Source organism: Arabidopsis lyrata (genome assembly GCF_000004255.2).
Source record: "Arabidopsis lyrata subsp. lyrata unplaced genomic scaffold ARALYscaffold_1, whole genome shotgun sequence".
NCBI lineage: Eukaryota > Viridiplantae > Streptophyta > Magnoliopsida > Brassicales > Brassicaceae > Arabidopsis > Arabidopsis lyrata.
This window is the reverse complement of record NW_003302555.1, coordinates 8397849-8469937: the sequence shown is the minus strand read 5'-3', so window position 1 is coordinate 8469937 and position 72089 is coordinate 8397849. Positions and strand designations below refer to the sequence as shown.

At 35.0% G+C, this 72089-nt stretch overlaps 5 protein-coding genes across 13 annotated transcripts; 3 read left to right on the top strand and 2 right to left on the bottom strand.

Annotated features, from left to right (window-relative positions):
• The first annotated feature begins 18029 nt into the window (after positions 1 to 18029).
• LOC9329133 (auxin-responsive protein SAUR50) lies at positions 18030 to 19156 on the top strand. Its single transcript, XM_002893026.2, has one exon. The coding sequence runs from the start codon at positions 18213 to 18215 to the stop codon at positions 18672 to 18674; it is 462 nt and encodes a 153-aa protein (XP_002893072.1). The 5' UTR covers positions 18030 to 18212; the 3' UTR covers positions 18675 to 19156.
• An 11534-nt stretch (positions 19157 to 30690) lies between these two features.
• Positions 30691 to 35997, top strand: LOC110224809. Of its 9 annotated transcripts, none has more exons than XM_021012085.1 (3): positions 30691 to 33785; positions 33957 to 35219; positions 35538 to 35899. In XM_021012085.1, exon 1 carries the CDS (start codon positions 30772 to 30774, stop codon positions 31870 to 31872), a length of 1101 nt encoding a protein of 366 aa, XP_020867744.1. In that variant the 5' UTR covers positions 30691 to 30771; the 3' UTR covers positions 31873 to 33785; positions 33957 to 35219; positions 35538 to 35899. The 9 variants fall into 9 exon arrangements, with proteins under 9 accessions (XP_020867744.1, XP_020867745.1, XP_020867746.1 ...); XM_021012086.1 differs by having other exon boundaries at positions 30691 to 34049; positions 34338 to 35219; XM_021012087.1 differs by having other exon boundaries at positions 30691 to 34433; positions 34581 to 35219.
• Positions 35998 to 50085: 14088 nt separating this feature from the next.
• Positions 50086 to 54494, top strand: LOC9329132 (filament-like plant protein 4). The gene is made up of 6 exons (XM_002893025.2): positions 50086 to 50375; positions 50934 to 51008; positions 51112 to 51331; positions 51421 to 53671; positions 53762 to 53819; positions 53912 to 54494. Exons 2-6 carry the CDS (start codon positions 50934 to 50936, stop codon positions 54266 to 54268), a joined length of 2961 nt encoding a protein of 986 aa, XP_002893071.1. The 5' UTR covers positions 50086 to 50375; the 3' UTR covers positions 54269 to 54494.
• An 8041-nt stretch (positions 54495 to 62535) lies between these two features.
• LOC9329131 (auxin-responsive protein SAUR50) lies at positions 62536 to 63256 on the bottom strand. The gene has a single exon (XM_002890309.2). The coding sequence runs from the start codon at positions 63146 to 63148 to the stop codon at positions 62795 to 62797; it is 354 nt and encodes a 117-aa protein (XP_002890355.1). The 5' UTR covers positions 63149 to 63256; the 3' UTR covers positions 62536 to 62794.
• A 1927-nt stretch (positions 63257 to 65183) lies between these two features.
• Positions 65184 to 66960, bottom strand: LOC9329130 (protein TRIGALACTOSYLDIACYLGLYCEROL 1, chloroplastic). Its single transcript, XM_021012090.1, has 3 exons — positions 66855 to 66960; positions 66435 to 66516; positions 65184 to 66346 (listed from the first exon to the last, which is right to left on the bottom strand). The coding sequence occupies exons 2-3, from the start codon at positions 66479 to 66481 to the stop codon at positions 65341 to 65343; spliced, it is 1053 nt and encodes a 350-aa protein (XP_020867749.1). The 5' UTR covers positions 66482 to 66516; positions 66855 to 66960; the 3' UTR covers positions 65184 to 65340.
• Positions 66961 to 72089: the final 5129 nt, after the last annotated feature.

Genomic DNA, 72089 nt, shown 5'->3' with positions numbered 1-72089 from the left:
TTTGATTCTTTCGCCAAGTAACCCACTCCAACTAAAATATCATGCCATCTTCGTGATTATCATATTCTTAACCGTTCAAATTCTTTTCTCTATTTTCTCATTCCATTTTAAATTCCCTTTTTACGTGTTTGTGATTCTTGTTATTAAAATCGATCAGAAAAAAAAAAGAACGGATTTCGATAAATAAAGGTCGCAAATACTAACTGTTTGGGGTTCATTAGGATTTGTGTCCTTAAAATTAAGTAGCTTTGGAGTTTGGACTATTTTATTAAGTGCCTACCTGCTATTGCTGAGGGCACATTAAATAAGTTCATCAATTAATTAGTATTCCCTCCGTTTCGTTTGAGTTGTCGTTAAAGGTTTTCTCACACAAATTAAGAAAAATATTAAATTTTCTGTTTTACCCTTTATTAATATATTTTATAAAAAAATTTATTGGCCGAAACATTAAAACAGTAAGGATAAAACTGGAATTTTCATAAAACATTTGCATCGAAAAACTAAAACGACAACTATTATGAAACAAAATTTTAACTCGATAAGTAAAACGAGATGGAAGGAATAATAAACAAACAAAATAAAAATGTTTTTATTACCAAATACTAGATAAAAGGTTAAATTGTCTTTTTGCCTCATAAAACGGAGTTTGCAATAATAGCCAATCCCTAGACGACACGTGATGTTCATCGAGAACGCTTCATAACGGCATGTGCCTTCTCGCACGCATCTATGTGGATCGATGATTTTTGATCGGACGGTCCATATTCAACGACGTAAGAATCGAGTCACACGCGCTCTTTCACGCCGTTCAACGCCTTCGTAATTCTCACACGTCCTCTCTCTACTTCCCTAGGATCTCTCCTGACCGTCGATTTCGTACACGTGTCACCCATGCGAACGATTACTATTTTCGTAACACGGCGTCGTTTTAAGAGTCACGACCACGAGTCGCCACAACAAGCCACTTCATATCACTTCTCTGTGTAATTTTGATGGTCCAAATTTCATAGTATATGTATCCAGTAGTAAAAATTAACAGTAGGGATTGTTGGGAAAAAAGAAGATAAAATTAATAGCAGCATCATACAACCGTAGAATTAAAAATTACTGGCGATAGGAGTAATTATGCCGCATGTTTTCTGGCACTAGAAATTTTAAAGCTGCAAAAAACTGTTTTAGTATTTACAGAAATAGTTATCTGCTATGGTTTACTAGGGTGAAATTAACGTTAATAAGTTTTTTTGACCTCACCTACTCACTATTCAAAAATCATAACAAAGCTTTGATATAAAAAGTATATAAAATCGTGATCCTTGGTCTGTTTCGTTCGATCCATAAATCCACAAAATATTTGGGTATATGCCTTGTTCTAAAAATTCCCGCCTACTCCGATTAATCTCCGCTTAATCGTTAGGCCCATTTTATCCGTCTCGATTAATGACTAATCTCTTAAAGAAATCAATTACCCGATTACTTTCAGCCTAATCCGATTACTTTCCGCCAAATCCGATTATTCTCCGCCTAATCTTACATATCCCGATTATTTTTAGATTGCAAGTATAAAAAAACTTTTTATTTTTGTTATTCAGTCATTTAAAATGGGAGTTTGTGATGTTTTACAATAACTTATATTCAAATTTTAATAAAAATCATAAATTTGCAATAAAAATCATAAAAATTTGTCTCAAAAATAAAGTTTTATGTGTTTACTACAATTTTGAAAACAATATTGGATTAATATGTTTTTAAAATATTAAAATAACTCTAAAACTAATCTCCGATTAATCTTCGATTTTAATCCGATTTTCCGATTAATCGCTAGGCCCATACCAACCGTCCGACTAGCGTCTAGCGATTTTTTGGATATATGTTTTATTCGATGTGTATTATTCATAAGTTGATTTTTTAAAAATACGATATTGAGTTTATACTTGCGCCTATATAAAAATAAATAATTAAAATACTTATGAAGAAAAAGACGAAGGAATAAAAAGATGGACCCCAGAATCATAAAAGTAAAGCCAAAATAATGGGAGTGACGGGACATCTCTTATGAGCTATTGGTACGTAGAGAGAGAGTAGAGGATACAGTTATGGACCAGTGTGTTTTATTTACAGAATCTATTAACATTATAGATTCAGGTTTAGTCAATCTATGGATCTTGACCCACCCCCAATTTTAAATATAATAATATAATCTCTTCTCTTTTAAAATTTTTTTACTACTTTTTATATCAGCTATAACCAAAACATAGATTAACACTGCAAAACAAGGGATGCTGGTTTGTGAAATAGAGTGATAAATTAGCTAAGCTCTCAAACTACATTCCTTTCAGTTTGGCATTCAAATTATAAAATGATAGAGAAAACATCATACACGATTCTACTACAATGAATCAGAATCAATGGTTAACCATACTTTTATTAGAAAAGTAAGATAAAGTATCACAAACCAAAATCTTATATCATGTGTATATATTGTTAAAAAGTCCTGAGAAAAGCGATGAAGATTTTTAAAAAGAAAATAAAGGGACCAAGAAAGGAGGGCTTGTATTATTACATTGAGAATGCGTAATAATGCCAACAGGATAGAAAAAGGTAACTAAATAAATCATAATAATCAGCAGGAGACAATAGGAGGAACAATCATAACTTATAATGCACATTCCATTTACACATACACACTCATCGATACAAACATTCATGATACATAAAAACATATACACAATCATCATCATAACATAAAATGGCTATATATAATACGATGCCCTCATCTGCAATGCATAAATATCAATCCGGTTACAATGTATATGTTCGATCATTCCATTAACATAAAGGGATTTCGTAAATTCAATCAAATAATGTTTTTACTTAAATATTCTATCATTTGTTTCCGACGATTTTGGCCTCTGCAGTATTATCAGTCGAGAGGAGGCAAAAACGAATTATGATCGTATATGTTTAGTTGACGCATGGATGATGAGTATTCAAACATGTGAATGTATACGAAATACGAATGCATTAATCCGCCCGTATAAATACTGACATATACAATCATATATATACGTATACGTACGTATAAATGAAAGAGACAGGAGAGGGAGAGAGGCGTGGTGTGAGGGAAACATGGAAGCTGTGGGAGCTTTGTAGGGTTTGAAGCCGACATTTTTTAAAGCTTTTTTTTTTGAATCGAGATATGTAAAAAGGAGAGTCCTTTTTTTTGTCTGTTCTGTTACTTTTATTCCTTCTTCTTCTTCTTCTTCATTATTGTAATTTTCTTTAAAAGCAACAATATTCCTTATCATCATAGCTAGTGTAATGTATGGATAATGTCGATAATAATAATGAGACTCCAAGTTTAAGTATATTACATTTGAACGATCTTAGACCATCATTATCGATGGTTTCTTAACTTGTTCTTAGATTTAAATTTAATTAAAATTAAATGGTAAATAATGAAATAAGCTAAGAGGTGTCTTTTGTGTCTCTTAACTAAGAGACAAATCTATTGTTAAGAAGCGATGACGTGGCAACTTCTTTCTCTTTCTCTCTCGTTTATGAAACCGGAGACGACTTCGACGGCTCAATCCCACGGCGCCTTCTCCGTTCATATCTATCGCTTAATCGTAAAGACGAGCTCATCACGCCTTCGCCGGAGGATACGTTTCGATCTCTTGGTTTAATATCCGGTGACCTAATTTACTAATCTCTTGAGGCTGACGAATTTTCGTCGGAAATTGAGAGATTATCAAACCAAGCTCCTCAATCGGAGAGTTATCATGCGATTGTTCATGAATCTATGGGTATTGGAGTCGCAGAGGTTGATTCTAATCCGAATTCCGGCGTAGAAGATTCAGCGGAAGGATACTTTGCTCTGTTGCAAATGATACTTCCATCTCTTCTGTTGGTCCAGTTGGTCAATCCCTTTCGACGAGGCCAGATTTCATTGGGACTGAAATCTCCAACGTCAGATAGAAGTTATAATCGCATTTGTCTTAATCTCCTAGCTTCTAATGTCAGTCGTATTACTTGTATAACGTAATGTCTTGCTAGTGCATGTTTCCATGGTTCTTTCTCCATTCTGCATGCCACATTTGGTTGCTCTTAGGGATGCATCTGTCTGACTATGTTAGTTTTCATATGTCATTAACTGGATCATGATTTGAAACTGCAGGCACTATCTGAACTGCATGACCGAGTCCCTCTTTTTCCCTGGCCTGAGGCTGTAAAAATCATTAAGAGGAATTAGGTGGTCCTGTCGAATCTTTCTTTAGCCAGTTTTCTCAAGAAATTGTAGCTGCAGCATCTTTTGGTCAGTTTCTCAAGAAACTATAGCAGTAGCATCCTTTGGAGGAGAATCATCTTTAAATGGTTCTTAGATTGATATGTTTAGGTTTGGTTTTCAGTTGAGCTCAAAGTCTTTTTTGAATTGAGTCTGAATTTGAATTGTCTGACGATTTGGTTATTGACATTGGAATTGTGATGATGAGAAGAAATGTAAAGAAAAGGAGAAGAAGCAGAGGAGCTCTGTAAAAAAGAGAGCAACTACATGGAAAGAAGAAGAAGTTGTTGATGTTGATAACAAGAAATGCGAACAAGAACTCCAAGTAGTTCCTTTCATCAAGGCAATATCTCGTAGCAGGAGCAAGAATGCAGACAACCTTAGCTTTGATTTGATTTGTTTTCAAACATTTGATACTTATTTTAAGAGGGAACATCAACCCTAGCTAAGTTGAAGCTTTGAATTTTCCAAATATGAAAAAACAAATCAAACAAATAAGATTAAAAATCTGTTCAAATTTATGTGGTCAGAAATATATTTAGGTTACCCTAAATCGACTTACTATTGTGTTTTATGTCATGTATGTTATAAAATTTTAATTTTTATATTAATATTTTTTTTCCAACAATCACATGTTAAGAGCCTACCATTAATCACACAAAAATCTTAACTCAAAAATACTATTTCTTAACAATCACTTTTACAAATATATTACTTAAATATTGCTAAGAGTTATTTCTAAGATACTACCAATAATCATGCTCTTAGGATTTAATGTATGAAATTTTTAACAATCATATAGCAATTCCTGTTTATCGTAAACTAAATATATATGTCACAATGGTTCAATTCTTGTATCGTTTTAATGTTAAACATTTGTGTGAGATATACTTTTCGTCTAATAGTTGGGCAAATGATTAAAAGGCTACCCTCCAACTCCAAGTAATAAAATTCAAGTTCAGGAGAAAGAGAGAGACATGTATGTTATACATACTCAGAGTAAGAGAGAGATATGTTATACATATATGATGGATAGATCATAGATGGTGAATATCAGTTCATTATGAACAATATATTATTATCCTTAATCATATGGACGTTATTTTTAATTAGGAAGTATTTTTTACGTGAATATTGTTATGTTAAAGTTATTATTTGTTTCATACAATTTGATGTTTTGCTAATTTTTAATGCAAAACATCTGCAGATTACTACTAAATACACAAATGTTTTGCTTCATATAGATTAATTTTTCAGACCTTTTAAAAATATATCTTTCCAACAATAAAAGTGATATATTCGTATGAATTCATCCATGGCCATCATTAAACTCAAATTTACTGTGTATACTCAACAGTAAAATCTGATGGATCTTCTAAATTTTACGGTATGCTTTTGGCTATTACTTAAAACTTAAAAACAGACAGAAACACTTATGTAAAGAAACATAATCTTGCTAAAAAAAAAAATCATAATCATAATAATAGTAATAAGTGTACAAGATGCAATTTTTGTCTGTGGTTAAGTAAAGTAAGCAAGTGGTGGGAGGGGTGAATTAGTTGCAAGAAATAGGCATTTTTGTAGGAATTATTGGTAGGCTAATTTATGTTTATTGACCACATTATTGAGTATTTTTAGTCAAAATGAAAATCCTCAAAGATCTGTCCGACTCTCTTTATTTCCATGCTTTTACTAATTATAAAACCTATATTTCATTATTTCCTATGTCCACTAACTATTGTCTTTTCAGATTCTACATTAAGCAATTACGTAGAGGCGTAAACTTCTAAATATTAGACCTATATTTGGCTGTAGAAAACAAAACTATAGGACGTCCTTTAATGATTTTGTTGGTATCAATTATTTTCTTTTTAATCTTCTTGGTTCAAGACTATACTCTCCCCGATTAGGTTCTCTCTAATAGCTCGACTGTTAAAAAGAAAATAAAGTACTGGGCCCAAAGGTAAGCCCACTAATTGGTTGATGGACTTAATACTACTAGACTAATTTATAGCCCATAAAGGTATAATATCTCTTCTCTTCCAACTCTAACCGATTTTTTTTTTATTCGGAGGTTTTAGTTAGGATTTTGTTTGGAACCATTCCTTGCATTTGTGGTGTAAGAACAGACTTATTCGTTATTTGCGCATAGGACTCCCATGAAGAATGTCACAATGCTATTTGAATTTAATTTTTCATTTTTTTGTATTGATTTGGAAGTCATAATTGAAATATCTAAAGATGTTCTTTTATAATTATTAGCTATGATGCCGGGTCCATAAGCCTCACACAGTGTTACACTAACAACTGAAAATGTGAAAAAACTTCTGATATCAATATAAACCATAACATAGTTAAGAATCTGTAAGTTCAATACATTTAGCCTTTTTTTTAATGCGTGGTTCGGTTACATTTTCATCTGAAATCATTTGGGGGAATCAAAGATACAAAATTACAAAGTGGTCTACTTTTAAAAAATAAAAATAAAGTTTAGAAACTTTTTGGTATAAAGAATCTTTGTAATAGTTTATTAACAAGTTTTGTCTCGTGTGTTTAACAATTCTGACATCTAACGTGTCTATATCTCTTTATGCATGTTATGGCGCCGGATTTAGAAGATCTTTTACGCAGACATATTTGATATGATATGATAAAGAAATTAAGACCTTCGAGGTCTTTTATATGATATCATGATTAATCTGGAAGATTTTTTGTTGAATTTGCTTATAACGGAATACGAATATATGGTTAGTGAGAAGTGGGTATTCTCTTCTATTGATCTTTGCCTAAAATGATTTCTCAGAGACGATCTATTGACAATGACAAATTCATTATTATTAGATGATCTAACTCTCACTTGTATTCTACAAGAGAAGCAAATATATTTCAAATCTGAAATCAACTGGTGTAATACCCCCAAATGAATAAATAGTATTTATATAGTATTTATTTGGCTACATACATCACCAAAGTGTGTTTATTTGAGAATTCTATATTTGAAACGTGTTTGAGGTAGAACAATTTAAAGATATGCGACACACTGAGATTAGAATTGGTTTTCAGTACATGAGAAGTTGAGAACAAATCACCGGGATATGTTAGACTAGTCAAACGCATGACTAATTGGGCTAACAATCGTCCTCTAATCGATCCGGTGACCAAATTTTGATTCATATATTTACTTTATGCCCTATATTCAAATCATATTTAAATTAAGGGAGAATGAAGAACGAAGGGAGGGAATAATAAGGATTAGTTAATATGGTTGGTGCCAAATGCCAAAAGAAACTTTCAACAGTCAATCATTACTAATCATTATGATATATATGCAATGATTGGGTAGCGTTAAGACTTAAAAACCAACATGATTAACAAGAATTTAATCACCCCCTCGTACATGTATACATCTTTGACTTCTCATGCAGCATACAAACACAAAGTATCTACCAAAAAAGTTAGAAAACATATATGTAAATGTGATTTGGCTGTGAGATTAGATTCTCATGATTTGCTCGCCCAAATTGATCCATCATTAAAACTTTCCCTTGAATATCAAATGGGGATTTTCTGATTCTATCTTGGTTTAGATCACATTCGTACTTATGCCCAATCATTAATCTAATATATATGTTAGTTTAATATATTATTGAATGACAACAATCTCTGGTTAAAACATCGTCTGATATAAAGGAAAGGGACCTTTCGTACAAGTAATAAGCTTTCGTACTTCATTTGTAATCTATGATTGATCCTTCCAATATATGTTTTACATTAAACACTTTTTAGTTTTAAGAACGTTCCTATAAATTTAAAATGGTTTATTATAAATGCCTATGGATATACTGCTAGGAGGGTGAGAGCATAGTTTTGAAGTGCTGTCAAACATCGCGGGGAGGATCATCGGGTCATAAATTTTCAAATCCGTCACGAGACGGGCTTGACAAGGAGGTTGTGCATACACAATCGTCGTGAAGAAATTTCCTAAAGATTAGCCAGAGTTTTTTTAATCGAGTAGACATAGCTCATGAAAAGGCGAGGTCTTTTTAGAAAGGTTCTTTACAAAAATTTCATTGATACATTACGTAGTTCGCATGCGGCGGATATGTTAACTTGTTCAGCTTGCATCCCCGATTTACAATTTTATTTTGTAATACTTTACACTACTTCGGGTTGAGTCACCAATCCCACTTGATGTTATTAATTTAAAATAAATTTTCGACAATCGAGAAACGTCAAACTGCTTTGCAATTGCATCTCAAGATTCTCAAAACTAAGCATCCCCCCCCCCCCCCCCAAAAAAAAACATTCAGTTGGTGCCAATGTGGTTACAACTATATATCTGCTTGTGGTTTCATGAAATATCGGTGTCATTCAATTCCACAATTCCAATCATATTCGTCCACTGGCAGTTCTCTAACTTAGTAATAAAAACATATAAATTTTGTTTTTCCAGATGATCACAATGCTACATTATTTAATTATATAAAAAATGAAAATGTATAATTGATGGCAGAGTTTCCAGTTAGATAAAGATGGAAAGAGGTCTTAATACTATGGTTCTTATGGGCGCTCACACTTTTTTTTTTTTTTTACTCCTTTCTTGGAACTCATCATTTTTTTTCTCTCTTCTTCACATTTGTTATTTTTATTATTAGCATGATACGATTTTTATTATTATTAACTAGTATAAATTTATTGGTTGTATATATTTTCTTCACTTCTGGTAAGTTAAACATTATTTTCCTACAGTCAGCTTGATTATTTTGGTTATCTTGGAATACAAAATTAGTTCTTCTTTTTCCTTTTAAATTGAGAAATTCGTATAAGTATAACTGTAAAATCAAATTAATGAATTGCATGTCCGCCGGCTACGCACCCAGCCGGGCACGTATTTAATTTGTTTTTCATGTTTGTATAGTCAATGTCATACACATATTCATACACACACGTATATATGTATACATACGTTAATTTATGGGATAATTAAAAAAAAATCCACAAAACACACTCTTATTCCTCCACAATTAACGGCTTTTTGTAAACAAATAAAACAAAATCATAAATGGCAATTTGTTCTTTGTTTGTTGTTAATTATATACAAGGATGTTATGTATGCATTTGTTTGTATTGCATAAATTAGTTTTTTTTGTATTGCATAAATTATACGATAGTTCCTTTTTATTTGTACATGTATCAATCCTAATCCATTTCTTAAAAATAATTCGTTTCTTATAAAACAAAATTGACCAGGTGATTATAAAACATATACTTCCTCCGTTTCGTTTTAGTTGTCGTTTAAGGTTTTTTCACACAAATTAAGAAAAACATTTAATTTTCTGTTTTACCCTTTATTAATATATTTTATAAAAAATTTTATTGGCCAAAACATTAAAACAATAGGGATAAAACTAGAATTTTGACCAAATATTTGCATTGAAAATCTAAAACGACAACTATTATGAAACAAAATTTAAATCCTAAAACGACAACTAAACTGAAACGGAGGGAGTAATATATTTAAAAAGCTAAGGGATAATGGTAAGCCTAATTATTAATTAATGATTGAAATAAGGTATTTAAATAGAGCGTTGTGAAAATTATAATAGTTTTTCATGGACTAAATTTGGTGAGCTGGTCCATGAACTGGCTTGCCCATTGACGTACTTCACGACTCAATCAAAACACCACTAATCATTCCCCCCGATAAATTTCCTATTATTGAGCAAGTAGAAAAAAATGGTGAGTATTTTACACTTGCTCGCAGTACCAACTACCAATGTCTACATCACAGGATTGCATATCCGTAGAGAAACTAAGGGACAAAGTCCATAATTACTGTTTATATATATTCTCTCTGATTTTTAATAGTTAATGTTTTAGGATTGTGGACATGAATTAAAAAATTAATTAACTTTTGTTTTTTTTAAACAAAACACTAATTATTCTTTATTTAAATCCATTTTAACCAATGATAAACACTTTACATAATATAAAAATTCAAAAAAAAAACAAAAAAAATAATTTACATTAAAAACTAAAACATCAACTATTAAAAACAAAGAGATTATAATATAGTTTATATTTAGTCCTTCACTTAGCAATCAATTACACCTAAAAGTGAACTATTAACGAAAATTTTATATTGTGCAATGTTAGGCTGGTCCTCTGCTTTTATTATTTCCTTCTTTTTACAACATAAATTGTCTTCTTTTTTTTCTTAACTTTTGGACTGTTTTGTTTCCATTCTATATATATCCCGTGATGTAATCAAATCTAGTGTTACACAATTAATGAATTAATTAATACTCTCTCTGTTTCAAAATATATGATGTTTTAGAGATTTTTTTGTTACAAAATATAGGATGTTTTAGGATGTTTTACACATTTCTATGCAACCTTTAAATGCATTTGATGTGTTATGACCATTTGTATTCTGCAGTCTTTTATATCATTGGTTGGATTTTTAAAAATTAAATATTAAATAATAGTTTTGAAAACAACAATGAATTTTTTAAAATGTTTTTAACTTAAACATCCTATATTTTGAAACAGAGTAACAAAAAAAAAATTGGTTTTATCTTTTAGACAAATAATTAGGGGTTGAGATGTAGACGTGGCGAAACCTTAGAAGTTGTCAGAAGACGCCGAAAAGACATTTGCCTAAATACAAAGCATAATCCTGATTAGTGTCTTAGTGATTAGTATGTCTTAATGACGTTAACTTAACACAAACATAGCATGTGCCAGCTATGACCACACACAAGACCTCTTAGTTAGTCCTCCCTCGTTAATGACTTTACCTTTATTGACGCTTTTAATCCTAAGTAGGCATTAAAGTTTAATGAATTACACAGCTGCAAACTGTTAACTGTGGAAAGCTCTCTGTTTTGTTTGCATAATAAACTCGTTAATTTTTGGGGTAGTCATTTTTACAAACGTTTTTTTCTTTTTTAAAATTCAATTATATAGTGTAGAAAACGAACTCAAATTTATTTTTATAAATGAAACTAATCAATGATCAATGGTCCGTGAAAGCTATAATTGGTTATTTTCTAGCTTGAAAGATAGGGGATGACTAAAAAATTTTAATTAAGGTTCATCCCCTCTCTTTTGGCTAATCACCGGCTAACAAATTAGAATAGTTATGGCGATACTTGTTTTTAATAACTTAACCTTTTACCAAAAAAAAAAAAGATACTTGTTTTTAAGGAAAATCAAAACATAAAAAGAATAGATATTAAAACTTTGCCCCAAAATAAAAAGAGAAAAGAATAGAGATATTAAACAAAAAATATAGAACAAAAAAAGAATGACGTTGACGTTCCCTGGGTCCGGAGGTACAGCTAAGCGCAGTGTTTCCTTGTGCTCAAACCGTCGGACGGAATCAGAGGGTCCATTTACTATTGACTATTCTTTGACCAGAGGGCTAACACAACACTTTTTAGCCTTAGGCTTTTTAGTGGCCGTGTGTCATCTCCAAAGGCTAACACAACACCTTTTAAGAGTTAGTGTGATAGTTTATAATATCTAAAGGTAACGTAATACTCTGATTACTGATATAGATCTTTAGGGCTATCGGTCTCGTCTTTGCATGGGCTTCAAAATATTTTAAATACGTTTTTTAAACCGGTGACCTTAATTAGAGTTAAGCAGTGTTCTAATATGCCTAACAATGTATCACAAATTTAAGAGATGAAGAATTTATGGTGAGTAACAAACACCAATTTCCGGATCCGCATTAATTGAGTTACTTCTCCTTGCGTACAATCTTGACCGCGGTCTATATATTAAAGCACAATTGGACTAATTCGAGATCGTTATGTTTGGCAGAAATCAAAATGCTGATAATATAGGCAGCATAGTGAAGACGGGCAGTGAGACAGTACAATGCCGATGCATAGCATTTCGATGGCTAGTCTTGTTAATGCAATTATTGAAATTGTAAGCAAATAATGAAATACCGAGAAGCGATTAAGATTTGATTATAGGATGGAAAAAATGTAAAGACGTTGGAAGATCCTTAAATCCAACAAGTGGGGTATGTACGTACCGCATGAGGGGGATACACCCTACCCTCCATATCATGCACTTGATTGACCCACCAACAAATATTTGTTTTTTTTTTTTTTTTTAATTACGACATACAAATTAAATATTTAAATAATTTGTGGATAATTTATTATCACAAATATACCATTTCATATATAGTTAAAGCCTTCAAGCATCTATTTTTTGCAAATAGTTACTACCATAATGTATCACAATAACTGTATATTCTAGTAAGTATATCGGTAAGAGAAGTGATTATATGTGTAATTAATTAACGGTTATTAAGTTTCAAGAGATAGGTGAAACATGTATGTGTAGAATTTGTTCTCTAGCGAGTATAATTGTGTCATTGAGTATAATCTTGACTAGACCCAATTTGGAGAGAGATGCACATCATATTAGACCAAGAGTAGCAACTAGCAATTGCATATGAAATTCATTGTTTTATAATGTGTCAAGTTGGGTTATTGCTCTAAATATTGTATGTGTTGTTGATATCGAAGAGGGAGATACATATATATAGGTTGTGCATAAAGCTTAACCTAATACATAAGTTAATAAGGCTTCATACATAAGCCCATCTTCTAATTATCTTTATCTTAATATCAGCCCATCTAATACTCCCCCTCAAGATGGAGAGTGGAGATCACGAACACCCATCTTGCCAAGAAGATACTTAAACTGATTTCTACCAAGAGGCTTAGTTAGAAAATCAGCCAATTGCTCCGTCGTACGAACGTGTTGAGTAGCAACAATGCCGTCTTTGATCCCATCGCGAACGAAATGACAATCCCTCTCAATATGTTTCGTACGTTCGTGAAACACTGGATTAGCGGCGATATGAAGTGCAGCTTTGTTGTCACAATAAAGAGAGATAGGTTCGGGATGAGGAATCCGGAAGATAAGAAGCAATTCCTTGAGCCATTGAAGTTATTGATAGGTATAAGCCATGGCTCGATATTCGGCTTCAGCGGAAGACATTGACACCCGATGTTGCTTCTTTGTTTTCCAGCATATAGGAGATTTGCCGAGTAAGACAACATAACCAGACAATGAACGACGGGTTTTTGGACAAGTCTGATAATCGGAATCACAATATGCATCCAAATGAAGATCAGTATCGTTGCTTAGCAACAAACCTTGTCCGCAAGTTCCTTTAAGATATCGAACTAGCCGTATAGCCGCTTCCCAATGAGACTGACGTGGTTGCCCAAGAAATTGTGCTAAGAGGTGAACCGCATAGCAAAGATCGGGTCTGGTGATTGATAGGTAGACTAACCGGCCAACTAACCGACGATATTTAGTTGGATCGACGCAAAAGTTTCCTTCCTCTTTGTGTAGAGTATGATTCTGTTCAATAGGAGTATCAACAGTTTTAGCTCCAATTAGGCCACATTCAGAGATAATGTCCAAAGTATATTTCCGCTGCGAAATGTAGATCCCTTGCTTGCCTCTGGAAACTTCAATTCCTAGGAAAAATTTCAGAGGTCCTAAATCTTTCATGTGAAAACATTCATTCATGTACCTCTTGAATTCAGCGGTTAACTTGGAATTGTTACCTCCAACAATGAAATCATCCACGTATACTAAAACATACAAGCAGGAGTTCCCTTTGAAGTATGTGAACAGCGAGTAATCCGTGTAATCATGAGTGAATCCAAATTCTATCAATGCATTCGAGAGCTTTGAAAACCAGCATCTTGGGGCTTGTTTAAGTCCATAAAGCGACTTCTTAAGCTTGCATACCTTAGAAGAGTCCACATTCGCAACTCCCGGAGGAAGCTTCATGTATATTTCTTCCTCTAGATCACCATGCAAGAAAGCATTGTGAACATCCATTTGAAACAGTTCCCAATTATTAGCCGAAGCAATTTTCAAGAGCATACGAATTGTAGTCATCTTCACTACCGGTGCAAAAGTTTCATTGTAATCTGTCCCTTCTTCTTGTCTATTTCCAAGGGCTACAAGCCGAGCTTTGAATTGTTCGATGGAGCCATCCGAGTTATACTTAATGCGGAAAACCCATTTGCAGCCTATAACATGTTTTCCTTCCGGTAATGGCACGATATCCCATGTGTGATTCTCTTCAAGAGCCCCAACCTCTCCTTTAACCGCATTAGTCCATCGCGGATCACTCATCGCTTCGTTAAAGGAAGCGGGTTCTGAATCGGCACTAATGGCAGCCAAGAACAGCTGTTGAGGAGCAGAGAACCGATCGAGTGAAACGTAATCAGTGAGAGGATAAAGACACTTACTTGAGGATATTGGAATGGAGAGAGATGAATCGTGAGGGGTTTTATCAAGTGGCGTCGCTGAATAGGTAACGTACGGTTCCAGAAGTACAGACTTCATCTTCTTTCTTTTTCCAACCCCAAGTTCTTCTATCTCAGGTTCTATATGATTATCTGTTTCAGTTTGTACCACCTCTGTGTCAGCAAGAAGTGTCTCTTTTTCTGTAGCGGGATCGAGCGATCCGGAGGCAGGATCGATCGATCCAGGAGCTTCTGTGATTTCTGTTTCAACGGACGAAGGTGTGGGATCGATCGAGCTGGCTGTTGGATCGATCGATCTGGTCGCGTCAGAGACATCCGCAGAGATTGGATCAATCGATCGTGTCTCGGAAGCGATCGATCCCGTGTTTTGATCGACTAGTCTTGTCTCTAGTTCGATCGTCGGGTCAGCAGGTGGTGGCAAAAGCTCCTCCTGTCGAGTAGCTGCAAGTATCTGATCATCTTCCTTTGCTAGTGTACTTGAGGAGTAAGGAAAGCTGTCTTCGTGAAAGATAACATCACGAGAAACAAAGATTCGTTCTGTTTGCAGGTCCATCACCAACCATCCTTTCTTTCCAAATGGATATCCGAGAAAAACACTTCGAGCACTGCGATCTTCAAACTTGTCATTCGAACGTCGTACCAACTTCGCATAACATAGACATCCAAATGTTCTTATATCATCATACGAAGGAGGCTTTTGAAACAAAACTTCATATGGTGTTTTTCCTTTGAGTAGAGTCGATGGCGTTCTGTTAATTAAGTGAGTAGCAGCTTGAATGCTTTCACCCCAAAAACGAGTTGGTAGCTGCGCTTGGAACAACAATGCTCGTGCAACGTTAAGGATATGCCGATGTTTTCTTTCAACTCTCCCGTTTTGTTGTGGCGTATCAACACATGAAGTGTGGTGTGTGATACCATTTTCTGAAAAATATCCACGCATGCACGTGAATTCTGTACCGTTATCTGTTCTAATTGTTTTAACCTTCTTGTCAAATTGTCGAAGAGCCCAAGCAACAAAATTTTTCAACACTGTAGAGACGGATGATTTCTCAAGAAGCAGGTGTGTCCAAACAGCTCGCGAGAAATCGTCTACGATAGTGAGAAAATAAACTGCTCCATAAGTAGCTTTTGTTCTATACGGACCCCAAACATCACAATGAATTAAAGAAAATGCTTCTTCAGCTTTATTTGAACTTTCAGAAAACGGAACACGAGTTTGTTTTGCTCTGAAGCAAACGTCACAACATTCTTCTAAATCACTAGTACTACTACTAAAAACACCAACTTCCGAAAGAAAAGACAAAACTCTCGGTGAAGGATGACCCATTCTTTTATGCCATAAATCCCGAGCATCTACTGTTCCAACACGATTTGCTTGAGGAATGACTGCGCCAGCAAGATGATAAACCCCATCACGTTCAGTACCCGCTCCAATCAAAGTCCTCGAAACTTGGTCCTGTATCACACAAAACTTTTTAGTAAATATGACGGCACTTGCAATGTCACGTAAAAGTTGTGATACGGAAACTAGTGTAATAGACAATTCTGGAGCATAGAACACGTGACGAAGTATCAACTTTCCACCAAGGAGGAGCGTGCCATATCGTGTTGCCCAAGTGATCTTGTCATTGGGTAACTTAATAGGACATGGATCTATTTTTTGAATTTCTGTTAGAAGATTCATATCACCGGTCATGTGATGAGATGCTCCTGAATCAATGATCAGATTAAAGGGACTGTGAGTGCTATACAAAATCAGTTTTTCGCTCTTACCAGAGAATCCTTCTTTACTTGCCCCATTAGACTTCTTGTTTTTCTCAATAAATTCAGCCAATGCACTTAATTGACTGTCTGTGAGCTGTGGAGTACCGGCCGTTGATGAGGCTGCAGTCACGGCACCCGAAACATGTGATGCAGACATTGACTGGCCACGCTCGCGTCCTCTTCCTCTGGAAGAACCACGACCTCGATTGGAACTGCCTCTTCCCGCATTTGGATATGATGGTTCATTTCACCACTCTGGATAGCCAACGATTTTGTAACATTGACTCTTTTCATGACCCGTTTTCCCGCAGTGAGAACATGTCGATGTCTGTGGTTTATATGCACTTGTAGCTGACGCCGAAAAACCAATAGCTCCTCCTTTTTCTTGGGCTAATTCTGGGCTTCCAACTAAAAACCAATTGGCAATTAGTGGATTGGCCCTAACCCTTTATATATTATTGATTGTCCCATCAAACTTCCGATGTGGGACTTGGATTGTATCTCCAACAATCTCCCCTTCAATCCAAGGACCACATGGATCTTAACACACCTCCTCGATCCCTCACTCGGACCGATAATAAGCCCCTTTCTCGGGCCCCCATTACTCGGGTTTGAGGTATGTCCGTATCCACTTTTCTAGGTCCACCAGAATTTGAACCTTGGGCTCTGATACCATGTCAAGTTGGGTTATTGCTCTAAATATTGTATGTGTTGTTGATATCGAAGAGGGAGATACATATATATAGGTTGTGCATAAAGCTTAACCTAATACATAAGTTAATAAGGCTTCATACATAAGCCCATCTTCTAATTATCTTTATCTTAATATCAGCCCATCTAATATAATGGAGTTCATTCTTTTATGATTCACATTAAATTTCAAGATGTAGAATGATTAGCTTTTTACATTTTATTTGGCTGCTTTTTTTTTCGATAAAATTTCTATTTTGGCTGCTTGTTGTTGTGAGAATATTTTTCAAAAGCCAGATTAAAAAAAATGGAGATGGGGCATCGTCGCACATGGAGGCATGGACACATTTCCAAAACTACAAAAAACTAAGTGTTTTGGTACGTCGAAACATATATTTCTGGAAAATAAAATTAAGTTGTTCGGGTTACAAAAAGCATCTTCGGTTAACATTTAACTGCTAGTGGTGAGAGAAGCTTATACAATTTGGCAATATGATTTGTTTTATCATTAATCAATAATCTTACTAAAGAAAATTGGTTTCCATTATTTCTCTTTTTTTTTTAATAGCCACCCATGTGGTGATTACTATTTTAACTGAAGCCAAACTTTGAAACTTACTTTAAAAAGTTAAAAAAGTTAAGAACTTAAATTTGGTTTTCTCTTGACAATTTTTATTAATGACTATTCACATTTAAATCTCTTGTTTTGTCAACAAATTTAAATGGCTTTAGTTCTGCCAACAAATTTAAATGTCTTGTAGTTGTCAGTTTTACTGTTTTAATTTATAAATGTGTACGTATAGTCAATTAAAAGTGAATGAATACGTCAAAATACGAATCTTATAATCTGAGGTCTAAGTTTTTCTTTTCCATAATGCGTTCATTAACACAATTATTATAACCAAGACTTTAAATACGAACCATGACAATTAAAAAAAAAAAACCAATCACTAATAATTCGTAAAAGACAGAGAAGACAATTTCGTAATTAACTCAAAAATCTGATGGCATTGTTATATTCTCTTCACTATATAAACTTCGTCTCTCCCAAAGCTCTCAAATCCCTCCTCCACCTGAAACATTTTCTCTCACTTTCTCGAGAAAAAAAAAATCAGAACTTTCAGAGTCAAATCTGACTTCGAACGTGGAAAAAAATGGCCGGAAGTCTTGTAAAATGCAGCAAGATCCGTCACATTGTGAGACTCAGACAAATGCTCCGGCGATGGCGTAACAAAGCTCGGTTATCTTCGGTCAGCCGTTGTGTACCGTCGGATGTTCCATCTGGACACGTGGCAGTCTGTGTGGGCAGCGGTTGCAGGAGATTTGTGGTGCGTGCGTCGTACCTGAACCATCCGATCATAAGCAATCTTCTGGTTCAAGCTGAGGAAGAGTTCGGTTTCGCTAACCAAGGACCGTTGGTTATTCCTTGTGAAGAATCGGTTTTCGAAGAAGCGATTCGGTTTATTTCTCGGTCTGATTCGTCTCGGTCAAGCCGGTTCACTTGTCCTGATGATCTTCAGAAATGTAACGGAGGAATCAAAATCAAAAGCAAGCTAGATCTGTTGATTGAATCTCGGCCGTTGCTTCACGGCGTCGCCGAGAAAGCCATCTGGTGATCCGACGGTGAAGATTGTTCTCGGTTCGTAAGATTCTGACCCGGTTTGTTTTGACTCGGAACGAGTTTAATCGCCATGGAAGCAAGTACAGAAGAAGGCGAGTTTTTGAATAAATCGTCATTGACTCGGCTGAGTTTTACCACCGAGTCGGGTGGGTACTAATTTTTAATCGGGTTCGGGTCTTTTTTTTTATTTTTATAATTAATTATATTTGGGGGAAATCGACTGAGTCGAGTCAGACGATCTAAGGAGATGGCGATTAAAAGGTGGGTGAGTCGTACCACCGAGTCATCCCGGGTTCGAATCCGGTTAATGTAAATAAGACAAGCGAACTCAAATCGGTTCATTAAAAAAAAGAGAGAAAGTGATTTTGATTCAGTGCTTTAGATTCGAGTATTGTTACTTTCCTATGTAGAATCAAAACATTGGTAACAAAGTACAAATATTTTCCATAACTTTATTATACAAATCTGTTGGCATAACTCACAAGTTTTATCATTGGTAATTTCAGAGGATTACTTGCCCGAAAATGAAAAAATAACTTTTAACGTATCAGATGGAGAACAGTTATCATCATTATCAAATTTCTAGCTAGTCACTTGATTAGCAGATATTTTTTTTTTTTTCGTTTGAATGATTCATTGATTAAAGATTCAAGAGTTACACAAAATACAAAAAGGATCGGAAACAATCAACTACAGACAACCATTACATCTATGTAATGCATTTCTCAAATTCAAATACAGTCTGTAGCCAAAAAGGGTAGCCCTGAGCTACATATGATTGTCCTCGATCCTCCCTTGTGACACTTTTAGCAATAAGAGAAGCTCCACAATTAACCTTTGACTCTTCAAGCACCACTCTCCAATCTGGAATCCTACATAGAGTAAGGAGGAGTTCCACAGATTGAGCTTTAAAACTTGGCCAAGCTGCAGGAGAGTTGACAGCACCCACCAAAACATTGGACTCAAGGGCAAAAATAACATTGTGGACATGTAGACTCTGCATACTCTCAATGGCCCAAAGGAAGCTTTGAAGATGAGCATCATCCTTAGAATCAATAAACCCAAAAGCCCTTCTGCTGTGTAAGAGAACAATACCTCTTGAATTTCTTAGCACCCACGCAGCCCCAACCAACCGTTTATCTTTATCCCAAGATGAACCAATGTTACACTTCAGCCATGGTTTAGCCGGCGGTCTCCATTTTTTAGACACAGCCACCACCTGTAACAAGTTTCTTTTTTCTTCTACTTGCTCTATTTCTTGAGCTAGAAACCACTCAGAGGAATCTTCCCCAATCTTCACCAACAAAGCATTGACCATGAAAACCATTCCTTCAAAGAGAAGGTTGTTACGGTTCTTCCATAGCAACCACAATATCCAAGGCAAAGATCGCCTAGAAATCAAGGCAATGGAGGCATTTCTGCTCATCTTCAAAACATGATGCATATTTTGATAAATCGATGCAGCATCAAAACCACCTTCTGGTGATGGGATCCCAGATAAAGCCCAAACCTGTCTTGCTAGAGAGCATGTAAACAGCATATGGTTAATTGACTCACCATCCAACCCACAAATCTGGCACCGACAGTCAATGTTCATGCCTCTAGAATTAAGGCGGTCAGCCACTGGGATAGCTCCAGTTGCTGCCTTCCACATGAAGACTTTGATTTTGGTAGGACCAGGGATCTTCCAAATCTGCTCTTTAATCCCATTCACCGAGGGAAGCTGAGTTGCAAACCTAATATCATCATCTCTAAACACTTGTGAGGCCAACCAATATCCTGATTTGACACTATAATTCCCACTCTTGTTGTGTTTCCAGCTCATATAATCCGGAGAAGACTGGATAGGTTTTATTTTCTTGATAATCTCCAAGTCTCTAGGGAAGAAGTGTTCCTCTAGAGAAGCCAGATTCCATGATCCAGTCTCCTGATCAATAAGATCTATGACTGAAAGCTCCAGATCAACCAGCACATTTTTCAAGAAAGGCGCCCTCATAATTCCATCATCAAGCCATAAGGTAGTCCAAACTTTAAGAGAAGCACCATTACCTATTCTCTGAATCAGACCTTTCTCTAGCAATATTCTACCATGCAGAATGCTTTTCCAAGCAAAGGAAGGACGACTTCCACACAAAGCTTGTAAAAAGGGAATATCATCAAAGTACCTACTTTTCATGAAACGAGAGAATAAACAATCAGGCGCTTGTAAAAGTCTCCAAGCTTGTTTAGCAAGTAAGGCTTGATTGAACAACTCAATATCCTTGAAACCAATACCACCCTCGTGCTTAGGCGTACACAGTCTCTCCCAAGCAATCCAATGGATTTTTCTCTGCTTCTCCACAGTACTCCACCAGAAGGAAGACATAGCACTAGAAAGAGCATCACAAGTACCTTTTGGTAACTTAAAACAAGACATGGCATATACAGGCATAGCCATTGCCACAATTTTAAGAAGAATCTCTTTGCCACCTTGAGAAAGCGTCTTAGCAAACCACCCTGAGAGCCTGTTCTTAAGTTTTTCATGGATATAACCTAGCATTTCCTTCTTCGAACCGCTAAAACATTCAGGCAGCCCCAAGTATGTACCTGCCCCTCCTTCATTGGTAATCCCAAGCTTCACTTTGATCAGATCTTTGATATTCTCTTGGACTTTTGACCCAAAAGTGATTGAGGACTTTTCCAGGTTTATCGTCTGTCCTGTAGCCTTCCCATACACATTCAGGATTTGTTGGATAGCTCCACTTTGCAGCTCATCTGCTTTGCAAACAAACAAGCTATCATCTGCAAAAAGCAAATGATGAATAGAGGGGCCATGCTCAGAGAACTTCATGCCATTTATTCTGCCTTGTAATTCAGCTCTGTTCAGGAGATGAGTAAGCCCTTCAGTGCATAAAACAAACAGAAAAGGGGATAGGGGATCCCCTTGTCTAAGACCTCTCTCTGGCACCACCATACCAAAAGCTTGTCCATTGATCAGAACCGTATAAGTGACAGTAGTCACACACTTCATCACCAAATTCACCCAACCAATGTTAAAACCTAAGGCAATGAGAAGATGACGCAGATAGCTCCACTCAACCCTATCATACGCCTTGGACATATCAGTTTTAATGGCCATATACTCCTTCGCCATAGCATCATAAGTTCTCAGCCCATGAACAACTTCATGAGCAATGGTGATATTATCTGAGATCAGTCTTTCAGCAACAAAAGCAGATTGAGTAGGAGACACTAAGTCTGATAACAAGGGCTGCAATCTTGAAACCATAATCTTAGAGATTACCTTATACATCACAGAACAAAGACTGATCGGCCTAAAATCACTCATAAGAGCTGAACTGGTCTTCTTAGGAATGATACATAATTGCGTGAAATTCCATTCTTTATCAAAAATGCCTTCTTCAAAAAACTTCATGACTTCAAGAGTGAGTTGAGTCCCCACAATCTCCCAATACTGCTGAAAAAAAAGACCTGTCATACCATCCGCACCTGGTGCACTTGCAGCTTTGATAGAGAAAACTGCTACCCTAACCTCTTCTTTTGTTACCTTAGCTGATAAACGGGCATTCATAGCTTCAGAAACCCTGGGATGAAAGTCCTCGAATAGCTCTATAGGATCAGAAGGATAACACGAAGAGAATAAATTCTGGAAATAAGCAGCAGCCACATCTCCTTTCGAAGCCTCAGATCTGTGAGTATTCCCTTCCTCATCCAGCAGCATATCCATAGAATTCCTAGATCTCTCAGCTTTCACCGAAGCATGGAAATACTTAGTATTCTTATCACCAGAGTTCATCCATTTCTGTTTAGACTTTTGCTTCCAGAAACTCTCCTCTTCCCTATGAGCTCCAACCAATCCCTTATTAAGCCAAGCCATTCTAGGGAAGGAAGGAGCAAAAGCAGCATGCTCAACTTCAATATCTCTTTGAATCCGATTGATTTTCTCCTTGGAATTAGTCTTATTTCCTTTCTTCCAAATACTCAAAGCTTTCCTACATCTTCTAATTCTATCAGAAACCGATTGACCAAAGAGAGAGAACTGATTCTGCCAAGCCTTTTTCACTGATTCAAGAACCAAAGGTTGATGAAGTAACCTTTTATCAAACCTAAAAGAACCTCTATAGGTCTCTTGAGAAGAGAGGAGATGAAGCAAAACAGGTCTATGATCTGATCCCTTCTTTTCCAAGAACAATTGGTTAGAAGCAGGAAAAACATTGAACCAATCCTTGTTCCCAAAACACCTATCCAGTTTACATTGGATCCAGAGATCCCCTCTTCTACCTCCCCAAGTGAAACTATTACCAGAACCAGGAAGCTCAATCATGCTACAAGCTTTCAACATATCAGAGAAATCAACAAAAGATTTTTCACTTCTTCTAGGTCCCCCAATCTTTTCACCATTATGAAGAATCTCATTGAAATCTCCTAACATACACCAAGGCTCTTTCCTTTGCAGCCCAATTCTGGTAATCTTCTCCCAAACCAGATGTCTGAGATCACTCCTTGGATTCCCATATATACAAGACACAAAAAACTTGTAGTTCCCAAAAACAACTTCAACATCCATCACATTCTTATCCACAAAAAGGAAATCCACAGAAATACCTTTTTTCCAAAAGAGAGCTAAACCACCGCATCTCCCAACAGGATCAACCGTATATACTCTTTCATAACCCAACCAAACCTGAATATCTACAAGAACATTCCTTACATTCATCGTTTCCATCAAGAACAAAACCTCTGGAAAATGTTTTTTACGCATCTCCAAGAGGCGCTGAACTGTCAAGTCTTGAGGCCGCCCCAATCCCTGGCAGTTCCAGCACATTAGGCTCATTAGATGTTGGACAGTCCCTCATTTGGGACCACCTCAGGTTTTTTGCGTCTTGCGACTTTGTGAACATCTTCTGAACCCATTACTTCTTTTCTTTTCTCCAACACCCCTTGCAATAGACCTGCCTTCTTTGGAATTGTCTGAGCTTGAGACCCTACATTCTTCAGAGATCTTTTGGAAATGTAGGGCCTTCTCCTATTTGAACCTCTTCTCTGTTTTGTCCCGGATGTACCAGTCTCATAGAGACCAGATACATATCCCGTTGAACAATGCAAAGAGGAGAAGGAGTCATCAGAATAATTAACCAGACCACCATTGACACGCTTTCCTAAACTATCAGAGGACAAACCCATCATATCCCTATCATTCAATAAAATTGCAGCTTTGGAAGAAACAGAAGACTCATTTCCAGCAGGTTGCACCTTGAGAGCTGAAGACTCAGAAGACTCATACCCGAAGACAATACCTTTTCCTTTGTTGATATCATAGGAGATTAAGGGCGCAGGCTCAAGTCTCAACACTGTCTTCTGAGAAATAGGATCCTTCTCTGCTTCCTCCACATATTTTTTAACCCTTACTTCTCTGATTTTACGTTCCTCTCCTTCAGCCACAAGGAGATATTGTCTCATTCCTTCCAGAACATCTTGAGCAATACGAGGCCGACCAAGAATGGGATGAATACCAACCTGGTCTTCTCGTAGAACGCCATAGAGAGGATCAGATTCTTTGATAACTACAACAGGAGGCTTTTTTTCTGGCTTCTTACCCATTTTCCTTTCCAATTCCTGGTCTTGTCTTTGCTTTACCAGAAGAGGACACACCTCCTTTTCATGAGTCAATCTTTGACAGTGGTAGCATCTCTTCTGGATTCGTTCATAATGATACCAAACATTAGTGGATTTACCCTTAGGGAGATTGATCACCTTACACTTCCTCAAGGGTCAAGAAACGTCAAACTTCACCTTTACCCTAACAAACCCTTGACATTGAGGTCTATCAGTATCCAAGATCACTTCATCCACTTGCCCAATTGATTCTCCTAACAGCATAATTGCATCCCTCGTATAGTAGTTAACTGGAACATTCCTGATCTGCACCCAAAGAGGAATGAATTGGAGAGAATCGGGTAGAGGAAACTCTGTCCATCTTTCAACCATAATTGCCCACTCGTTGTAGGTATGAACGCCTTTCTCCAGGATTTCGAGCAAATCGTGTTCCGTTCGAAAGATGAACTGGAACCTCTCATTCGACAGCGCCACTCCTCTAATTCTATCAGCTTTTTGCCATTTCCTCGGCATATTCAAAATCAGACTGGACATGCTTTGATGGTCGGGATTGAGAAGACGACCAACCAAACTTAAGGTATTTTTCTCACAAGAACTGTACTGAGGAAGATCTGGCATTTCAAACGGAACTTCTTCCTCATCAAGAGACATAGCCATGAGGGCTTTATCCATCGCAGCTGACATCTTTAACAGTAAACAGAGCTTATTAACCACCACAAATCACGAGCTAAAGAGTCAACACTGAAAATCCCAGATTTCAAGAGGAAAAAAACCCAAGGCGAAGATTTTCAGAACACGAGATAGACACACCAAGCGAAATAAAGAGGTAACACGAATCTTCTCAAGAAAAACAACTCAAATCTCTACTCCACTCAGAGAACCGAAGAAAATCAAAGCAGATATGGAAGAGAAGAGACTAAGAACACCAGCGTAAACCCTAGCCGTCAAGTTGAATTTCAGCAAATAAGTTAACAAGAGATATAAAACGGTGTGTTTTAGACTAATGGAACGTGTTTTTTTCTAGCCAAATGCTCTCTCTCCTATAGATGAAAGACTCTATCAGAAGAAGAGGTTTCTAAGCCCACAAAAGGGAAACGGTGATGTTTGTTTTGTTGGACATTGGATTAGCAGATAAATAATGCAGAAAATAAAAGAGTTCAATAATATGATGGCATGCGGGCTCCTTTGAGGAAAAATCCTTTTTTCAATGTTGGTTTAAAGGTTTGTGACCTAATTGATCCAAGCAAAGGGTTCTGGGATTCTGATACTCTTGATGAGCATTTTTTTCCGCAGGACATCTCTTTAATTAAAGCTATCAAACCAGTTTTTGCTGAGGAGGATTTTTATGTTTGGAAGTATAACAAAAGTGGCGATTTTTCTGTTAAATCGGCCTATTGGCTAGCTGACCAAGAAAGGAGTGTTCATTTGATTAAAGAAGCTTCTGTTTGTCCTTCCACGCTTGAACTGAAAAAAGAAGTGTGGAAATTGCAAACTGATCCAAAAATAAAGATTTTCCTTTGGAAAGTGCTTAGTGGAGCATTGCCTGTGGCTCAAGCACTGAACAACAGAGGAATGAGTGTAGAAGATACCTGTCAGGTATGTGGTGTGGAGGGTGACTCAATTAATCACTCTCTATTTTTGTGTTCTCAATCTCGACAGGTTTGGGCTCTTTCAGATTACCCCTCTCCACACCTTGGTTTCTCTGGTGGTTCAGTTTTCTCCAATATCTTTCACTTGCTGAGCAACAAAAATAACAAGGATTGGCCTATTGAGTTGAGATTAAGTTTTCCTTGGATTATTTGGAGGATATGGAAAAACAGGAACTGTTTCATTTATGAAGGGAGGATTTACACAGCCCTGGAATCGGTTGAAAAAATCAGAGCTGATGTTGCTGAATGGTTCGAAGCTCAATGTGTTGACACCGATGGTGTTTCGGTGCTTAATCATTCTGTTCTTAGGGATGCTCAGAGAAGTGATCTGGTGACAGTGAAAGTTTGGGAAAAACCACCGTGTAATTGGTTCAAATGCAATGTTGGTTCTGCTTGGTCCAAAAGAAATCAGATTGCAGGGGGTGCTTGGGTTTTAAGAGATGAGTTGGGAGTGGTGCTTTTTCATAGCCGTAGGGCTTTCTCTGGTATTAGAAGTGCTGAGGATGCAAGGTTAAGAGTTCTGTTGTGGGCAATTGAAAGCATGGCCAGTCACAAAGTGGTGAGAGTGGTTTTTGCTTGTCAAGAGAAATGCTTGGTGGAGTCAGTTCTTAGGCCGATGGTCTGGCCTTCTTTTAAAGCTCAAGCGGGAGCTTTAAAGAGTTTTTTGCGTTCCATTCCGGAGTGGAAGTTGTTTCTAGAAACAAAGGCTACAAACAGGGGAGCAAATCTTATTGCTCAAAGTGTGACAGGAGATCTGAGGTTGCAATCTTATGTTGCTTTGGGTCCTCCTGTTTGGCTTTCTAGTATTTTTGAATCTGAAAGGTTTTGCCCTCCTGTTTGTTAATGCAGGTTCTTCCGTGGTTTCTATTTCTTTTGTGAACTGCATTTTTTGTATAGAACCCCATGTGTTGGTATTGGTGGTTTAGTATAGGTTGTGTTGGCCTGGGAGTTTTTGTTCTCCTCTTGGTTCTAGTTCCTCGTGTCTGTATCTGTTGGTTGCCATTTTATGGCCTTTTCAATATAATTCTACCAGACGACCAAAAAAAAAGAGTTCAATAATATATTTAATACGTTAATATACTTGATACAATTTTGAGTATTCAAATATTATACGAAATAAAAATATTCGATCCGACCAAGGCCATGTGAGGGAAGGACTATTAGCCCATTTTATCTGTTTCGCCTGTGTTCCAACTTTTTTTTCTTTTTTGTCTTCACTTTCTCCATACAGTAAAAAAGTACAGTCCACGGTACACACAATCATTTACATTTATTTTAATTAATGTTGATTGTTTTCTTACGGATTTTTGTGTACTTTTGAGATTTGTTTATATAACTAACCCTAAATTATTGCTACAACTTAAAAAGGTAGTTTACATTATTGCTCGCTCTCTCGCGATCTCCATGGTCTATAGTATATTGGTAAAACTATGCCTTTTAGTACTAAACACAATAAATATGTCTACGTTGATGCATGTGAAGAAAAACGAATGATTTTATTCCGTAGACTATAACATTTTCCTTTACAATAAGGAATTGCATGATATTTTTATAAACAATGACAAATATCATAGACAATAAATAACAACTACAAATTCGAATATATGCGGCGGATTAAGTAATTTTAGTTGGTGCGGAACAAACAAACATATACGGGAACAATTTAATATCGTCAATGTGATATAATTGTGGTCAAAAGGATAACTAAAGAGTTAAAAAGTATATTTAATTTAACTGGCTTTAACTATTCTTTACCAGTCAAAATAATATTTTTTAAAGTTGTTTAAATTTATTGTATGCAAATATACAATGTAACCTTTAAAGGTAAGTTAATCAAATATATCAAGTTACGGTCGGTTGCGGTGACAAAGCAAACCTCATTTTCGGTGCAACACAAACGTGTTGAGCGCAATCACTAAATGACTATCACAAGAAAGGGATTTGGATTCAAAGTTCATTTCAGATACTTTTCAATTGGTTTTTGTCTGATTGTTTTTTGGCAAATAATTGGTAGATGTGGAATTATCAGCTACCTATTTTCAGTTACACGTAAAGCTGTAATTATTTGTAAAGGAAATGCACTTAGAGATGGAAAAATGGGGATTATCAGCTACCTGTTTACACTACTTTCTAAAAAGTTATGATAATACCCTAAATGTATTTATGAAAATGACCTTGTTTCCATCCTAAACCCCACAAATATACGATATCTGGCAATGGAACTTTCATGTTCAACAAGATATTATATACAGGCCCTCTCTATATATATGTACGAACACTGTACCGCCACTTGTTATATGGACTGCGGTTTTAGTGGATTCGTGTTAATATATTTTTCCTCTGTTTCAGTTTAGTTGTCGTTTTAGGATTTAAATTTTGTTTCATAATAGTTGTCGTTTTAGGTTTTCAATGCAAATGTTTAGTGAAAATTCCAGTTTTATCCCTATTGTTTTAATGTTTTGGCCAAAATTTTTTTTATAAAATATATTCATAAAGGGTAAAACAGAAAATTTAATGCTTTCTTAATTTGTGTGAAAAAATTTTAAACGACAACTAAAACGAAACGGAGGAAGTATGTATTAGATTGACAAACTTAACTGCAACAAAAAAAAAAAAAGATTAGAGAAACTTAATTATATTATTTTTTCTGTTGATAGAAAAATTGATGAGAAGATTCTTTGAAAAGACAGCGAAGAGAGGCCCATTGGGAGCCAACGATCCAATCTTGAACTTTTTAACTTTCCTTTTTGGCCCTTAACATCTACTCATTTTACACTCCTTTACCTTGCGCTCATTGTTTTATCTTTTTTTTTTCTCAATCAAATCCAAACTTTGTTTTCCAATAAATAAAGGTATTTTGCAGAAAGTTAATGAGTTGGATGTTTAGTGAAAACTGAAAGAATGGTCGTGGTTGCATGTATCTATGCTATTTGTAGTGAGCTTCGAGAAAAGAAAGTAAAACTATTATCCTTGACCTTGACTACTTCTAGTTGTGATTCTTCACACATGGTTCCGTTAAAACTAAAGGATTTTGTAACTTTGTTTATTTCAACTAGAGCAACATGCAGAGAAGGTCATGTTCTTGCAAATTATAGATTAGAGTTTGACTCGAAATTTTGAAAATGAAAGAAAAGAATATTACTATATTAGGATTAGGGCTAATTCCGGTGGGTACGTATGTGTAGAGAAGAGTGAAACCAGCGGCCTTTTTGTCTCTTTCTTCGAATATACACTTATTGGGTCTGAGAGAAATTCTTCTCTCCTCAAGACTAGTAAAATTTATTTTTCTTCCTAATGTGACATTTCTTTTCTTCTATTTTTTTTTTTCATTTCTTCTATACTTTTAACCGGTTACACCCATTATTTTCCAAATGTTCTCCATCTAAATTTTTGATCTATATGTAGCCCTAATCCTAATATAACATTATAACAACAGTTTGTGTAACTCTTATATAGGACTCTTGCGTTTGTGAAACATATAATTAATATCACAACCTAAGAATGCTTTATCTATAATCTTATACGAACCCATTTTTTAATCAATTCATATATATACTGTAAACAAGATTAGGTTTGACAATTCTAGAGCCACATAGAAAGTCTCCAATATAGATGGATATAAAGCTGATAAACAGTTTTCGGAAACTCTATTTAATTTGATCATTTGTATGCATCAATCTTTTCATTTTTGGATGTAAAGAAGGAAAGGAAACGTATAAATGAAAAAAACCGCCCGGAAATGTGAAAAGTCATGATAATACAGAATTGGGTCTGCTTCACTGATTGCATGTCTTTATACCAACTTTTTAAAGGTCAGAAACCTTTCGGGGGAAAATCAAAGACTCAGGAACTGAGGAAGGTAAGATATGTCACTTTGGTTGGCAACTGAGAAAATGGTTGTCAATTGTTTTTATCTAATTATATATCTAGTATTATTCGTTACTATTAGAGTTTTTTTTGGATTTTTTGCATGTCTTGTCGATAGAAAATCATTGTCTAGACTTTTGAAGGATGGGTCTCGATCTGTCTTCGACAGTATGTGACCAGTAAAGAGTTATGAGCAATATTGTTTCTTGAATCTTGATCACTACTTAATTAGTATTTGGTTTAGCTGTTATTCATGACAATGACATATGGAAATTGAAACGTAATCAAAATTGAAATTTAGTTCGGTTGGATAGCGTTGGGAATTTTAGATATTTCTGTCACAGGGAATAAATCTCTTTACTATAGAACATTTTTAGTCAATTTGGACGACAAAAAACTAGCTAAAATTGTTTTACTAGGTTGTTACCTAATTCACGTAGATTCGATCTAACTTCTGCTCCATATGTAGTGTTTAAGTGTTATTAACTATATATACATATAGAGTGTTATGTTACCTAGTAGTCATTCACGTTAATTATGTTTTTTCTTGCTTTTTTCCTGTAGTATAGAAGACTTGAACCAAATGAAAATTGTTTCATATTCAATTACTTTTTCTTCGATCGGTTCAAGTGAGTTACCTCCACGCAGCACATTTGTGTGAATGAAAACCTTATAAAATAACTATTTGCTTTTAGTCTATAATCATTATAATTGTAGCATGTGTGATTAAATTCTGTTTTTACCTGTTGCATGAAATGTTAGTTTTTTTTTTTTTTTTTTTTTCTTTTCTTTTGTACGGTAATATGTTCTTTTCACAAGAGTTTTTAAACAAGAAGATATAAAACAAAATTGGGCAGGCGATTTCCAATTTTCTCTTCACCGGTTCTTCTAATCGGCGATTTGCTTTCCGTCGACGGCGGATTTGTCTTCCGATTCATCGGATCTTCTTGTTTCTTCGTTATGGCAGATAAGGATCTCTGGATTTCACTCCAAAACCTCAACCTTGGATTAGAGCGTAGCCCTGTAAAGCTCTCAATCGAAGCCAATCGGAAGAGGGATGCTGCTCACCGTCTCAGTCTCGTCGTTAAAGGCCTGCACTCATCGCAAAACCCAGCCGGAATCAAGATTATGATGCCGAAAATATGGAAGCTTGAAGGGAGAGTTACTAGCCGAATCAATGAGGATGGGACAGTTCAATTCTTCTTCGCGCAAGAGCATCAGATGCTCACAATTCTTGATAATGGCCCCTGGACATATAAAGATTGGTTAGTGGTGGTGGATCAATGGACGCGAAGAAACTCACCTGACTACCTCCGAATTATCCGTTTTTGGATTAAGGTCCTCAACATCCCAGATGATTCTAAGGAGGACAGGTCAATCAGGGAGATTGGAGGTGTTCTAGGTCATGTTGAGGATATTCATATCCAGCAGCCTATTGCTGATCATGCGGGTGAGGTTTGGATTAGGATACCAATTGATATTGATGTGCGTTTGATCTTTGCTCGCTATTTCAGCATTCCTGATTCTGAGGCTCCAGTACTAATTCGTTTCATCTATGATAAGCTTAGAAAATTCTGTTCAGCTTGTGGTAGCCTCACTCATCTTGCAGCAACTTGTACCTTTCAAGCCCAAGGAACTGAGCAGCTTCAGCTTCCTGCTCCACCTCAGAGGCCAAATCAGGACCCCCCTCCAAGTAATCTGAATCAGATGGAGAATATACCTCATTCTCCTATAGAAGTAGCTGATGATACTATGGGGGAGACAGTGGGTTCTAACATCAACATGGATACTTCTGATAATCAGAATTTTAATGAAGCTCAAGGAGAATTTATGGATACTCTCAATTCAGGGGACTTGCAGGATAAAATCAATGCAACTTTTGTAATTCGAGAGATTGGTTCAGTTTCAGTACCAGCCCCAGATAGAGGGACTAAGCGTAAAGGAGATGCTGTAAATGAGGAGGGTGAGGTCTCAACTACTCGAAGGAAAATTCAAGGTCAGTCTTCAGCAACACCGGCTAAAGGGGAGGTGGACACCCCGAAGCCACCACTGCCGGAATGAAGATACTACATTGGAATTGTCAGGGTTTGAGGAACCCCCTGACAATTCCATATTTAAAGGATATCAATCGGAAGCACAGGATTGATATTCTGTTCCTCGTGGAAACGAAGAATAAAGATGATTATGTATATCAATTAGGCAAAGATCTTCAGTTTACCCATCAATTTTTGGTCTCTCCAGATGGGACTCGTGGCGGTTTAGCAATTTTTTGGCGTGATACAGTGAAATGTGATTTCCTTCAGACTCCATCACTTCATTGTACTGATATGTACATAACGGAAGGATCAGCCACCTTTTTTATGACTTATATCTATGGAAACCCTGAGAGAAAACCTAGGCAGCAATTGTGGCAACAAATATAGGAACTTGTTCAAGCAGGCCTCTATCAAGGCAAGCCTAGAGTTGTAATTGGAGACTTTAACGAGATCAAGAGCAATGATGAGAAGGTTGGAGGGCAAATAGACCGGATTGGCAGCTTGTTAACTTTCAAAGAATGTTAAACATCTCTGGACTTCATGAAATCAGAACATTTGGAGGTTCTTTTACTTGGATTGGTAACAGGTCATGTGGCACAATTAAATCTAAGCTGGATAGAGCAGTAGCTACTGTAGACTGGCACGAACTATACCCAAAAGCTTTTGTCCAGCTGCTTAATTGGTGTGGTTCTGATCACAGACCTTTGCTTTTACAAACAGAAGATCGGAAATGGAAAGGTAAAAAACTCTTTAGATATGATAACAGATGGAGATATAACCCGGAGGTGCATCAAGTTGTCCAGAACATTTGGCAAAACAAGTGTAATCACCTTTCACCTCAGGAATTCAATGAAGCTCTAAGGAGATGCAGAAGCGGGCTGACACAATGGAAGGCAGAGAATAATCATAATTCCCAAAAGAAAATCCAGCAACTTCAACAGGCGTTGCAACAGGCTTACGATTCTCCTCTTCTGGATAACAATTACATTGCTGAGCTCAAGTTAAAACTCCAACATGAATATCAGCTTGAAGAAGAGTATTGGCGTACGAAAAGTCATATTCAATGGCTGCAGCTGGGGGATAAGAATACGCGCTACTTCCATGAAAGAACAAAGCAGCGGAGATCACATAATCGAATAACTTCTATTGAAGATGGTAGTGGCAATATCATAATCGATGAGAAGGAGATTCAGGAGATTATTTGCAATTATTTTGAACAATTATATTCCTCAGCAGGCGTGCATCATCTTGACTCTGTACTTCAACATATACAGCCTAGAGTCACGCCAGAGATTAATAGTAGACTGACGGAGCCTGTAACAGATGAGGAGATATTCCAAGCTTTATCGCATATGAATGTTGACAAAACGCCAGGTCCTGATGGATTCAATGTGGGCTTTTATCGATATCATTAGGATGCCATCAAATCATGTGTGATTAATTTCATTAAAGCTTTCTTTCAAACTGGCTATTTAGATCCTAATATTAATCACACTTACATCTGCCTAGTACCAAAAGTTGAGTCCCCAACCCAGGTCAAAGATTTTCGACCAATTAGCTTATGCAATGTAGCATATAAGCTAATATCTAAGATCTTGGCAGATAGACTGAAGCCATGGTTACATTCTATAATCTCAGAATGTCAATCTGCCTTCATTCCAGGGCGTTTAATAACTGACAATGTTATCATAGCTCATGAGCTTCTGCATTCTCTTACTACTAAAAAGATGAAAACTCCATTTATGGCTTTAAAATTGGATATTGCAAAAGCTTTTGATAAAGTTGAATGGAATTTCTTGACAGCTTTATTAAGGCATTTTGGTTTTGCAGAGCAATGGTGTCAGTGGGTAATGAGATGTGTCTCCTCCGTGACGTATTCTGTTCTAGTTAATGGTTCTCCTACAAAAAAGATTCACCCCCAGAGAGGCTTAAGGAAAGGTGATCCAATTTCGCCTTACTTATATCTTCTTTGTACAGAGGGACTCTCTTCTCTCCTTAACTATGCCATGGACACCAAGTCTATTCAAGGCTTTAAAGCTAGCAGGGGCGGTCCTCCAATTTCTCATATGTTCTTTGCTGATGATTCCCTTATTTTTTGTCAAGCTGCAGAGCATCAGTGTCAACATCTACTCCAAATTCTTCAAAGTTATGCTGCAGGCTCGGGTCAACATGTCAATTTTCAAAAATCTGCAATAGTGTTTGGTAAGACTGTCCCCCCTGAGGTTCAACAGAGTATCATAAACTTAACAGGAATAAAAAAAGTTGGAGGTTTTGGGCGTTATTTGGGGCTGCCTGAGGCAGTAGGCAGAAATAAGTACAATGCTTTCTCCTATATCATTCAAAGAGTGAAAAATAAGCTAGAAAGTTGGTACTCGAAATTCTTATCTCAGGCAGGGAAAGAAGTACTTATTAAATCAGTGGCTACTGCTCTTCCTACCTATAGTATGTCTTGTTTTTTGCTACCTAAGAAACTTGTTAATCAACTTTCAGCTCTAATTCGGCGATATTGGTGGTCAAGCTCAAAGGACAAGAGTAAAATCCCTTGGGTTAGCTGGAATCAAATGACTAAATTAAAGCAACATGGAGGTATGGGGTTCAGGGATCTATTTAAATTCAACATTGCATTGCTTGCTAAGCAAAGTTGGCGCATACTGAAGGAGCCGCATTCTTTATTAAGCAGAGTAATTAAAGCTAAATATTACTCTAAGTCTAATCTTATGAATGCAAAAATAGGCCATCGACCGAGCCATGCTTGGAGAAGTATCTATCAGGGTACTCAGCTTATTAAGCAAGGTCTTCGATGGAGAATTGGTGATGGTGCTACTGTAGAAATATGGTCTGACCAATGGCTAGACACTCCTCCTAGACCTGCTCGGCCTGCCAGCAATGCATCAGGAGGGTAACTTCGTGCTTCAGATCTAATGCTGGCCAAATCAAACACCTGGGATGATAGGAAACTACATCAGTTAATTCACCCAGAAGATATTCATTTGATTAAGAAGATTCGTCCAAATCTGGTTCAATCCCCTGACACTCCCACCTGGATCTACACAAAGGATGGTCACTACTCAGTTAAATCAGGTTACCATCAACTCACTAAACCCTCCTCTGTAAATTCCAATGCTCCTTTACGCATAAATCAACTTTGTAAATCCATATGGGCCCTTAATGTCCCACCATAAATTAAACATTTCTGGTGGCGACTTCTTCATAATGCCCTTCCAGTTGCAGAGACTTTGGCTCACAGGCATTTACGGGTCTCACAAGAATGCTTATTCTGCGGCGAAGCAAGAGAGTCTGTTTCTCATATCTTTTTCCAATGTCGTGTGGCAAAAGAAATTTGGGAGTTATCGCCGGTTCACATTGTTGCAGGTCAGTTCACTAATGATCATTCTCTATTAGACCATGTCCAAACCCTTTTATCTAATGCCAAGCATCAAGCCAATACCAGTCATCTCTTCTCTTTTATTGGATGGCGCATATGGAAGGCCAGAAATGACATGCTTTACAATAATAGGAGAGTGGCAATCCCGCATATTATACATCAAGCTATTGTTGATCTTCGTCTGTGGACAGAATCCCAACAAAACATTGCCCCTCTTAGGCTGCAGTCTATGCAAGTTAATAAGTCAGCGCCGAAAACATTTCAAGAGGTGCTTTCTCATGTCCCTTCTCTTTGATGTTGTACAGATGCCTCTTGGATAAATCAAGATAGTAAAATTGGTGTTGGGTGGATGCTACATGACTCGCTTGGCCGATATATACTCCAAGGAAGTGCATCTTTAGAACCAACTCAATCAGTCCTTGAAGCAGAAGCTCTTGCGCTTAGAGAAGCTTTGATTCATCTGAAGCGGCTCAACTACCAGAATGTCACATTTTGTGGAGACTCTTACTCTTTATATGGATATCTGGAAGGCAATATGCATAAGAAGCTTCAGATCAGGGGACCAAGCGAAATTCAAGCTTATCTGCAGGATATTTCAAAGTTGGCCCATGTTTCTTACCAATTCCGTTTCATTAATAGAGCAGCTAATGTTTTAGCTGATACCTTAGCCAGAGAAGCACGTATTAATGATTCTCCATATGTTATCTCATGGGTTCTATAGTTGTAAGGCATAAATTGTAGTCTATGGCTGTGTAAACTCTATTTTCTTTAATGAAATTTAAGGTTGACAAAAAAAAAAAAAAAAAAAACAAAAACAAAATTGGGCTAGGCTTTATATAGGCACACCAAAGAAGTGTCTACTATTTGCTTTTAGTCTATAATCATTATAATTGTAGCATGTGTGATTAAATTCTGCTTTTACCTGTTGCATGAAATGTTAGTTTTTTTTTTTTTTTTTTCTTTTCTTTTGTACTGTAATATGTTCTTTTCACAAGAGTTTTTAAACAAGAAGATATAAAACAAAATTGGGCTAGGCTTTATATAGGCACACCAAAGAAGTGTCTACTACTGGAATAGCTATGGGTAATTCGGTAAAGGTCTACTATAGAGGATTATTGAGAATCACTTGGTGGGCTGGGCTTTCACCATCCAAAATTTGAGACCCAACTAGTCAGTCACCTGCGGCTGAAAATAACCGGTACGTTTCGCCGTTTCTGATGGAGACAAGAAGTTGTCACGTGATTCAGTTACAAAAACAAAACCGTTGGTTAATCACGTGATAACCGATTAATATGGTTTTTGGTTAGGTTGAAACGGTGTTTGGTGAAGGACAGCGACACAACACAAACGTGCACTTCAAAAGTGTGTGCAGTCTACAGTACAGTACATACCTCTCCATACCTTCTCATCATTCTCTCTAGCTCATTTTCTCTTTTTCACGCACTTATTTGTATGATTTGTATGTTATTCTTATCATTACATAGAAATAAAAGATAAATCATAGAGGACCCATTTGAACTATCTTCCTCCATGTTACTTTTTTTTTGTTTACAGTATAAAAGATCGTAAGGAAAAAAATTGATAGAACGAGAGGGTAGCATGAATGGATGTAAAAGGCACAATCTACTGCAGAATAGTGCCAATTCATACAAAACAAAACAAGATTTATATATATGATGAATTTGTGGGTCTTTTCTCTTCATAATTTGTTCTCAGCAAAGTTTGAAGGTACATATATGGTTCATTCTGAGAATTGGACCACCTAAGTTGCCTTTGCAATATTTGGTGTGCAAGAAGATGAATCTGTATAACAAAACATGGAAATAAAAAGAAAAATAAATCCACAAATCAAAGATACTATCTTTTTTTTTTTATGCAAAAATTAAAGATACTATATATTTTTCTTTAATCAGGTAAAGTTGTTCGTTGTCCAAATTGGTTGATATTTTTATTTTATAAACAATTTTTTCCTAAATAAATTGTTGAATTATAAACGACACTAGGAAGGATGGTTCGGACATGGAGACATGGACTATGAGTGGTTGTAGTGGAACGTACATTTAGTGTATGTATAGCCTTTGTTTCGGTTTCAATAACTAAAAATGTGCAATACAATTAACTTCTCATCTCTGTTTCTCTTTGTTCTTTGTCTTATGAGGAATTGCAACGTATGAGCGGACGAGGTCACACGCACATGTCCGGTATTAATTTTTCTGATTCCCCGCATATATTTTTTCTTAATTTGGTTATTTATTTACTTTGTGAAATTTTACTTAGACTGTAAAAAAAGTTCGCCTGAAAATAAATTTTTACATTTCTATGTACTAGTAAGAGCTGGATTCATGTTTAAGATAATGTTTCTATAGATAAAAGAAAAAGTCCGAAATCCCATCGTTAACAAACAAGAAAAGTTATACGATCAACCGAATATGTTTTTATTATACGTATAGTGCTTGGAGGCTTGAACCGATGATGCTAATGCTGTAATGCAACTGGTTCGAACCAGTCACATAGTAATGTCGGTTTTGATATAATCATGGTTTAATTAGGTTAAACATCTGTCATTAATCAAATTTTGAATAGCAATTAATTGATTAATTACTACTATATATAAATGCATTTAACCACCATGATTATAACATGAGAAAAAGACAAGAATTTAATCTTTGTTTTTTTTTTCAGTAAGAAGAATTAAATCCTTCTCCCTCTATCTCTCTGATCACTCAGTATTTTTCAAAGACAGGATTTGATTAAAGGTAAATTGAATATGTAATGATCATTATAGCTAAAAACTAATAATCAAAATAGAACGTTGAATTTAGGCGGCCTGCCACATCCAAAAAAAGACTTCGCTTCTTTAACTTTTGTATTGTTGATAAAATATTTTACTTGTACACCATATTTCCTTTAATACCCCAAAGTAATTAAATTCATTATGAGAATTATTCTATTGATATGTTTCCCAATAATCATATAAAAATCGAATAAATGGCCATGAACATGCCAATGAATTTGAAATATTCTTCGTTCTTCTTTTGGTTTTGAGTTTTGAAAACAAGAAAAATCCATAAAAATGATTAAGACATAATAGTATTATCTAATAAAGGAGAGACAAATATTAGTAGTTGAGTAATTAATTACAAGAGGGGTTTAGTTAGAAACATAATGACAAGAGAATGGCCCAACTCCATCACTTCTGCCTTCTAGTTTATAATCACAGGCCCTATTCCTCTACTTTTAATTTCGTCATCTACCAAATACTGAGTATTTTTTAAGTAGAAATTTATTAAAAAGTAGTTTGAGATGAAATAAATCGAAACTAATAATAGAACATGTATAAGATAATGGTATCGGGAATGTAAATGTGTCACGAATTTTAGAAGAATAATACTCTATTTACATAAAACTCTTTTCTGCGTGTCCACTGTAACTTTGTGAGCATGCTTGTAAAAAAATATTGAAAGCACAAAAAAAAAAAAAAAACAGTTCCTCACGATGATAATGATTGCCAACAGAGGAAGCAAAAGATCAAAATGAAAGTTGGATCATGTGACTTTTACAGAACAGAATCCTAAGGAATGTGATATAATAAATAAAACTAAAGTTAAAATAATATTTGATGATGATGTTGGTATAATAATAAAAAGATAATGCGTATTTTTTTTCTTTTCAAGTAGACCTTTTTTCCTACAAAAAAGAAGTGGAGTAAAGCTGTCTTGTGTGCTGGTGTTCTTTGGGGACCCAATTCGTTGAAATATTAAATAAAACAAATTCTTTAACAGAAAAAAAAAAAAAAAAATTTCTCCAAATGTCTATTGATTGTTAAAATTTTAAAATCTATTTTATTGCCCATGAAAATTGTAACGTACGAACAAAGCAAAGGCTGGAAATAAAAACTGGCCTATTTCGAGGTGGAAAATCATTCTCTTGTAATCATCGCTCGTTCCACCACCGCAAGATCTTCACTCTTTATATTTGCTTAGTGTCTTGTGTTACTAATTAGAGTATAGTTATTAGCTAACCTTTTAAAATTAGATTCTGTTAATCACTTAATCCTAACAAACATTCTTTTCCTGCCTCATACTATTCTTTTTGTTTTATGAAATTTAGGTTTGTTTTTACACAATTGAGAATCTTTAGGTGTAAACGTTTTTTCGATGGTAACTTACAGGAAACATGATATTTCTACCACATTCACAATACATACATTTAAATATATATATATATATATATATATATATATATTCAAAAATAAAAGTTTTAAAAATATTAGGAAGAGTTAAAAATTATTACGAATGAATGAATTTAATTGCCATTATTCTAGAATCGAAAGAGAAAGATTAAGAAGACAAAGTTTAAGAATTACTCTCTTATTAAGCTTTAGAAAACTAACTCAAAAACTAAAGCACACAATATCTCTCAATCTCAAATCTCTCACAACTCATGGGGTTACCACACCTTGGTACCTCTATTTATATAAAACTCTCAAGACCTAATCCTAACTCAATTAGGACTTACAACTTCTAGAATATTCTAGATAACTCCTAGAATATTTAAGCTAATCTTCCTTTTATTAAGTAACTTATTGCTCAAGTTACTTAACCTTCAAGCTTACTCCAACATTCTCCCCTTTAAGCTTGAAGTTTTCTCTTGGCACACCTTGAACTCCAATGAGCTTTCTCATCTCTCCAAACTTGACTCTTCCAAGCGCCTTAGTCAATATGTCCGCTTTCTGTTCTTCGCCAGGAACATGTTCAACTTCAATTTGACCATTCTCAACGCACTCGCGTATAAAATGATACTTCCGGTGGATATGCTTACTTCTACCATGAAACACCGGGTTTTTAGTGAGTGCAATTGCTGACTTGTTATCAACTCGTATGGTTACTCTTTCACATGCCGCTCCAATGACTTCAGCAAGCAACTCTTGGAGCCAAATGGCTTGCTTGGCTGCCTCCGTAGCCGCCATAAACTCAGCCTCACATGAAGAGAGTGCAACTACTTGTTGCTTTTGGGAACACCATGTAATTGGACACTCATTAAGGTAGAAGACATGGCCTGCGGTACTCTTACCATCATCAACGTCTACACTATGGCTACTATCACTATAGACTACCAGTCCTGTTCCCGCTTCATTCTTAAAGTAGAGACCGTGAGAGAGAGTTCCTTGAAGATACCTTAAAATTTGTTTTAGCGCAGCCCCATGTGACTCTTTTGGTTCTTCTAGATATCTACTCAAAATCCCAACACAATAAGAAAGATCTGGTCTAGTGTGGAGTAAATATCTAAGGCAACCAACAACTCTTCTATAATCTTGTCCATTGACAATCTTCTCATCTTGTGCCTTAGAGAGTTCCAAACCGGCGGTCATAGGTATGTGTACTGCCTTGCATTCACTCATCCCGGCTTCTTCAAGTATCTTCTTTGCATATCTCTCCTTAGAGAGTTCCAAACCGGCGGTCATAGATATGTGTACTGCCTTGCATTCACTCATCCATGCTTCTTCAAGTATCATCTTTGCATATCTCTCCTGTTTTAAAACGATTCCATCCTCTCCGTGAATAACCTCAATCCCAAGGTAGTAAGTAAGCTTGCCTAAATCACTCATCTCGAATTTTCCCGCCATTCTTTTCTTAAAGTCAACTATAATCTCCAAGGTAGACCCGGTAACAAGTAAATCATCAACGTATACTGCAACAATTAGAAGACTATCTCCTTCTTGTTTCCTGTATAGTGAAGGTTCTCTATTGATCACCATCAAAAGTTGCTCTCCTTCGATCTCTGCTAATAACACATAGTCATTCAAATACTTTGGCTTTGTTATTTCTCTTCCGGATCTCCTTAGAACAGGCACGGGCTGTGGTGTTTGTTCTTGGCCAATTCCCACAGTTTCATCAAAATCCTCATCTTCTTCCTCATCGACATTGTTACTATCTCCTCTGTTTTCCTCTGTTTCCTCTCTCTCAACAATGGTATCAATATCTCTGATTCCATGATTTCCAAATTCTCCCAAGCTAAGAGTAAACATTCCCGATTCATTCTGTATTTCTAAGTCTGAGTTGTTCCATTTCCAGCATTTGTTCTCATCAAACACAACGTCCCTGCTCACTATGATTCTTCGGTTTGTTGGGTCTAGAAGTCGATAAGCTTTGGAGCCCGGTTCTGTTCCAAGATGCACAAGCATTCTTGACCTATCATCCAACTTTTTCAGATTTGGTGCTTTAACTTCTGCATAACAAACACATCCAAACACTCTCAAGTGTTCTACATTCGGCTTTTTGTTCTTGAAAGCTTCATACGGTGTTTGATTTGCTAAGGTCCTTGTTCCCACTCTGTTAATAAGATAGGTTGCATGACGTACTGCCTCACCCCACAGATAATTAGGCATCCTCATATGCTTCAATATGCTTCTAGTCATCTCTAACAACGTCCTATTCCGCCTTTCAACTACACCGTTTTGCTGAGGTGTATAGGGCGCGGTTAGGTGTCTGTTTATGCCTTCTTTTTCACAAAAAGTTTGAAATTCTTTCGACACGAACTCTCCACCTATATCTGTTCTGAAAGTCTTAATGGTTTTTCCGGTTTCTTGTTCTACCAAAGCCTTAAAGACTTTGAATTTCTCAAACACTTCTCTCTTCTCTTTCAACAAGATTGACCACATGTAACGTGAATAATCATCAATTAACATGAAGGTGTACCTCTCTTTCACAGCAGTGGAAGGTGAGATTGGTCCGCAAAGATCCCCATGAACAAGCTCTAATGGTTGTAATGCACGAAACGGAGTGGCTTTAGGGAACACTTTCCTTGCTTGTTTTCCAAGTAAGCATGAAGAACAATTTTCCTTATCCTTTGGTGCACTAGAGATCCCAATCACTAGCTCTTTTGTGACCATTGTCTTTGTGTTCTCAAAATTAACGTGTCCTAGTTGTGCGTGCCACTTAGATGAATCGCTTGTTACTTCAAGTTGTAAACACTTCGTAGTTTCAACTTCCAAATCAACCTTGTAGAGCCGGTTCCTTGATTGCACCACCTTTACCAATAAGTTTCCATCACTGTCTTGTAGAGTAAGGTAGTCTTCCTTCATTCTAATATCACATCCCGACTCCGTAGCTTGCCCTAAGCTTATAATGTTACTCTTAAGATCCGGTATGTAATAAACATCGGCCAAGATTCTTTTCTCTCCTCCTTTGCTTACAAACAAGATTGAACCTTTTCCTTTAATGTCAATACATGAGTCATCGCCAAACCGCACTTTTCCCGTAACCAACTCGTTTAGCTTGCAAAACCATTCCCGATTTCCTGTCATGTGATTACTGGCGCCATTATCCAAGTACCAAGCTTTGTCCGAGCATCCCTCAAGTTCTTTAGGCCTCACATTCTTCTCATTAAGAAAGACCACTTCATGCATCATAAGAGACTCAGCTTCATGTGTGTCATCTTCTTCTTCTTTCTCTTGAAGCTGGACTAACTTAAGCAAACCATCTGGGCAGTTTGAGGCATAGTGGCCTACTTTGTCACACCGATAATATGTCACCTTCGACTTATCTCTCTGTTGGTAACCAAATTCTCTTTGTCGATAGCCAAAACATCCCCGTCCTCTTCCAAACCGGCCACGGCCTCTTCCTCTGTTTCCTTTGTATGATCCATAATGAGGTTGCGAGTCAGCATTGGCGTACATAAGCTTGCCTTGGTCCTCTTGTGAGTCTTCCTCATAGGTTTTCATTCTTCCCACAAAGGTCGTTTTGTTAAGATCTAAGATTTGTTCAAGGGCAGCGATTATGTGTATATATTTCTTGTGGGGCAAGCTCTTGAGAAACTTCTTCACAATCTTTGGCTCTTCAATGCTTACTCCCAATGATGCTGACTTGGTGGCTATTTCCGAGAGTTTGCCAGCAAAATCATCAATCATATCGGTTTCCTTCATCTTTATCCTATCAAGCTCAGCCATAAGAGTTTGCAGTCTCGCTTCTCTTACCCGTTCTGCACCAAGATTCCTTGCCTTAATCGCATCCCAAACAGCCTTCGAGGTTTCATGGTCACCAACTTGTAGGATCAAAGCTTCTGGTATAGATTGAAACAACAGTGCTCGAGCTATATCGTTTTTCTCAACATCACTCGAGTCGGGATCTATTCTTTCCCAAACCTTGTTCACACGCAGTGCTACTTTCATTCTCATGGCCCAAACAGTGTAGTTCGCCGTGTTTAACATTGGACACTGTATGGCCGACGCTCCTCCTCCTTCCTTTGGTTTACCGGTGGTTGCGATAATCTCACTCATGGTTCGTATGATCTTCATAGTGTATCCGGATATCAAACCCTAAAGCTCTGATACCAAATCTAGAATCGAAAGAGAAAGATTAAGAAGACAAAGTTTAAGAATTACTCTCTTATTAAGCTTTAGAAAACTAACTCAAAAACTAAAGCACACAATATCTCTCAATCTCAAATCTCTCACAACTCATGGGGTTACCACACCTTGGTACCTCTATTTATATAAAACTCTCAAGACCTAATCCTAACTCAATTAGGACTTACAACTTCTAGAATATTCTAGATAACTCCTAGAATATTTAAGCTAATCTTCCTTTTATTAAGTAACTTATTGCTCAAGTTACTTAACCTTCAAGCTTACTCCAACAATTATGCGGGATAAACGGCTAGTTTTAATTTACTTTTATACATGCTTACGTAATTACGTGGATTATATTTGCATTGTGTTATTTTTTTCAGTATGTTATTCAACTAAATTTCTAAAAATGTAATCAAAATTAGTTTATTCGGAAACTTTGTAATTAAAATGTTTTACCAATTGCATAAAGTATTCAATTTGTTATGCATTTAAAGTTGTGAATTAACTCAACGTGCAGGAAAATTTCACATGGTACACACTGTAAATATATCTACGTGGCTCACATGTGCATTGCACTTCCAACGAGCGAACACTTAATTGAAATTCTCCTTTCCGTGTCCCTTTTTATATGCGTTTTTTTTTTGGAATTTCGTTCACATGAATATTTTCACATTTTTTAGCTGATACATTAATATATATCAGACAGAAAATAATTTGGACATAATAATTCATGCAATATAAAACATAGTAATTAATGTTATCCAAACGGACATGTATAAAGTTCGATGATAGTTTTGTTTAAAATAAAAATGGAATTTATTATGAAAAGTATTTGTGGATTGTTATTACATTATATATAAATCAAATAGATACTTCTATTGTTTAAGTTATATAGAATATGTATGTTGTGAATTGTGAGTAGTTGATGAACCTCTGTCATGGTATTAGGTTTTAGCTGGTAAAAGGAAAATTAATTTGTATTTTATTGCAGTTGGTAACAGTTAAGAGTATTAGGTCAGTATCTACGTTTAATCGGTTATATTTTTAATAGTACATAGAATTAAACAATCACCAACAAAACAAAATATAAATAGCAAAGTCCAGCTTTTAGTGATATTTGTAATAAATATTCCATCCGTTTCAAAATATAAAACGTTTTGGAGAAATTTTTTTGTTTCACAATATAAGTCGTTTTCAAATTTCTATACAAATTATATATTATTTTAATATTTTATGATTATTTATATTATGTAATCTCTTTTATGATTGGCTGAACTTTTAAAAAACTAAATATATTTTTTTAAGCGACGTGCTTTTAGTTAAAATGTCTTATAATATTTAAAATAGGGGGAGTATAACATTTAAATTATTGCGTGATTATGTGTTATTTATTGCTACTAATTTCGGTTGGATATGATAAGTCGTCTAGTCACCGTGCTCAATTAAGTAAATGGAACCCTTAGGTACGAGAGAATAAATAGGAAGATTATTTTAAGTTTAGTAGCCGAACGGCGAAACTGATTGACATTATTCTACTTATGAAGACATAAAGTAATAAATTAAATGTAAAATTTATAGTATATTTTCTATAATTATGTACCAAAATTTTAATTTGGATCGATGTACGTCGGTAATTATTATTTAAAATCTTAATTAAGTGTGTTTAGGTTAATGGTCAACATCTGCAAGTTTGAATGAGTCAGTATTAATCTCTTTTTAGTCATATTTATTTATCTTAAACTCTTACACAAAATGTTCAGCGAAAAACAAATAAGTAAGATAAACCATGTACCATCGTTTTGGATTAAATAGCAAAGTCCAGCTTTTAGTGGCAGTTGTAATAAAAAAAAGTTGATGATTAGTACTCCATCCGTTTCACTTTAGTTGTCGTTTAAGGTTTTCTCACACAAATTAAGAAAAGTATTAAATTTTCTGTTTAACCCTTTATTAATATATTTTATAAAAAAATTCATTGGCCGAAACATTAAAACAGAAGGTATAAAACTGGAATTTTTACCAAACATTTACATCGAAAACCTAAAACGACAACTATTATGAAACAAAATTTTAACGCTAAAATGACAAGTAAAACGAAACGGATGGAGTAGTAGATTAAATTATTTATTACTATGAATATCGGTTTGATGGGTCGTCCTCGTGTCACCGTACCAAATCAAGTTAATGGAGCTCTTGATTACGAGAGAATAAATAAGGATATTAGTTCTAAGATATAAAAATTAATCCAAAATGTATAGAATATTAATGATAAACATGCACCAAACTTAATTTGGATCGATGTCCGTCGGTAATTATTATTAAAATCTTAAGTTAAGCGTGGTTAGGTTTATGGTCAACATCTGCAAGTTGAATGAGTCGGTATTAATCTCTCTTGGTAATATATTTGGGATTTACTTGAAAGTTAAAACTACTAATCTACTATCCACAAAATGTTTAAATAGAAGATAGGAAAAACCAAAAAAATCTGATTGAAAGAAAACAATTATATCGAGAAATTTTCTTTTCTGAATCAAAATTATTTTAACAAAAATAACAGTATAATTTAATGATCTGTGTTGGTGTTATCAATGTGTCACTATTTAAATTCAAATCCGCATAGTACATATTTTTAGACAAAAAAGAAAGAATCGTTCACTCGATCTTAAGGGTGACAGTGGTATTTTTGTATGTATCTTCACGTCTTAGACTATTAATAAGTTTTTGTTTCACTCGCATATTTATTTGTCTCGTGTGTAAGTTTGTCGAATGGTCGAAGAAGGCAATTCACTTAAGGCATTAGGTGAGGTATAGACGTATAGTAATAAGAGTTTTCCTTCCTGAATACGATGTCGTTTTCCAGTTACACGTATCAAAGCTTTATTTGAACGGACCCAGTCACAGTCTCACTCACTCAAATGTCACTAAGAGTTATTATTTTTCCGCCAAAAACAATATTACATTAAATTATTGGACGAAAACATTTTTTTTTAGAGAATCAAACCGAAACCGATAAACTTATATAGAGAAATAGAAAACTTCGTACTTTTGTTTTTTAGTTAAACAATCGGCACAGACATTTTCGCAACATGGAATAAATCTAATATAAAAAAATGAGAATCAAAACTTTAGAAGCTTGAAAAGTTGAATCTCTACTACAAAAATAGGTCACTTTGCGCTGGATTATCTAAAATGGATATGAGTTCAGAATAATTTGAACCAATGTGATGAGGCAGTAAGAGTTAAAATGTTTATTATAATACGGCTATACAAAACTGACCCACCATGGGTTCCACTCCATGTTCAAAAAATCGCTAGGCGCTAGTCGGCCGGTGAGGGTGGGCCTAGCGCCTAGCAAGAAAATCGAAAATTAAACGGGGATTAATCGGAGACTAGTTTTAAGGCAATTTAGTATTTTAAAAACATATTAATCCATTATAAATAAAAAAATTATATACTATTGTTTTTAAAATTGCATTAAACATATGGAAACAAAAAATTAAGGTCAAACTTACGATTTTTATACAAATTATGAACATAAGTGGGACATTTTGAATTTTAGATTTAAAAAAAAAAAATTGGGCTAGGCGCCGTCTAGGCGGTTTAGGCGGACAAAAATCGGATCACCGATTTTTTTTACCGATTTGGACAAATTCACCGCAGTCTCCATCCGATCAACGCCTAGGCGGCTAGGCAGCCGATTTTTAAAACGGGGGTTCCACCTGGTTCATTAATCGTTTTGTACGGGTCATGACTCGATCCGATACAAAGTCCAAACAGCACGGGTCATGACCCGACCATGGACTGTTGATATGTTTTTTTACGTTCATCAGGTCGCATCGTTATTACATAATTTTCATTTGGACAGATAAAACATGACAAATATACAGGATATATGTCGTATTTTTGGCATAGGGATTGCTGTAAAATGTTATTATGATTATTGAGATAAAGCGTATAATTGATCCACACACGTACTAATGACCCTAGATAATGTAGACATATCACGTGAGGAAAGCGCGTTACGTGGTCTTTTTATATTTGGACCCATCTCTAATTGCTTTTTAACTATTCAATTTATACTATATCCTTCGTCAGTTGTCACTATAAAAATTACGCGATTCAACACAGCTCATCATATTCCAAACTTGCTTAGAAATCATAAACTTTTTACGCTTTTATTTTTTAATCTTTATATAATACTTTACTGTTTTTTTTTCTTTTTTTATTCGTCTTCATGAAGTTAGAATCTTTTGGATATTTTTAAACTAAGCATATTATAAAGAATCAGATTCAACGATATCGTATTCTATCAACAATTGATTGAAGGATCAAAGATGATGGTGAATAATTTTACTTCTTGTTGTTACGGGCGAGTGAAGCTAAGAATAAATAGCTAAAGCAGATCACAGCCGTCGGATTGATTCTGAGATAGATACTGTACAACGCAGACTACAGTAAGACCAAACTGGTAAACGTGTGAAACCAAGCCACGTGTTTTCTTTGCTGTCAAGCTGCTGTGTTTAATTTCGACAATAGTTGGATGTTGACTTTTTTTTTTTTTTTTTTTCTCTTAACAATATTAATTCTAAAAGCTAAATTTATATTCACAAAAATTTCGAAGACGAAACAATCAAAACTGATTGACACAATTTAATTCGGATGGTGAGCATCATTATTTCAATCAAACCATAAGTTGTTTATCTAATTAAAAAAAGTGGATAAAATGTGTAGGTAGACAGTAGACATATTAGATGATATACCTAATGCAATTATTTATGGTTATTATGTAAAGTCGAAGCTATTTGATCTTATTTTAATTAGGAAAATGACCTCAATAATCATATTCGTTTATACTTTACTCTTCATGTCTCGTTCTTTACAAACGAGAAATAATGTCTGCTTTTATAATTTAATAGTAAGTCGTTATATAGGAACGAGAAATTTGTGGCCAAAAAAAGGAACGTGAAATAGTATCGCTTTTAATATGAAAATAATTCGTTATATCAATTTTGGCTGTTCAATTAATTTTCCAAATTTTAATTAAAATTGAAAAGTCATATATATTTTTTCTTTTACTTTTCGGTCCGTGGAATTGCTATTTACAGATGTAGTATACAAACTTTGTTCGCTGGCTTGTCTCTAAAACTATATGAATGCAATTGTAAAGAGTTAGGACCATCACTGAATGAATTTAATAATTATATAAACATTTTCATGCATTTTTGGTTGTTCGTAGCAAATGACAAAAACTCAGATTTGTCTTTATTCTCTATTTTTGGGAGGTTACAAAACTAGAAATGATAGTCCTATTAATTTTAATTAAACGAGATAAGGTTTAATTAAACGAGTGGAAAACAAACGCTTCAAATTAATATCTCTGGTCTAAATATATTGTCACCACTCATCGGTAGCTCCGTTTCCCATATTTAGTCCATTTAGTCACTTACCATAATCATTTTGAAATTTATTTACTCGTATTAAAACACACAGATTTCATATACTACAACTAATCATTCACGATGTAATCAGTCAAAGTAATTAAAGGAAAAACCAGTCAAATTTCTTGATGTAAACAAAAAAAACGCGAAGGTAAATTTGTTAGGAGAACACATTTAATGACCATTAATTTATGTATATATCTTCCAGCAAAATCTCACTTTAACGAAGTGCATTATCGTCTGTGTTAAATACAATCTGTCCCGTTTATTTAAATTAATATAAATGGAATATTTTATTAAATATCATTACATGCTTCAAATATTTGTAGTGGTATAAACAGTATGATCACTATATAAGACCATCCGCAGTGGTGTAAGTGTAAAGAAAGGGTGTAAGATTTTTCTTATTATTATAATTTAAAGTGAGAGCGAAAAGAGAGAGAGAAAGAAAGAGAGAGATAAAGTGGCTTACACCCGAGTGTAAACTTACACCCGGGTGTGAAGAGAGAGACAACTTTTACATTATTTCTGTATTTTAAAATAGATACACCACACGCAAGGATACACCACTGCGGATGTCCTAAGATAAAAACATTTCTTTTCCAAAATCATCACATATACAATATTTTGTATGAGCTAAACTAAATTTATTTCTAATACAATTACAAATGTTCAGTAACAAATAAACGCTTTTCACAATTCAAAGTCTAAAGTTTTTCGAAAACGTCAATGGCTTAGGTTTATATTGTTCAGGTCTTCTATTAATAGGATTGTATAAAAAGGAACCACATGTGATACATGTCATTGTTTGGCTATCATCGTGATAAGAAATTTGGAAAAAGCCTATCTATTCATTCCCTTAAGAAAATAGGCTACTGTGTGTATACGGATTTAGTATTTTTTTTATTTGTTTGGACTCACACAGAATTATTATTTATTAACAGTATTAGAAATAATAATAGTATATAGAATTCAACTAAAATTGAATTATTGGTATTTATTAAAAGATTATTAAGGAGGGTAAAGAAATATGAGAGAAAAAGAGAGAGAGAGAGAGAGAGGTAACGATTAGTTTAAAGGAGAGCCTCTGCTACGTTTTAGGCTTTGAAGTGATACAGAAGGCATTAGATAGATAGATAGATAGATTATTTTCACCATCACCATCACCATCACCGCCACTATCACAACATAACCCACCACTCTTCTTCTTCTTCTTCTTCTCTCTCTTTCTCTGTATCTAGAAACAGAGAGTTTTGATTCTCTCTGTTTTCAAATCTGTTTCTTGATATTAATGATTCACTAAGCTCTCTTGCTTTCGGGAGGATTCTGTTTTCACTGCTGCATTTTGGATTTTTGCGGTGAGTTTTCTTTTCTCTCCATAATCAGATTCTACATTTTTTCGAAGTTTTGATTCTAAATCGGAAACTGTATATTATATATGCTCTGTTATTAGTTCATTCACAAAAAAAAAAAAGATTAATCGGCGGCGGTGACTTTTGGTTTTGAGATTTGACTGTTGAGAAAAAAAAACGTCGGTGATTTGGTTTTCGAGGTATTTTTGTTTGTGTTCTTGCGCGATTTCTTCTTGTGCCATTTGTTTGGCTTTATGTCCTGAAGTTACTGATTCTAGTAATGGCTTTTGTCCACATTTCACTTGAAATTTGGAGGTATTCCATTATTAGTTTGATTCCTCTCTCTTTTTTATTCGTTTTTTACAAGTGTTCAAAGTTCATCGAAATCAGAATTTTCTAGTCGATTGCGATCGTCGGTAGTCTTTGCTCTCGATCTCTGGTTTTTTACTTTCTGATTTGACTTCACCACTTGTTTAGGAAAGTTGATGATTATTTGCAGTCCATAAATAAGAATCTTGGTTTAATTTTTTTCTGAAAATGTTGAATTGTTTGTTGATTATGAAGATGGATCGTAAGAGTTGGCCATGGAAGAAGAAATCCTCTGAGAAAGCAGCTACTGTCACAGAAGTTGTTGATCAGGTACTTTAATAACAAATCACACACTTTAACTTTCTCAGATTCGTTTTATTGAATTTCTAAGATTTTGTGTTTTTGATTCATGAAAAAAAAAAAAAAAAAACAGGAAAATGGGAAGAAGCCGAGTTATATCCAGATCTCATTTGATCAATACACGAATCTAAATGGTTTAAAAGATGAAGTTAAGAACTATGAAGAAAAAGTTATAAAGCTTGAAGATCAGATCAAGGATTTGGATTTGAAGCTATCTACAGCTAATGCAGATATTGTAGCCAAAGAGGTTTTAGTCAAACAACATTCCAAAGTTGCTGAAGAAGCTGTCACAGGTAATTAACACAAATAAATTTGCATGCAATTTGTGTGTGTTTTTCTTCTGAGTCACATGTTTTGATTGATGTTTGGTTTTTGATTTCAGGTTGGGAAAAAGCTGAAGCAGAAGCATCTGCTTTGAAAACACATCTTGAAACCGTTACACTCGCGAAGCTCACTGTTGAAGATCGAGCAGCGCATTTAGATGGAGCGCTAAAGGAGTGTATGAGGCAGATAAGGAGTTTAAAGGAAGAGAATGAACAAAAGCTGCATGATGTTATTGCTACTAAAACCAACCAAATGGACAATCTTAGAGCTGAGTTTGAGTCTAGGATTGGGGAATACGAGGAAGAACTGCTTCGGTGTGGAGCTGAGAATGACGCGCTTTCGAGATCGTTGCAAGAGCGGTCAAACATGCTTATGAGGATAAGTGAAGAGAAATCTCAAGCAGAGTCTGAGATTGAGCATCTTAAGAACAATATAGAGTCCTGTGAAAGGGAGATTAATACTCTCAAGTATGAAACTCATGTGATTACCAAAGAGTTGGAAATCCGTAACGAGGAAAAGAATATGAGCATGAGATCCGCGGAAGCCGCAAACAAGCAGCATTTGGAAGGTGTCAAGAAGATTGCAAAGTTGGAAGCTGAGTGTCAAAGATTGCGTACTCTGGTGAGAAAGAAACTTCCGGGTCCTGCAGCACTTGCACAGATGAAAATGGAGGTTGAGAGTTTAGGATATGGAGATCATAGACAAGATCATCGACAAAGGAGGTCACCGGTCAGACCATCTAGTCCACTTATGTCTCCAATGTCACACATGTCTCAGGTTTCCGAGTTTTCGCTTGACAATATGCAGAAGTTCCATAAAGAAAATGATTTGCTTACAGAGCGGTTACTGGCTATGGAAGAAGAAACAAAGATGCTAAAAGAAGCTTTGGCGAAGCGTAACAGCGAGCTTCAAGTGTCGAGAAACATCTGTGCTAAGACAGCTAACAGGCTACAAACCTTGGAAGCTCAAATGGTGAATAAAAGTCCAACGAAACGCGGCTTTGAAATGCCAGCTGAAATCTTCTCTCGTCAAAATGCTAGTAATCCTCCTAGTATGGCTTCAATGTCTGAGGATGGAAACGAAGATGCTAGAAGCGTCGCTGGCTCTTTGATGTCTGAACTCTCTCAATCCAACAAGGATAAAAACAATGCGAAGATCAAGAAGACCGAGAGTGCTAACCAGTTGGAGCTTATGGACGATTTTCTTGAAATGGAAAAGCTAGCTTGTCTACCAAATGGCTCAAACGCAAATGGTACGACGGATCACTCAAGTGCTGATTCCGATGGTGAGATTCTACCAGCGACTCAACTGAAGAAACGAATCTCCACTGTGCTTCAGTCTCTCCCCAAAGATGCTGCATTTGAGAAGATTTTGGCAGAGATACAATGTGCAGTTAAAGATGCAGGTGTTAAGCTACCTTCTAAGTGTCATGGAGCTAATTTGAATGGTGTTACAGAAGAAAAGGAGATAGCAATGTCAAATGAGACCACAGAGGAAAAAGTTACCATTGTCGAGGTAATAACCCAAGAGTTGTCTGATGCTCTTTCTCAGATATACCAGTTTGTTTCCTATCTTGCAAAGGAAGCAACGGCGTGTCAGGACACGTTTTCTGAAAACAGAACTTTCTCCCAAAAAGTTGAAGAATTCTCTGTCACATTCGAGAGAGTCTTGGCCAAGGAGAAGACTTTGGTTGATTTTCTGTTTGATCTTTCGCGAGTTTTAGTCGAAGCTAGTGAACTAAAGATCGATGTGGTGGGATTTCACACATCCACATTGGAGATTCACAGCCCAGATTGCATCGATAAAGTCGCTCTGCCAGAAAACAAAGCACTTCGGAAAGATTCATCAGGTGAACATTATCAGAATGGTTGTTCTCAGAGCTCAGATTCAGAGATTCCAGATGATTGCAACGGAACATCTGGCTATGAACCCAAGCTTGCAGCTAGGAAGTTTACATCAGAAGAGTTTGAAGGATTGAAACTCGAGAAAGAAAAAGCAGAGACAAACCTTGCACGTTGTGAAGCAGATCTTGAAGTAACTAAGACCAAACTACAAGAAACAGAGCAACTTCTTGCTGAAGTCAAATCAGACTTGGAATCTGCTCAGAAGTCTAATGGCATGGCTGAGACTCAGCTCAAATGCATGGTGGAATCATATAGATCTCTTGAAACTAGATCATCGGAGCTGGAAATCGAGTTGACTTCTCTTAAAGGCAAGATCGAAAACTTAGAAGACGAGCTTCACGGCGAGAAGGAAAATCACCGAGAAGCTTTAGCCAAATGCCAAGAACTCGAGAAACAATTACAAAGGTATATTAAACTAAACTAAACATTACTACTACTCTATTTTTCACCATAAAGTCTCTAAAAATCTCTAACTTCACTTCTACAAAACTTCAGGAACAACCAAAACTGCCCGAATTGTTCAGTAATCGAAGCTGATCCTAAAAGCAAACAGGTAACTTTCCAAACATACCAATTTATTACCTTACCTAACAGAGATTTCGGTTTTTAAAGTTGTAATTCCTGACATTGAATGTTATTATACAGGACAATGAACTAGCGGCTGCTGCAGAGAAGCTAGCAGAGTGTCAAGAGACTATATTACTTCTCGGGAAGCAACTCAAATCCATGTGTCCTCAAACAGAACAGGTTGCTTCTTCTCCAAGCCAAGAACAACAATCCCTAAACCCTGAAGAAGACGAATACGCAACTTTCACAAATCCTCAAGACAACAAATTGAGTTCGCCTTCAGACAAGGATACACCATCGATGACTACAATGAAATCTCCGGTAGCTTCGAAACATAGACACACGAAGTCAAACTCGTCATCGTCCTCATCAGGACTTACTCCTGAGAAACACTCTAGAGGATTCAGCAGGTTCTTCTCCACTAAAGCAAAGTAAAAATAAAATAAAATAAAAAAAGTATAAATCTAACTATGTTGTATGTTGTAGTATATCGTATCTATTGCTATATATATGGGGTTTTTTTTTTTCTCTGTGGAAATGTTATTTTAACTTTAGTGTTTTTTTTTCCCTCTTTTTTTCTTTTTCTGTACTGACAACAATTTGGTGTTGAATTCTATGGCGTGTAAAGCAAAATGTCAAGCTACCAAATCTCGTTTTCTCAGTTCTCTGTGTTATTTTTTTGGGATATCATATCTGTTTCTTTCAAAAATACATCAATTTAATATTTTTTCTCATCTTTGAAATTACAAGTTTTCTTGTTCTGTAAACAAACAATCAGGTTTCTCAAGGGTTAATGAAATCTCAATTTTGGACATAGCCCAGCCCATTTAATTCTCATGGGCTACTTTTCTTTTACGAGTCTGAGAAGCCTAGCATTCGCAATTTCGCATCATTTACTCCTTTTTCAGTCGAATCATTGTTTTTTGTAGTTATAAGATAAGGAAAGTAACTTTAATTAATATTCTAAAACTTAAATTAGTAGTTGTGAAATCACATCCCGTCGGTTGACAAAAAAGAAATTCACATCTCTTCGAATAGCCTGTACATGAATGTGAGTTTTGGACTAGATTGGTTTTATCATTTCCACGACTCGATAGTTTGTATGCTAAAGAATAATAACGAGAACATTTTTGGAAGGGCGGCAAAAACAAAAGAAATCAAGAAAAAATGTCTCACGGATGAACACTCCGATGGATTGATTAGGATTAGTGCAATAATCATAATTGTGGAACTACACCTTTTTAAACAATTAGAGATCATTTACTGATAATCAATGTTTTGACAGTTTAGCTACTGCTTGTTTAATAGGGTATCACATGTTCACGTACTCAACACCTACACACTATCACGTCTGATTCTGACCTATATCACAATTCATTTACTTAGACTTGTCAGACAGTCTTCTTTTCATTTTAACGGGCTACAATACAATCATGTATGATGTTTAAAATGATTTATAAAGCATCTGCTAGTGCAGACGTTATTGATCAAATGTTTAGCCAAAAATTAATATTTCTACACCTTTTAAGACGCATTTTCTTGCTTACCGTAAGTGTACACTTTTCAGAAATTTCAACGTTGTACTGTGAAAGATCTAACTTTTATGAGTCCCGCGCAATGCAAAAATTATCATTGGTAGAATATTTCAGAGAGCTGTCTTCATACCTAAAGACAGTATATACAGTCCTAATTAACTAAATGTGTTGGTGATACTCAGATTCCTTCTTTTTCTGAAAGAAGCTACAAACTATATATTCCACCAATTAATCTGACAGTTTATAAAATTTTCGCTGGAAACAAATTTAATCTTAATTAGGTATTTCTGAAACTCAGACAAGTGTTTGTGTGTGTGTACTTTTGTTAAGTCATTGTCATTGAAGACAGCTAATATTAAGATTTGGGTTTTGTCTTACCATTAACCCTACATATAAATAGTTTGCGCTTATAAATTAAGATTTGTTCAACCAAAAATAGTAAAGATTCTGATTATGATATATTACCGAATGTATTATACCATGTGGCTTTGATGAGTATCCTTGTCGTTCACTCTGTTTGGTTAATCATTTTTTGGTTTGGTCAGGTTTTTGAGATAACATGGTTTTCTTACATTTATTAAAAGCTGTATGCGTTTCCAACTTTCTTACCATATCGCTCATCTCTAATAAAAATTCTACTTTTGCTAAGACAACGGCCGAGCCATTGAAAGAAATTCAATATATTTCTTTATAGTTGACTTATGTATAATATTAACATAGCACTTTCGTAGACACATGTATTCGTATTTGTCTACATCAACTCGTTTTGAGGGAAGTGGAAATATTGCTTTCAACAAAAAGTTAGAACGATCAATGAGATTTTGAATAAATATTCGGCTAAAATTTTGGAAGTATAGTTGACCTGATTACAAATCAAATAATTTCAGCTAATGCACATTCAGTGGCTCTCTAGTGATTTAATCACTACTTATGGTCAATACATATTCATTGCAATCATTATGGACCGTCCTTTTTTTTGGAGGAAAATTCATAGTATTAACACGTCGGCTTTATTTTATGTTATAAAATCATTACAATTCATATTTTGGACAAATTTTTACATTTTCTAACATTAAATTTTTTTTTATAAAAATAGCGAGAACATGTGTAATAGTTTATGCATGATAGTATTATCGCTATATAACACTATCAATATTAAAATCCGTATAATGCATATTGTTTGACAAACAAAAAAAACAAAAAAAGTTGAACAATCAATTTTTTTCTTAATGATCAGCTTTTAACAACAAACAATCCATGGGCTTAACAAAATTTAAAAACAATACAAAATGAAATATGGACAAAAAGGAATATATATTTGTTTGGAAAAATAAACGAGGGTTACATTCGTGGTGTAGAGTTTAGTCAGTAGATGAGGCTTATGTTAACTATTTAATTAGTTCAAATGTACATATAATAAGCTCATTAATGGTATGCAAGTCCATATTACACCTTCAACCACACAAAAAAAAAGTTTTTTCTACACCGCATAACTTAAAAAAAATCTGAAAATTTCCTTTTTGATAAAAGTCAATCTCAGTTATTATTCTTCTAAGGCTCTCCTGTTTTTGTTAAAAAACTATTTTTGAGTTTTACGGCTCACTAGAGTCCCGCATTTCAATCAATATTTATTTTCGTTAAAATATGTTGAAAAATAAAAAATAATTAAACGAGAGTTCATCGTGTGGACTTGTGAGGTTTTAAGGAAACACGACCGTCCGCAGTGGCGGAGGTAGTGAAGAGGGAGGGGGTCAATTGACCCCATAACATTTATGATTTTTTTGTTTTTTTAAGGTAAATGACAATAATTTATGGATATTTTAGTTTAATTTATCCATAATGACCCCTATGCCAACAATCAATTCCTTAATTTGATCCCTCACATGTTTATTTTTTATTTAGCATTAATTCATTTTTCATTTTTTGTTTTATATTTTTTCTAATATATGGCTACAAATCTCTAAAATTATGGTACATATAAATTTTTTAGATATATTCTATTTTTTTCCTTAGTTTTTTTTTAAATTTTTCTTAGAAATATTTTATTTAGTTTAAAATAAATGATTTAATATTAATATATAATTAAATAAAAAATAATTAATTATATATGACTCCTATCAACTAAAATTCTAGCTCCGCCACTGACCGTCCGTTGTACGGTCGGAAGAAGGAGCATTTAGGTAAAAAATAATTGAAAACGCATGCGATATGTTTGAAGGTTGCGTTAAATCTGAGCCGTCAAAAACATTAACGTGGGTCATCATATACCATTCTTGATAGTATTCGATCATAACTCGAAGGTATAAATAATATTGTAGGGATCTACTTTTATACTCCCTCTGTTCCTAAATACTTGATGTTTTGGTTTTTCTCCTTGTTCCTGAATATTTGATGTTGTAGAATTTATTTAATGTATTTATTTTATTTAAATTAATTAATGATAAAAAGTGGAGTTGAGTGTGTTTTTGGACAAAGAAAATGAAACTTGTGAAACTTTCCATTCTCATTTACGAACCAATCATTATTTACTCTCAGTGAAAAAAGCTTCCCATTCCCATTTATGCTCATTGATTACTCTCATTGAACATCACTACTTATTCTTTGCCATTTACGAACCACTCACCATTTCATCTTTTCTTTCTTTTTTTCTTCTTGTTAATCGTTTTTCTCTTTCTAAATGAAGCAAGAAGAAGCTAGAAAAAAAATGAAGGAAGAAGAAGGAGATTTGAATCATGTTCAACCTACTCAAACCGAATCTAACACTATCCGGAGATTTGATTTGAACAAGCCATATGACGAAGAAGAAGACCAATCGAAGAATGTGTATCGGATTTATGATATCAATTCTAACTCCACCAGAGAATTTGATTTGAACAAAACATTTTATTATGATGTAGGAGAGCTGCATCCTGACAAGGGCATGGAAGATACTATATTGACGATGCTGAGGATATATTTTCCTGACTCTTATTAATTTGGTATTTTCCAAATGTTTCCTATTTTATCGGCTTTGTTTAGATTATCTTTCTTTTTGTTTCCTATTTTATCGGCTTTGTTTAGATTATCTTTCTTTTTGTTTTCTATTTTATCGGCTTTGTTTAGATTATCTTTCTTTTTGTTTCCTAATTTCTTTCATTTTTGTTATGAACATGAAAGGAAAAAAATGTAACTCGGCAGAAGACCAAATCTATAAAAAAAAATTAAGCTATATAAACTCCTTTTGTTTCCTAATTTCTCTCCTTTTTATCTGTTCTTTTTTGTTTCCTAATTTTACTCTTTTTGTTATAAAACGTGTGAAGAAATGTATTGAGAAAAGACCAAATCTATATAAACTCTTTTTTATTAGTAGGAAAGCCACCAAGTTTGTTCCTTTAAATTTGGAGTTTTGTATTTTGCAAACGTAAATCATCAAATATAAATTCAAAAAGTTCTTCAATAAGTAAAAGATCTTACAAATTGTATCAGCCGATTAACAAAATAAAAAACAAACATACAATGACAATAATAAAAACTTAGGTAGCTAAGTAATTTACTACATCTCGTACTAAAATAGGATCACAAGCCATTTGTGAAGGTAGATTACCTTCTTTCTCCAAGATGGATTTCTTCAAATGTGGGATTTTGTACTTGTTAGAGCCTCGGACTTTCATAATTTCTTGCATGCATGATTGCAAAGTCAAAAAAATCCGGTTCACTTGGTTTGAGGGATATTCATCAAATGAATTTTCTACCGCGGAAACAAGTTCTTCTATCGTCTTCGGACACACCTTGTGTTGTAGTGTTTGAATGGCACTAAAAAATCCAAGATCTAAAATATTCAAGTCGGGCGAATTCGGTGGTTGACACATCAACCGAATATCAAAGCCATGATGAGAAGCAACTATTCGGAATTCCTCATCTCTCGGGTCAACGTGAGTTCTTGCATTATCTTGTTGAATAAAAATTGTTTTCCCGAAATCCTCTTGTGGCCATCTTTCACGAATTCTCGGTATAACTTTTCCAATTAAAAACTCCTTAATATTTTCTCTCTTGATGGAAGTCATCGGCTTTAACTCCAAAGTACCCGCTTCTCGATTTCTACTTCGTCTTTGAGCCGGTTGCATTGTAACAAATGGAAACACTCCTATTTTTCCCGAAAAAAGTTCATTTCCTTCTCCATCAAATCTTGGACGAGCCATGGCGGCTAAAAACATTACCTTCCCGATGTAATTTTTACTTTGACATGTACGATATGGCTCTTCTTCAATAGGATGCAAGTAATAATTTTCTTTCTTTTTTGTCATATAAAACCATTTTTCGTCGATATGCACAATATTGTACATATCAACAAATTTCGGGTGATCGGGCAAAGTACTATTATCGAGCATGGAGACACAAAATTCTAGTCGAGCTCTCATATTACCTTCCTTCAAACATGGCTTGATGGCATTTGAATGTCGTCTTATGAGCCCATTTTTCAGACATCGAAACAATGTCGTACGGCTCACGTCCAAAGATGCCGCCAATGACCGTAACGTTTTCCGACGATGGAGTGGAATATCAACAATTCGATCAAGATCAATTTGAATTTTCTTCGCACCACATCTACCCTTTTTCTTATGTGATACATCAACAACTTCACCATTAGGAGTATTCTTAGCCCGCTTCCAAATTCTTTGTACCGTTTGTAACGGTACGGAGAATAAATTAGCGACTTCCGTTGTATGAATCTTCTTCAATTTACCGTTGTTGCTTCTTTCCAGTAGAGCAAGATAAACCTTTAGTCTTTCTCCATCTGTCATTTTTTTATTGTGATAACTAGCTTCTTGAAGACTTTGTGATATCCCAACACTTCCTCCTATCAAAAACATTTTGAAAAATAAAATGTTAAATAAAATAAGAATCCTTGTGAACACGAAGATCTAGTGAACTCCACAAACAATAAGAAGCACCAAGAGCTTTCCATGTCATACAAGTCGATGCATAAGAAAAACTGGGTAACTTTATGTATCATATAAAAACTTAACTAAAAACAAACTAAAGAACATGATTCATTTAATTCTCCGTGAACTCATAAACTCATGATAAATAAATCCCCCATATATTAATTGATGCATTAAATTATGGATTAAATTTCTACATTATGATTTTTAAAAATTAGATATATATGCAGTGTCTAACAAATAAATAAATAAAAATACCTGAATTTATGTAAGAAAAATCTTCTTGTTCTTGGTTGAGTGGAACGCCCAAACAATTCTCCTGTGAAGTTTCTCTTGTTGGACTTTTGTTCAAATCAAACAAATATTCTTGTTCATTGTTTTGAAGCGGTAAATTTTGATTAAAGCCATGAGAAGCCATTGTTGAATTTGACTAAATGGTGTAAACCTACGTTGATATATATAGAAGGTTAGTGGAATATAGTTATTGGTTTTGGCTCCAATCTAAATTTTTCTGTTTTTGAGTAACATAATTGTGGCTCCAAGTTTAAAAATTTCAATCATTTTTGAGCAAACAAATTTTATTTCGAAAGTGGGAAATTAACATAAGAGTGATGAAGGAATCTGAAACGTTTAGAGTGCTATGGAGTATGGAGTAGATAACTTGTAGCATGTGTACGTAACTCTTACTTTGCATGTGAACACAACACACGTTATCTGTTATCTGACATTTCAATAATGAGATGTTTTAATTAAATAATACAGAATTTTTTTTCTTAATTTATGTACATATCTTAAAACATCAAGTATTCAGGGAACAGAGGGAGTAGTTTTTATCAGATTTACAAAGTTTGGGTCCACTTGCATGTGCTATTTCTCAGACATTGATATGACTTCCCCAATGTATACATCTTGTAGTCGGAAAAAAAAAATGTATACATTTTGTTAACATCCCAATTTATTTGTTTTTTTGGTCGTCCCTAATATTAATTTATAAATAGTTTTTATCATGATTTTATAGTCGGTGATATTATTTGTAATCATATTGATATTTAGATGTCATGTTACATAAGATCGAAGAATATATTGTGGTATAGCTAATGTTATAGAAATATTATTATTTTTTATCAAAAAAATTATATAGAAAAATGTTAATGAATTATTATGATTTGGTTATTCCCTGGTAACTGGTGAAGATTGGAGCAACTCGTGGAATTGCTTCAGAACTTTTATTCCAGACGTGACTACCAATGCCAAATAGCAAATACATTATTGTGGATGTCGGAATCCGCAATACAAATTTTATGATGTGTATCGGGTCATCTAATCTTGCTAATTCGAATAGCAATCGTCAAAAAGAAAACAAAAGAGTGAAGTATGTGTATCCGTTTATTGCTCCAGAAATTCAGTCCACCTTACAATGATCTACAACCCCTATTTATAACTACATCGTCGAAATCCGTTCCCCCCAATCTAGCCGCGAATCACGTCTTTATTATTATTTTCGTTTCGAATTTTCTCCAATCTGTGAATTCCGTATGACCCGCACTTTATTTACTTCGCAGATTCCGACGTTACATTCGAGTTGGATTTGAAATTAAGTGGGCTTTTCATCTCATCATATGGGCTAGCTTGACGGCCCACTTCGTTTCCTGAATCCTAAACTTTCTGGGCCGGATCCGAATTACGGGATCCGACACCAACAATTATTCCATGGCAGTGATGTTTTCTTTTAACCAACCAAACGCATTTCTGTAGTGATTAAAGGAAAAGGCCAGAAAAAGGGCATGATAATTGTGAACAATAAAATTATATTTTCCTGCTTCTGCATGGGTGTGTATGCACAGTGTTAAAATTCTTTGTCATTATCCTGGAATCAGCATTTCAATGCTTTCATAACTATTTATTTATTAGTTCAACAGTCGTAACTTTTAACGGCTAAAAAACTGCCGTTTCCAAAGAAGGCATCCTTGGCCTTGGGATTACTTGTTTGGACGAGGTCGCACAGTAACGTACTTCTTAAAAACTTCAAAAAGTAAAACAAGTTTTGCGAATGAACTAAATCGATATCATTCTATATGCAATTCTAATTCCACTCGTGTGAATGAAATGAGTTTCCATTTCTTCAAATGTAACAAATCTAGATATACATTCTTTTAATTTGGTTAAACTATATATGTACACAGATTTACATTATATTAAACTCCTTGAGTGGAGTATAGATATTATAGAAATGGACAAAACCAAATTATAAGAAGAAAAATAGCATTCATCACTGATATGATATAATAGTCCATCACTGGGTTGTACAGATAATCACACTACCACAACGAGAAAAATTATCAGAGTATCTGCTTATTTTCCCCCCTACAAATCTTGGAGGTATCTCTAAAGTTGGTCTCGTTCTAATTAGAAACATTTACCCTATTGTACCCCAAAATCACCAAAATTTTTAGAAAGCTAATTAAAAACAGATCTTTATGCTTAATTAAAAATAAAAACCCTAATTAAATATATGTGGATTGAAGCATAGAGGTGATGAGAGACTTGAAAGCTACTTCCTCACAAGGGATAGTGAGACCCATGTTGTGCTCGAAGCCAAACTCTTCCTCAGCTTGTTGTAAAAGAAGCTGAAACTCGGGTCGGGTCAAAAACGAAATGGGTAAGACGTACCTGACCCGATTCCCTCCTACGTAGACCACGAAGTGACCTTTGGGAACATCCAGAGGAAGAGAGTCTCCAGCATGTTCATGTTCGTCGTTATACTCACTGCTCTGTTTCTTTCCCAAACTTGAACACCTCTTCAAGATTTGCTTTATCATAGTCGTTTGGGTCAGCTTGCTCCGGTTTATAATCGCCATTCCTTTGAGAGTGAAATGGGGTTTTCTTTGTTATCTTTTATGTTTTTGTTGTGGTTTGCTATAGGAGTGAGGAGAGACTGAAGAAGGGTTTGTTGAGTTGGTATTTATGGATGCTTACATTAAATATATAGAGAAAGATATAGAGAGCTTTATAAATAAATTTATATACTGCTTTATTATATTAGAGTCTTGTGATGGGTCTAAGACTCACTAGACAGATCCTAGTATTGGACTGGGTCAGTGTTTTTTGTTTAATTAAGGTTTGGAAGAAAAAATATTTTGTTTTGGTGTGTTGTTTATTATATAAGAATATATATGTATAAGACCAATTATAGGTGGAGGGCTTAAACCTCAAATGAGGATTTTATTTAATAATAGTTCAAAATTATTAGCCCATTTTTATTTGTATGCGTGGTCGGAGCCACTAAATTCTCTATCTGAGGACTGGTTCTTGTAACATTTCTATATAAAATGTATATACAACTATTTTTAGCTAGTGTACATATATATATCCTTTAACAAAAACTATTGTCACAATATATGCATGTATATATGAAGAGGTGATTTTGAGGCGTGGGGTAAAGTAAGATGTGTTTGTCTCGATATATGAAGTATGTGTCTGCTACGGAATAGATATTTGTTGTACCTTGTTAAAAAAAAGATTTGTCAATTCGTTGTACGTTTACATAATGTATATATATATACAATATAAAATTATTTGCGTGGAGGTTTTTTGTTTTGTTTGATAACATCTGTTGTCGAAGCTAAATATTAATTTGGTTGAAGATGGAGAGAAAATGGAACGTACGTAGAAAAGCGACTCTTGGTTCATCAGGTTTAGTTTGAAAAAGATAGCAAATATAAAATGTTATAAAACTTCGATGAATGAAAATTAATGGCACCATTAGTCGCAATAGAGGCTGTATCTAACTTTCAACATGGATTCGAAGTTGTAAATTTTCTAACTAGCTTTAGGGCCACACAAAAAGCACATTACTTATTTATACTTCAAAAATAATAAAACTAGACCTTTTTTTTTTTAAGAAACTAAAAACAGGAATTGAGATATACTAATTATGCAAAAGCTAATGCTTACAAAGAGTGGAAGCCATGACGTACTTCTTTTGTAGTCTCAGTCTAAACATCGATAAGCTAAGAGCCTGAGACTAAACGATGATTAGAAAACCAAAAAGGGTAGCTTATCGATGAGATGGTGAAAAGGACAATATAATGCAAACGTCAAGGACTAAGGACAGTACCCTAGCCAATTAAGGCTTCCTCAATTAATATTCCTGCCATTGCAATTATGTATGCACATGCACGACCCAAAACCCATCCCATTCATATCATATTCTATTTTTCTGTTTATTGTTTTTGTTGATTTGGAGATTCATGTTCAAATCCAAAATTGTTTTCAAAATTAATAGTCGTCACCGTATAAATCTTGCATTAGACCAAAAGACGATGATCAATTTTTTTTAAGCTAAAGAAAGGAGTTTAATTATTGTGTTTAGTGGTTCATATTTTAATACTTTATATATATAGTGCATATTACATGAAAGTTATGTTAGCTCGTCTGCATCGCGTAGAATGTAGATGTAAGGTAAGCTAAGAAATGCAAATACTTTTAATCGCTGTAGTTTACTGGTATGGCTCACTTTTTCTGGTCTCTTGTAGTTTCGTTTATGTTTTGGTAATTAAAAACCAATAAAGAGAGAATAATATCGACCTATGACTAAAAAAGATCAACGATCAAAACGTGGATCAGAAGGTGCTTGGGTAGTTGAACGGACATTGATTCAGTTGCTCAATGAAATGATGAGCGGTGGAAAAAAACGAAATGGTGTGTTTGTGATTGGTGCAACGAATAGACCGGACACGATGTATCCTGCGATTACAAGACCAGGGAGGTTTGGGAAACATCTCTATGTACCTCTTCCAAACTCTGTTCAACGAGGTTTGATTCTGTAATATCTTGCGAGGAATGTTCCATTAGACCCAATTGTTGGCGTTGTGAGAATTTTCACAATAACTATAGTTCAAGATTATTAAACGTGTATCATTTTGGAACAGAAATATAGCAATCTTTATGTTCTTTCCAAAATGATGTTCCTTTTTTAAAAAATTTAAGACAACTGATTTACATAAACCCGTCTAAACCACAACATCAGAAGACAAAAAATAATAATATGTCAAACACAGTTCTTTAAAGAATCTCCAGCACCCTGAAAGAAGAACGACGAAAGCACAAAATCCGCGATAAAGATTCCGACAAGAGACATGACAACTGCAGAAGTTGTAGATTCTCCTACACCTTTAGCACCTCCCGTAGTGGTTACTCCCCAAGAACAACTAATCACCGATATTATAGCTCCAAAGACTTGAGATTTAATCATGGCACTCACAATGTCCCATGGTCTAAGTGCTCGGTGAGCCGAGTCCATGATTATGTTAATGCTGATCCCGTAAACTGCATCAGAGAGAAGAGCGCTTGAAGCCATACCAACAGTGAAACACATGAGTGTCAGAAACGGTAATGCCAGACACGAGGCGATGACTCTTGGTGTGATTAGATAATCAATCGGATCTGCTCCCAAAACACGGAGTGTATCAGTTTGCTCTGAGACTTGCATTGTCCCTAGTTCAGCTGCAAATGCGCTTCCCATTCGTCCAGCAACAACAATCGATGTGATGACTGGACTAAGCTCTCTAGAGAAGGCTAAAGCCAAGACACCTCCTATGGATCTATTAAGACCTAGTCTAGTGAATTCTCTAACAAACTGGATCGTGAAAGCCATACCAACAAATGTAGAAGTCAGAAGACAAACTCCAAGAGATTTCGGTCCAGTTCTCTCCAGCTGTTGAAGAGTGTTTCTCCAGTGAATCTTACCCTTTAAAATCCGGAGAACGACTTGTCCTGCTATAATCGGAACTGATAAACCTCTCCAAATGTACTTAGAAGGTGACCATTTGCTGAACGGAAGCTCGGCTTCTTGAGTCGGTTCGCTGATTTCAGTAGAGGTTTCTTCTTCCAACATAGACATGGACGGGTGACCGTCATTAGCATTCAAGTTGACATATAATCTTCTTCGCCGTAGAAGATTTGAAATCCCATAAGACTGAGTCTTTCCAGTGAAACCAACTTGACAAAGCTTTGGGGGCTTAATACCAATCGAAGCATCAAATCTTGGAAGGACTCTGCAAAATTTCAAGAATCCAAGATAACATTCTTAGAATCAATCTGACAAAGAGGAAAGCTTTTTAAAGTTGTACCTACACAGAATACCTATGAGGGAAACAAAACGATTGATGGATACAACAAGTCTGCATCATTGTGGAGCTCACTGATTCAGTTTCCACCTCTTAGCCTGTCAATTTTTAGCAGTGTTCAAACATATTTGGAATAATAAACCCAGATTTTGAGTTTAATCGCAGCAAGAGCAAAAAAAAAAACATAAGACAATCAAATAGAAGAATTAGGACACAACAGAGTTTGCATAGGAGATCCAAATCGAGGCAACAAGGTTCCGGTTTCCTGAACAATTAACCAATCTCTGACTGACTCTGAGGCAGTCAATTTCGAAATCCCAGTCTAAGACTATTGATTATGTACCGAACCAATCTAGGTGAAATCTCTACTAGAGAACGTAAAAAAAAACAACTAGGTTTATCAATATTCTTACTGATACAAAACTTGAAAACTTACATTTAGAAACGAAACCAAAGCTAAGAAGCTTGCTTGAGAGGACTCATGGAGAGAGAGAAATTAACACAGGCCAACACAAAAGAGGAAGACACAGCTACCAGTTGCAAAACTCGCTATCTTTTCTCCAACAAAAAAAAAAAGCAATGGCAAAACAAAAGTTGGGCCATAAAGCCCAATATTTTATAATTAAAGCGTGGGCTTTTAAGCCATTAACGTCTGGTCCACTTGTACTTTACACATACTAGAGTTTTTGCAACTTCACGACAAATTAAGAAGATGGTTTTTTTTTTTGGCTCAATTGAACAAAAATGAAAAACTACGTGATTTAAGTATTGTAAGCATGTTATTTTCGTCGACATTGGAATATTTGAGGTTCTATAATAGTACCATTTACTGTGTTATTTATTTTGTATAAAGTCTATAAAGATATTTTTTTTAAAAAGTTTTCAGAGGACAACAATATAATTGAAACGCTAAAATTTCATGTCTACATTTTTACTACTCTTTTATCATTTACTACTAGCAATTTAACAAACTAATATTTATGGTTCTTGCCAACAACTCTGTTTTTCATGAACGCACTAAACACATCGAGTCTGATTGCCACAGTGTGAGAGAAAGGTTAGTTGCAGGTTGTTCAAATTACTTCACATAAATACACATCTTCAGCTTGCAGATCCTTTCACCAAGCCACTATACCCGACTCTATTCAAGCAAATGATAAGTAAGATGAGTCTCTTAAACATCTTCGTCTCATCTTGAGGGGGACTATTATTATATATAGTTTCATTTGTGTTTATTTCTCATTATATAGTTTAGTGGAGTCTGTATAGAATGGTTTAGCTTGGTCTAGAGGCTTTGGTTTAGGCCTGGTCAAATGTATATAAACCCCCAATTGTATAGTTTTATATTAATTAATGAGAATGAGAGTTTTTTACTAATAACTTCTTGTGGTCTATCAGATAAACTCTAAACAATGTCTAATTAAAGACAAAGATATATGTGTTTTGCCCAAAAAAAAAAGATATATATGTGCGTGAAGAAAACTGAAAAGAGAAATGGTGGTGGTCACGTGACAGTGATACTTGGTAACCTTTACGGAGACAACAACGTTATCTTTTTCTTCAGCCGGTCCGTTCTTTAAAAGCACACTCTCTGTACAATATATGCCTCTCTACGTTTTATATACTCACGTTTTGCCCTACTCTACACTACAGAGTACAGACCAAAAAACATTACTTCACCTACACAATAACACCAAACGTGATTCTATCAAATTGAATGCAAGCGTTTAGTAGAGGGTCTCAATTCTTAAAAAATCTAACTATACTAGATGAAATTAGAAAAATAAGTTAAGGAAATTCTGATATTGGTTGCTTTAGACCACTATATTTGTCGCATCTTACAATGATAGAAGATATTCAATATTTGTCTTTGTTTATACTTTTTATTTATATATATATATATATATATATATATATATATATATATATATATATATATATATATTATGATTATTTATTTTAATCGGAGTTGTTTTGTTAAGGTTTTTAGAGTTTTCATATATGTTAGAATATTCAATTGTTACGGGTTTTTTTTTTTTTTCAATTGTTACGGTTTTAGCGAAACATTTCTTCATTTTTGGTAGATCGATAGACAAAACTCAACAATGTAAAATAAACGAGTTCCTTGCATTGTCGTTATGTCCGCTATGAACAAATTTTTTTGGCAACTGGAATGTTATTATTGAAGCTTGATGTGTAACCATACAAGAACATAACCGATACATAAGGAAAACTAAAGTTGACGAACGAATTAATGTTTCCAAAAACTAAAACTGACGGACGATATATGAAATGTCCCAAAAACAAAGGTCCAAACAAGGGAAACGATAGAAACTAGAAATGCAAATCGGCTACAAAGACTCATTTCAGTACCTTCCATAGGAAACGTGTAACGAAAAAACAAAAACGTGTCTTAAGATCTCATGTTTTTGTTTCGCTGGTAGACAATGTATAACTAATTAACTCTTTTCTCTGACTCGGCAAAACCATGGCCCTTTCGTTATTGGAAAAAGTGTTCTATACGGTTACTTATAATTGTAATTTCGTATATAGATGTGTATAAATGATAGAGAGAAAGCATAATATAATGTGTGATGCATGTGCATGGGATGGGCAGATGGGGCCCGCGGGCTTTACAAGGCCCATAAAGCTAAAAGAAGAGGAGAGGACCACGTGGCAGGGAGCTAGCTAGTTCTACAAGTGGAGTGGATACTAAGAAGTAAGAAAGTAGGAATGAGTTGAATCTCGTGATCGCACTGTTTCTACTATTGGCAATGCAGTGTTGCTTTCGTCTAGGGTTTCAGAGCTAGCCCCCTCTTCCTTAATTATTTCTTTTACACTTTACTTTTCTCACCTATCCAAGTCCAACCATACATAAAATTGCACTACCACAACAACTTATATATGTGTGATGTGTCTATTTGCGAAATATCTTGTGTATAGAAATGTATAAGCTAGCTAAGGAATTACATTTTCGAAAGACATATATTATTATTTGGAAGTTCTAGTTTCTGTTCTTTTTTTATTCATGGCCAATGATTCTTGAAATCTCCACTCCCCGATACATTATTGAATTTGAAGTTTAACCTCTCTAAAGACTGATCTCTCTCATCAGATCAAACCGAATCCCAGATATTAGCATACTTTCAAGTTTAACTAACGGTGTAAGTAAAAAAATTCTATGTCTTTAACATTTTCTTAGATAAGTTTCATAAATGTTACAAAGGATGATCATTCTCAATCATATGTAGCTAATGACTATCATTTTTGATTACATGAGTGTTCACTAATGAGAGTTATATTACTTGTCGGTAATGCTCTTTGTCTTTGTTGGTGATTGTTTCTAATCCCTTTCGTGATGATTGTAACAAAACTGATCCTTAATTATTTATTGAATCATTCAAACGAAAAAAAGAAGAAGATAAGTTTCACAAGTTTTCTCACTTATATATATGTAAATTTTTATATTTTGTTAACAAAACTATATTAAAGGGTAGTTGAGATCTTTTACCAAAAAAAAGGGTAGTTGAGATATTGCTTGTATTTACATAATATGTATACGAGTAAAGTTTCTATATATCTTAACTTTAGCAAGAAGCTTTGAGTCACTTCATTCCTTTATATATTCAACAAGACAAAAAGCCATTCTAGGCGGAAAGAGCATAATTATCACTTTGCTAGTTTGCTTTAAGCTAAAAAAACTGATGGTCAGGAATGTGGAACCTTAGCTTCAATCTTATGTTAATTTTAAACAAAATATACATCCATTTGTTTTCGTCTAACATCTTCATCACGTATTTCTCCAACTTCTTCTATAATTACATAATTATAATGAGACTAGAGAAGCTAGAATTTCAAGCCAATATGGCTCCACGTCTCCAACGGAACTGAAAATCATTCTCAAAATATAAGAATGTTTTTTTATTCGAAAGAATTTTTGGTTGAATCATGCAACAAATTTTAGAGTCTATCGCCGATATAAAAATGATTTATAGTTTTGACTAACAGAACAACAACTATTTGGACTACCATTACTTGATTCAAATTTGAAACTCATATTTGTTATTTTTATTTTTTTTACCAACAGCCAACAGGAAACTCCAATTTTGGCTAAAGCTATTGACATGTATATAGTCACATATACTTTTTTTTTTTTTTTTTTTTTTTTTTTTTTTTTAGTCACATATACTTGTACATAATAGAACTGGTTAAGGACTCTAGAATTATCCGGTTTATTATCTAATTTAGGGTTAATCTATTTGGTTATTTCTGGTTTAGTGAGCTTGTGTTGTATATGAACGTTGTAACAAATTCTTGAATCATTAATGAGAAATATGAGTTTTTTCCAAATTCTCTATCGATCATGTTTCACTGATAAAAGCTTTTTGGTGAATACAAACCCTCTCGTTTTCAATGATATTTTATCTCCACTTACAACAATAGAGAATCGAGATGTGTACTTTCGTATTCATCTAAAGTTTTGTGTTGAGCAATACTAAGCCAGATAATATAATATCTCAGTAAATAGTTTTTGTCATCAATATTAGCCAATTAACAAGAAAAAATCGTAGATACACTAGCTAGCAAGGATAATGATTGACTTCTAGTTTTACTAAGAGAGATGAATAGGTAGAGGGAGAAAATGAAGGGTGAGCACAAGGCTCGAGGGTGAAAGACAAAGACATAATAATTGGGACTTCTCTTCTTCTATAAATTTCCCCAAACAAGTCATGCACTCCTCACTCTCTACTTACCTTTCTGTGTGTATTGAGTCTATTGACAAATCATAGTAAGATTATGTTCCAATAATCATTAGTTATTTTAACCACTAAACACTACGACCTTATACTTATATGCTAGTACCATTTGCCATAATTATTTCTGAGCACGCAATATATGTTTTTCTACTCCAATATAATACTCTTTCTGTTCCCCATAGTTAATGTCTTAATTTTTTATTTTGTTCCATAAAAATTGATGTTTTGTAGAAAATTATTATTATTTTCATTTGAGACCAATAGAAAGAAGAGATAAGTAAAATTAACATTATTAAAATAAAAAAAAGAAATTGAAATTGTGTGAAAACCCAAAGCATCATTTTTTGAGAAACAGAGGGAGTAGTCTTTTTCTGTTTTATGTTAACTGATGTTTAAGGTTCTTTCACATATATTTAGATATCACAAATTTTTTATTTAATTTAATATACTTTGTTTACATAAAAACATTATCAACTACAACAGATTAAACTAATAAAAAAACATATTGTAAATAAAATTGATAAAAAAATTATTAAATACATTTAGTTTTTGTATGGAAAGTTGAAAACATCAAACAAACAAAAAAATTTCTAAAACATATATTGTCGGTTTGTCACTGAAAGTTCGCTGTTCAAAAAAATTGGAAGTTATAATTTTGGTTACCTCGTTATTACAATTCCATACGTCTAATACCACCTAAAATGTTGATCCCTATGGTTCGAAAAACATTGGGAACTTTCATGCATCAATTGATCATGCAGTACAATCTCATTGCCTAGGATTCTAAGTGAGATAAATAATTTAAAATTCATACATGTGAAGGAAAAAAAAAAAAAAATGAATGTTAAATTAACAATAAAACGCTAGGTTTTCATCGAGCGCAACAAAAATAAAGAACATTTGTAGAAAAAGAC

Bases quoted from the DNA above. Each gene is read 5' to 3' on its own strand.
- LOC9329130 (XM_021012090.1), bottom strand. From the start codon at position 66,481: ATGATGCAGACTTGTTGTATCCATCAATCGTTTTGTTTCCCTCATAG. The intron at 66,347-66,434 runs GTATTCTGTGTA...GAAATTTTGCAG, and splicing joins TCGTTTTGTTTCCCTCATAG to AGTCCTTCCAAGATTTGATG.
- LOC9329131 (XM_002890309.2), bottom strand. From the start codon at position 63,148: ATGGCGATTATAAACCGGAGCAAGCTGACCCAAACGACTATGATAAAG.
- LOC9329133 (XM_002893026.2), top strand. From the start codon at position 18,213: ATGGCCGGAAGTCTTGTAAAATGCAGCAAGATCCGTCACATTGTGAGA.
- LOC9329132 (XM_002893025.2), top strand. From the start codon at position 50,934: ATGGATCGTAAGAGTTGGCCATGGAAGAAGAAATCCTCTGAGAAAGCA. The intron at 51,009-51,111 runs GTACTTTAATAA...AAAAAAAAACAG, and splicing joins TCACAGAAGTTGTTGATCAG to GAAAATGGGAAGAAGCCGAG. The intron at 53,672-53,761 runs GTATATTAAACT...ACAAAACTTCAG, and splicing joins CTCGAGAAACAATTACAAAG to GAACAACCAAAACTGCCCGA.
- LOC110224809 (XM_021012082.1), top strand. From the start codon at position 33,575: ATGAAAACTCCATTTATGGCTTTAAAATTGGATATTGCAAAAGCTTTT.